The following is a 72,089-nucleotide window of genomic DNA, read 5'->3' on the forward strand; positions in this document are numbered from 1 at the left end:
TGACTAGCGGAGTGCCGCAGGGATCAGTCCTGGGACCATCCCTTTTCAACATATTCATAGGGGACTTGACCGGCTTCAGGGTAAAGTAGCGCTGTTCGCTGACGACGCCAAACTGTGTAATATAGTAAGTGAAAGCAATCTCAAGGATAGTATGACGCAAGATCTGATCACGTTGGAAAACTGGTCCTCGACATGGCAGCTGGGCTTCAACGCTAAGAAGTGTAAGGTCATGCATCTCAGCAGTAGAAATCCATGCAGAACATACACCTTGAATGGAGTAGCACTAGCTAGGACTTCAGAAGAACGGGACTTGGGAGTTATCATCAGTGCAGACATGAAGGCTGCCAAACAAGTAGAGAAGGCCTCATCCAAGGCAAGGCAAATGATGGGATGTATCAAGAGAAGCTTCGTCAGCCGCAAACCTGAAGTCATAATGCCACTTTACAGATCCATGGTGAGACCTCATCTGGAATACTGTGTGCAATTCTGGAGGCCGCATTACCGTAAAGATGTGCTTCGAGCCGAGTCGGTCCAGCGGATGGCCACTAGAATGGTCTCCGGACTCAAGGGTCTCTCATATGAAGAAAGACTGGGCAAATTGCAGTTCTATACTCTAGAGGAGCGCAGAGAAAGGGGTGACATGATTGAGACATTTAAATACATCACAGGTCGTGTCGAGGTGGAAAACGACATATTCTTTCCCATGGGACCCTCGGTCACAAGGGGGCACCCGCTTAAACTCAGAGGAGGGAAATTTAGTGGTGACACCAGGAAGTACTTCTTCACGGAAAGGGTGGTGGATCATTGGAACAAACTTCCGAGGCAGGTGATCAAGGCCACCAGCGTGCTCGACTTTTAAGAATAGATGGGACAGCCACGTGGGATCCCTACGAGGGTCGAGCAAAGGAACTAAGTCATCAGCACTCAGACTTAATGGGGTGGGTCAGTAGAGTGGGCAGACTTGATGGGCTGTGGCCCTTTTCTGCCGTCATCTTTCTATGTTTCTAAAAAATGATGGGCCCCGGGTGTCACATATGCTAGGTACGATAGGCTAAACACTTTCAACAATGAATGTGAGGATGTCCAATAATGTAAGACAGAAAGAGAATAGACTTAATTTTTAAAAAATGAAGGAAAAAGCCTCAGATAGGGCCCTCCCACCTCACCAAAACGGCTCAAAGAGGTGGTCGAGCGTTCACCTCACTGGCAAAAAAACCTTCATTATGTGATAAAGTCTTATGTTGTGCTGTAGTGTGCCAACGAAAATTAAATGATATAGAGGAAAAATTCCACTTATCTTCACTGATCGGTACACCAACGGTGGCCAGCGTTTCACAAATACATGCTGCCTCAGGGTGTATCCCGACCGATCAGGTTTCTTTCAGAACAGCCAAACGGCCTCTTGCTTTTAAAAACTGAGTTAAGTCTATGTTGTTTCTGTCTTACATTATTGGACATCCTCACATTCAAGGTTGAAAGTGTTTATCCTATCATACATTGGTTTTTCATCATATCTGGGTCACTAGTGACATATGCTAGGTACGCCACTGCTGGTCTGTTCAGTAAACGGATGACCGTCCCCAATCCTCCCCTGGCCCAGGAGCAACCCTGCCCAAAAGAATCTGAGATCGGTGCAGGAGAGATCGGTGCGTCTCTCCTCCATCCCCAACGCTCTTGCAATCGCAGAATGTACAGCCGAGCTTTCGCGTTATGCGGGAGCTGAGGTGGTGCGACAGAATAGGGATTTTGTGACAACACTGGCAGCCTGCAGAGCACACAGCATCTCTAGCCCAGGAACAACCTCACGGTACGGAGGTTACACCGCCAGATTAAAAGAAAGGTAGTGGTATAAAGAAACAATTGGCCCCCGACCTTCTTCAGTGTCCACCTTAAGCCTCGCTACCCAAATCCCACGTGTTCACCTGGATCGCGCATGCGCAGGAGCACGCCTCGCCTGTGAAAGCGCAACCTGAAGTAGGTGAATCAGCGGAATAGCAGCTGTTATAGCGCATGCGCAGATGCGTGAGCTGGTGCTCCTGCGTTGCCAATTAAGAACATAAGAATTGCTATACCGGAACAGGCCGAAGGTTCATCAAGCCCAGTATCCTTTAAATTGGACTATTTTATGAAGCCCTGCTGTGTGTTGCGGGATTTGCGATACTTTCCTACAGTGTGTGTTGCTTTTTTTTTTTTTAGGGGGGGGGAGGGGAGGGCTATTCATTAGTCCCAGTTCCAAGCCTCAGTCTGGGGTGCCATCCAAACCTCATTCTGCTATTCCAATAGCCTTTGGTGTTTTCCAAGCCTCATTCTCGAGCTCCAATAGCTTCACTCTGACGTCACCACCTACATTTTTCTGTCTGAGAGGATAGGAGCGCTTTAGTGGTGACCCCGCGTTCACCTTCTAGGATAATCGCGGAAGAAAGGGTATGAGCCGCGGTAAAATAGAAATCAGGAGTTTAATTTGGCGGAAAAACTGCTCGCTTAGCATCGCTGCTGTGTGCTAACGTTAACCTGGCAGTCTCGTAAGGTCAGCGTCGCAGTTCAGGTATTTGTGATCATTTTTACCAGCCGAGTGGTAGTAAAATTATTTGGGCCGGGGCCCACGTGGTTGTTTTCTCGCCCCTCCTCTGGGCCTTTCTGACATCTGTGGTCTTAATACCGGTAGTATTTATTTGTTATGTCTCTTACTTATAAGAATTTCTCTCTAGATGTTTGATGCACAACAGGTTCGGTACATATTTCACTTGGTGCTTGCTGTTTGCTAAAATTTGTCAATCTCGTCATTATGTTCCTAGCCCTGCCCCAGGCATAACCTGTTCGTCCAATGGTACGTTTCTAAAGTCTAAGATTTAAAGGTGAAAGCCAACTTTACCCGTATAAACGATTTGAATATCAACCTCGGTGCTCAGGACTGTGAGCCCACCGGGACAGATAGGGAAAACTTGTATGTAAACAGCTTTGAGTGTGGTTGTCAAACTACAAAAAAGTGGTATACAAGTCCCAGTTTCCAATTATGAGGGGGTGCTGAAATGTTATCAGTCCAACCAACCAACTTCCTAAATTCTGAGCATTCTTTTGCCACTGTAGCTGAAACGAGTATTATCATATCCTCCCATCCTTTTACTAACCTGTGGTAGAGGTTTCTACCACGGCCCAGAGTGCAAAATGCTCTGAAGCTGCAGTAGAAACCTGTACCATGGTTTAGTAAAAGAGGGCCTTATTTCGTTAAGTGCCAGTTTGCAGAAACAAAATTCTATGTTTTGACATTTGTTTTAGATCATTGATTGAACCATATCTATATCATTCTCTTCTTGGTTGGACTGAGAACTTTTCAGCACCCTCTCGTAGTATTAAAATCAGTATATCAAAAACCACTAAATAAACACTTATCGTCAGAGAATCTTAACACAACAGCAATATATAAAAAATCACTGTAAAGAATAAAGGGATCCTTTTACTAAGGCATGCTAGCTGATTTTTTTAAAAAATTATTTATTTATTTGCATTTCAAAATAAACACACAAGAATCCAATTGTTACAGTAATTCAGAGCATAGGTATAAACAAAAGGAAAACTATATAAACTAACTCGCTAACTGATTTAGCGCACGCTAAATGCTAACGTGTCCATAGACTATAATGACATGTTAGCATTTAGCGCAAGCTAACATGTCCATAGCGTGCCTTAGTAAAAGGACCCCAAAGAGTATCGTCAGAAGACCTCAGCAGTGTGTCTCTGTTGCACCAAAATCGTTAATGGTCAATCTCAATATTCATTATCATTTCTCGCATTGAATATTTGCAATTCTTATTCATAACTTATTTTCGTTATCAAAAAACTATTAAGAAGCTTAAAAGTGTATAATCATCATATCTCCCCCGTCCCTCCTTTCTTCTAGGGTATACATATTGAGGAGAGACTGGAAGCCCTGAATATGTATACCTGAGAAGAAAGGAGGGACAAGGAAGATATGATTCAGACGTTCAAATACTTGAAAGGTATTAATGTAGAACAAAATCTTTTCCAGAGAAAGGAAAGTGGTAAAAGCAGAGGACATAATTTGAGGTTGAGGGTGGTAGATTCAAGAGCAATGTTAGGAAATTCTACTTTATGGAGAGGGTGGTGAATGCCTGGAATGTGCTCCCGAAAGAGGTGGTGGAGAGGAAAACGGTGACAGAGTTAAAAGAAGTGTGGGATGAACACAGAGGATCTAGAATCAGAAAATAATAGTAAATATTGAAGAACTAAGGCCAGTACTGGGCAGACTTGCACGCTATGTGTACTATATATGGTTGAGAATGGGCTGGGGAGGGCTTCAATGGCTGGGAGGATGTGGATGGGCTGGAGTGAGCTTTGACAGAGACTTCAGCAGTTGGAGCCCAAGCATTGTACTGGGTAGAGCTTTGGATTCTTGCCCAGAAACAGCTAAGAAGAAAAATTAAAAAAAAAAATTAAATTGAATTAGGTTGGGCAGACTGGATGGACAATTCAGGTCTTTATCTGCTGTCATCTACTATGTTACTATGTTTATGCATTTAAATAGCAGGGGAAGACTCTTTGACATAGAGCACTTTGCAAAACATAGACTATCAAGGAATTCCCTGAAAGATAAAACATCAAGTTCAGATGTCCAAAAATATTCTATTATATCTATCACCTTAAAGAATATTTCATTTATAGAGCATGTCTTTTAACAGCCGTTCTTATCATCCCTGTATTTCCTTTCATACAAAGATGGCGGTGGCGTTCTTCACACACTATTTAAATTAGAAAACTAGAAACTTATCAGCTGTTGCCCTAATTACTCTGGTGGTTTTTTTTAATGTATACTCATATATATATATATTTAAAAATAAATCTTTAATAATTTTCAATTCAAGAACAGTGCATTAAATATATACATACAATTAACGTCATAGACAGCACTTATAATCGATCAAAGAATACTACAAACTTCCCCCTCCCTAATTTGAGAACAAAAGCAAAGTGCTTTAAATTATGCATACAATTAATATTATAAAATAGCACTTGGATTTGATCAATAAATACATCAAAATATATTTCCCTCCCACCCTCCCTGGATGTGCAAATCAAATAGGAAATAAAGGCATAATCCAACTAATCAGAGTTAACAAAATTCATCAATGGACCCCATGTTAATTTAGTTTATGTTTAAATCATTTTTATTAAAGCATAAACATAGCAATGAACAAAGCATGGCACAATTTTCAAATAGCACACAAAGCCAATCCCCACCCAACCAATCAGCCAACCCCCCTCCCACCCTCCCTCCCACCCTGGCAGCAGCGGTAACAAATCAATAAAGAGAAAGCAAAAGGGGAAAAAAGAAGTCAATTAAGTACCCCAAAGTTGGTTTTGAACGTAAGGTGTAAAAGTCAAGCTAAAAGGGTACCAGCACTGAATGTACAATCGTCCAGCTTTAGTCGACAAGTCCATCACTTCACGTCGTTCCAGTAACATTTGGTGTAACATTAATGCTCTCCATTGAGGGACAGTCGGAGGTTGTGGTGAAAGCCATTGCAACAAGATACATTTCCGTCCCAGCAATACAGTTTTCCTTAAGAATGCTGCACAACCTGGTCTAGGTGGATGAAATCGAATCTGCATCGTGAAAAGGAAGTTTGGGTGTAATCTCCAAGAGCAATGCCAAAGTCGTGCCACCAAAGACACTAACTGTATCCAAAAGGAAGATATCATGGGGCAAGACCAAAACATATGTCCAAACGATGCCAGAGGACCAGCACATTTCCGGCAACAGTGGTCCGCACTGATCCCTATCACATGAGCCCTCTTGGGCGTAAAGAAGGCTCTCAGTATAAATTTATAATTTCGTTCCCTCTCAATCGAGGACACAGTCGTGGCCTTTCCCGAGCGAATGCCTCTGCGAATCACATCTGCAGCGATGGGCAATTGGAGATCATCAGACCACCTCCGAGCCAAGGCGATAAAGTCTAATTCACCCGCCCGTTTCTGTAACCACTTGTGGAAGAATCTGAGGGACATTGACTCAGAAGCTGTGAGTGCAATCGCTTCTTGCAATCTGTCTTGCACATCCTCCTGCAACCTCACCGGAGTCAAGAACTGTAAATAATGTTTAAGCTGTTGATACGCAAACCAGTCCGTAGATGACAGCCGAAACTGTGTTTGTAGGGCACTGAAGGAGATCGGTGAACCATTATCTTGTACGGTCTGTGACACATATTGTAGGCCCTCACAAGACCAACGGCTGAACACTGCGGAATCCATGCCAGGTAGGAAGTCTCCATTTCCAACTAATGGAAGGCAAGGTGTATGATGTGGAGAAATCTGCAAGCCCTTGCACAACAACTTCCATGCTGTACGCATCGCTGGCAAAAGTGGATGGGACTTCAGCTGAGGTAAGTCTGGTAACTGAGGAGCATGGAGAAGATAGCTAAAATGATATGGCTGTAAGGAAAAACATTCAATCACAGGCATAGAAAAATCAGAAGTGTTACAGAACCAGTCATGGATATGACGTAATTAATTTAGTTTATTATGACACGATATTTCTGAATTCATTTTTTTCATATTTATAACAAATATAAAGTTTCCCACCAAAAGGAAAGTAAAGTTTGTCCCAATTTTTTCCAGTTCTTGGTAATCATTTGCATGGCTATCCCAGTCATAATGATAGAGTCTGCTTTTATACCTTTCTAATGGAGGTTTAGTTGACAACAATGTCCCACAGATTACCACCTCATAGGACAATGGAATCAAAGATTCCAGTATCAAATTAATTTGTTCCCATATTGATTTCCAAAAATTGAATATCAATTCAAGATGGCAGTGTCAGCATCTATTAGACTTTGAACTGTCCAAATTTGTAAATGAACTTGGGTCCAAAAAATTCTATGTAACAAAAAGAACCAGGTTTGCAAGGAGGACTGGGTAGCAGCCCTACAAATCTCCAGAGATATAGCCGACAATTCTGCCCGAGAAGAGGAAACGCCTTTAGTAGAATGAGCCCACGCGCTTGCCATTCTCTATTCTGTCAGGCTCCATCATACCTCCCAGAGCTTATTTCAGGGGTAGATTCTGTAGCAGATGCTCTCTGTGACATGCTCAAGATCATGAGACAAGTCTCTGCTTATTTTGTCTCTGCCGTAGAAGATTATGGATCAGGCCATGGTCAAGAGACTCTACTTCCAAAGCTAACTTTTGTAGCCTTCCTTTCAAGGACTAGATGATCTTATGGCCAGTGAGTCAGATCATCGCCTACGATCTTTTTCAGACAGTAGACCTAGTGCTTCGCCGGACACGGACGGATGGGTCATTGTAGCTTTCCCGGTTCTTGAAGGTTTTGTTAGTCCTTGCCTCAAACATCATTTGACAATTTTTGTCAGAGGTGTGAAGTACCCAGGCGAGAGCAGCACACAGGTTCCCACCCAGGAGCAGCCTCTGAGAGGCTCTATATTCTCAGCCAGTCACTATATGCCTGTGGATAGAAGGAGATTGACGGACAGCATACTCGGAGACTTGGGTGAGGATTTGCTCGGACCACCAGGTCCGAGCATGGCGCCGTCTTGAAGGATGGCTCTCTTTCCCATCTTGTTTCTCGAGTGTAGAGTAATTTCGGAGTCTTAGGCATGTCCTTTGGTGCTCAAGTGATGCACCTTCTCAGGGTGTAATACACCTCGGTGGTCTTAGTGGTGGAGTGGACGAATTGATGTTCCCTCTTTAAAAATAATAGGCACTCGAAGACCAGATATGTTCTCCATAGTGGGTCCCCAATGGTGGAATTCATTGCCCCAATACATAAAAATTGAAAAAGACATTTCTTCCTTCAAAAAATCCCTGAAAACATTCCTTTTTAAAGAGGCTTTTAATATTTAAATTTTATTTTAAATTTTATTTTATTTTACGAATTCTGTTTTTAAGAATCCCCCTGCTCCTCGATTTTTTTCCCTTAAATGTTTTTCTTAATATAACAGATGTAACTTTTCCCCTCCTTTCCTTCCAATTGTTGTTTGTCTTGTCTGACTTCTAATGTTTATATATATTGTATGTTTTTTAACTTAAATTATCTTATTATTATGTACATCGCTTTGTATAAAGATATAGCGATTCATCAAATATTTAATAAACCTTGAAACCTTGAACTCTCAAACATATTGTTGTCTCTGGTTCTTGGACATAGCTTATGTCTGAAGTTGGGATGAGTAGGGTGCTAATACCGGCCTTGTAACATGGCTCCATCTGTGGATGTAGAGCCCATGAGTTTGGCTCCATCTCTACCTGAAGATTGTGCTTTGACATCTCTGACCTTCGTATGTGGCTCCTTTGCTGAGTGTGGAGCAAGCACGATAGCGTCACCGGCCTTTGAACTTGGTTTCCTTGGAGTGAATGTAGAGGTAGGAGTCTTATGGTGCTGGCAGTGCAGCTCAGCTGCTTCTTCATTATCTTATTGTCTGGTTTCATCTGCAGTGACTAAAGAAAGGAACATTGTCAAATATGATACATAATGTTTCTATTACGCTAATAAGGAAATCCCTCCCATTATATTTTCTTCTCACAAATATGATTCAGATGGCAGATAGTCCAGACTGCAAAGACATATAAGAACATAAGAATTGCCGCTGCTGAGTCAGATCAGTGGTCCATCCTGCCCAGCACTCCGCTCACGCGGCGGCCCCCAGGTCAAAGACCAGTTCTCTAAATGAGTCCAGCTTCACTTGCGTACGTCCCAGTTAGCAGGAACTTGTCCAGCTTAGTCTTGAAACCTTGGAGGGTGTTTTCCCCTACAACAGACTTCGGAAGAGCTTTCCAGCTCTTCACCACTCTCTGGGTGAAGAACTTCCTTACATTTGTACGGAATCTATCCCCTTTCAACTTTAGAGAGTGCCCGTTCGTTCTCCCTACCTTGGAGAGTGTGAACAGTCTGTCTTTGCTACTAAGACTATTCCCTTCAGTATTTTGAATATTTCGAATAAACCAATTATTCTCCTTAAATATTTATGCACCCAATGGGGATGATCCTAATTTCTTCAATACCATTAATACATCCAATTGTAGCTCTCTTATCTACTCCTACTATAATAGGAGATTTTAATTTTCTACTAGATCCTATTATAGATAAATCATCTACCTGTAGCCCTACTAAACTTAAAGTTCAATCTACTCTACTTTTACCTATACAATTAAATGGGTGGACAAGACTGTTGCACATTTATTAAACCTCACCAATAAAGACTATGGAGCTCCATTTCAAAGCACTTAGACACACAAAGTGCCATAGGTTTCTAGGGTGCTTTGAAAATGTGTCTCAATACTTTCTATTCAGCAACATATTATTGTTACTCCAGATTACACTACTTCATGGTTTCAAAAGACTTAATCCCTATTCTTCAAAAAGCTAGAATACATGAGATTTCAATTTTTGATCATGCTGTAATTTCATGCTCATTGAATTGTTCTGAAGAAAAATGGTATTCAAGAGCCTGGAGAATGAACACCAATCTACTTCAAGATCCTAAGTTTCTATTACTTATTACCACAGCCTCAGAAGACTTCTTTTTATGAAATACAACACCTAACATCTCATTTTCAACAATTTAGAAATCCCACAAAGCCTGGTCATTGTAGAAATTCAGTTATTCAGCATTTTAGAATAAAGATGCAAGTTGCTAGATCGACCAGTTGGAGAAAGGAATTGAACAAAAGGTACCCTTGCTATACTTAAAAGTTCGATCAACAAGTGTTTCAAGAACTACAAAAATTAAAATACCAACACAATGATCTAATTTCCAGTATAGTTAGTATTGGTTATTACCTTTTAAACAAAATGCAGTATACTATTCTGAAGCTACAAAACAGGCAAACTATTAGCTTCATATCTTTAAAGGCAGTCATGACAGATAAAGCATTACTAGTATTAAATCAACATCTATTAAACTACTTACCACCACCTTTTGACATTGCAAGAATTACAAAAAAAATTCCATGAATCTCTTTATATATCAAAATGCTCATCCTCAGAAGATATCACATTTTCTAACTTCCATACATCAACTTACCTCATCTAAACTCCGCCCAACAAGATTCCTTAAAACACTCCATTACAACTGAAGAGATATTATCAGCAACTAAATTTTTAGCTACAGCTATAACCCCAGGCCCTGATGGAATACCTTTGTAATTCTACAAATCTCTCTCCAGATTTTTGTCACCTAAATTGCTCCTTTGCTATAAAGAACTGTTAAAATATATGAATAAATTAGGCCGCTTTTTGGAAGCAAAAGTTGTAGTTCTACCAAAGTCTAATAGAGACCCCCAACTGGTACAAAATTATTGTCCGATATCGCTCTTGAACGTTACCCTGTGTTGGTCATATACAGAGATTTGAAACATCCAATCAGTACTGTTCAAATTCTGATCAGGAAGTGCAAAATGAAAGGTTTTATTAATACCAAGCCATGCTCAGGTAGACCAAGACATATTTCAGACAACTGCCAAGGAACTTTGTAGGGAGGCAAAGAAAAATCCATAAGCAACTTCTTTTGAAATACAGGCTGCTCTGAAACAGTGATTTGCCTATTTTGGCATGTGTAAGGAGACACTTTGAACAAAAATGGGCAGCATGGTAGAGTTGCCAGAAAAAAAGCCATTGCTACACCAATGCCACAAAACACCCTGTTTACAATACACCAAACAGCACCTAGAGAAGCCTCAAAACTTCTGGAACAAAATAATTTGGAGTTTTGAGACCAAAATTGAACGTCACCATTTACCAGTGAACAAAACCATAAATGCTGTGTTTGGAGAAGAGTCAACAAGGTATATGAAGAGAAGCACAACATCCCTACCGTGAGACATGGAGGTGGATCTCTGCTGTTTTGGGGAACGGTGAGCTACAGTGGCACAGGGAATTTACCGGTACTCAAAACTGATGGCTGGTTGAATGGAGCATCTTATCAGAAAATATTGGAGGAGAATTTGCATTTATCAGCCAGGAAGCTTGCACATGGGGCATACTTAGACTTTCCCACATGAGAATGATCCAAATCATAAGGCCAAGTTGACCCTTCAGTGACGGTTCAAGAGTGGCCTTAGTCTTCTGACCTCAACATCATTGAGCCACTTTGGGGAGAACTCGAACATGCAGCTCATGCAAGACAGCCAAAAAGTTTACAAGATTTAGAGGCTTTTTGCCAAGAATGGGCAGCTTTACCACATGAGAAAATAAAGGCCTTCATTAACAACTATCAGAAAAGACTGCAAGCTGTCCTTGATGCAAAAGGGGGCAATACACGATGTTAAGAAATAAGGGTATGCAAAGTTTTGAACATGACCATTTTATTATTTCCTTTTATTGCTGTGGTTTGTTTAATGATTGTGCTATTCTGTGATGCATAATGGTTTAATCTGAAACACATTATAAACAAAAAAGAAATGCTTTTTGTCTGACACTCATATTTTCCACAAACGATACACATCTTAGACAAATTCTGCCCGAGATATGTAAACTTATGAGCACAACTTTATAAATATACATTTTAAAAATTATATATTTTGCTTAATCCTATTTAAATGAATTTCCCAGTAAGAGAAAACAAAAAAGCAGCATAGTTTTTTTTGTTTTTTTTTTTAAACTGTTGGAATAACAATGAAATCAGTCAGTCAATCAAAAATGACATAAGCAAAGTTTCAGCTTCACCTCCCCAAATGTTGAAACGTTAAGAGCTAAACACTGGATGATGAAATGTTCCCATAAGGAGGCAGCCAAGTTTTAGAAAAGTTTCTACTGTGGGGTTTTAGAAGGGACATGCTGAATTTGCCTAAAGGAAGAGTGAAATGCATGGAAAGCTCCCTTTTAAAGGTTGTTGGGTCTGATCCAGGCTGAGGATTAGCACAGCTGTGTTTAAAGTACAAGCAGATCAAATTGAAATATTTTCGGGCAGACAAGCTGCCTACCTCCAAGAGAGATCCTAATTGAGAGACATCTGCTGTTAATGCATGCAGTTATCCCTTCTTACAGCAAATGTGCTGGAAGGCTTTGTAAGATCAGAGCATAATAGTGCAGAAAGCACTATTTCAGTCTAGGCAGAGTTTTCCAGCTGCCTCCCACCTTGGTTTGCTACAGAATTTATCTACTGTTGCCCTGCTGCTTCCTCCCAAAATGTGTGTGTTAGGGTGTGTGTGTGTGTTGGGGGCGGGGAGTTGTCATTTGTTTTCTGTGGTTGTCTACTACAGGCATGGCTGTCTTTCAAGTACCCTCACGCCCTCCACAGTAGCTTCCTCTCCATCCTTCCCACCCTACCCAGTTCAATCTTGATCTTTCTGCCAGCTCTCCCAACCGCTCTTGGCTTGTAGCTGAAGCTGCCGCTGCTGTTCTCTTCTCGCAGCCACTAGAGTGTGTGTGGGGGGGTTTTCTTGGTTTAGAACAGAGCCACGGGGTCTTGTTTCTTAAAGTACTCTTCAAATTGAATTGCGGCAAATTAGCGAGTACAGAACTTGACATCTGCTGGCAGAGGAGATGGGGTGGGTGAGGACTTAGAAGCGATGGTTGGTGGAAGGAAGAAAGGAAGTGAGGGGAAGGTACAGTGAGGAGTGAGAAGGAAAGAAGGAAGAACAGATGTCAAGTAATGGAAGGATAATAGGAGGTGGCACTTGAAAATATTAGTTAAAAGGAGACACTGGTGCAGCAGAAGTGTTTTTTTTAATGGCATGCTAGGGTAAGAGTAGGGAAAGGTAAAGGAATGAAAAGAAAAACAACAAAATGGGAGAAAAAGTACAGCAATCGGTCCTTGTCAACCTACCCTATCCCCTCTCATCAATACCACCATTACCCTTTATATTACAATGGTAATCTGATATACTGCCTTCTGTGGTAAAACAACAAAAGCAGTTCTAGATTTATTATATGCAGGCACTTTCTCTGTCCATAATAGGCTCACGATATGTTTCTGCACCTGGGGCAGTAGAGGGTTGAGTGACTTAATTAGGATCCCAAAGAGCTGCAGTGGGAATCGGGTTCTCGGCCCACTGCACTAATCGTTAGGCTACTCTAACTTATCATTGGGCTAGATACGATTGCTGTTGGCCGCTTCTCTGGCCAATTCTCAGCAGCGATCGATGCGCTATCAAATTTGCATGCAAATGCAACCTATCAATCAGAGCCCTAATGGCGGTGACCGGGGAAGTAGCCTCCTGTCACTGCTGTTAGGGCTTTTTTTTTTTTAATGGCACAGATATTGTGTGTGTGCTACACATGCGCAATTTGTCCCATTAAAAGAAAAATGCCTTCCCCCCCCCCATGCCAGGTACATCTCAGCTACCATTCCCCCCAAAATGGCAAGAGGTATGCCCAATCCCTCCTGCCATGCAGCACACCCTTGTGCCATCCCCCCTGCACCAGGCACCCCGGATGACCACTCCCTCTTGCCATCAGATGCCCCCCCCCCCGAACATCCCTTGTACCTTTTAAAAACATTGGAAGCAGGAAGCCTGCTCTCAGACTCCTGCTTTGGGCACGTTTGTCTAAATGACGGGCCTTTCCCTCTCCAGTGCATCATGTGATGCATGGGAGTGGCCAAAGGTCCTGATTGGTTCAGATGCCTAAGGCCCCTCCCTAGGGGTGGGGTCTTAAGCATCTGAGTCATTCAGGCCTTAAGCACCTCCCTCTGTATCCATGATATTGAGCGAGGAGCCTAAGACCCTGATTGTCTTACCATTTACCAGTGAACAAATTTGCTTACATATAAGTAGCGCATTCAGTAATGTATTGTTTTGAGATGGTACAAAATGACAACTGAGCACATGGGAGAGACTTTTTTGCAAGTTAGTGTGTAAGGCCCCTAGATATCCTCCTTATGTAAAGTACTGAAGATAAACAAGACTTCCTTGGATTTAAGCAAGTTGGCTCAGAATTGGTCAAGAGACTTGGGAGGGCAAGTCATTATGGATATATTACAACTCCTGTCCTTGTACCCGCTAACAAAAATGATTTTAACGCTGGGCTTAAGGAGTGAAATTTGTGTTGATGGCACATATACTGTATCTGCCCACAGGGCTTATAAAATGGGCATCACCAGGGATGGCAAATGTGTAAAATTTGGAGTGGATATGACAACTTTGGCCACCTCTTCTGGCAGTGTCCAATCATCAAACACTTCCTTTTCCTGCTGACTTATGTCATTATGCCAGCCATGAAAGCTGCTACAAAAGATTTATTTTATTATATGTTTGTTCTGGCACACAAATGTACTTTGATACAGTGGTAACACAATGTTCCTCCAGATGTTACGCATTGGTTTGTTGTGCTATGCAGTGATGGTAATGGAACATTACAGGGCTGGAAATAGTTATGCTTCCAAAAAAATATGGGAACCACTGTGGCTTGCAGTGCCTCAACCATGCATATAGTTGGATCTTGAATTATTAACCTTATAGTCTCTGTGGCTAGGAGTGAATCCCATAAGTTGATTTTTTTAAAATGAAATAAAAAAAACATCTGGAGTGAGAAACATCACTGGATCCCAAACTTTTATTAGGGTGGTTTATGAAGTGAATATTGTTCCTGCCTCATCTTCAAGGTATGTCAGAGAAGCCTGAGGGGGAGTGGTAGAAGTGTCACTGGACACTAAGGCTGTTTTGTGGAGGTCAGGGGCAGTTGACACCACAGCTGTGTTTTTTTTCTGGAGGAAGGGTCAGATGATCCCAGGGGAGCCTAGTAATATAATAGATAATAGCAGACAAAGACCTGTAAAGTCCATCCAAACTACCCAATGAGATAAATTCATAGCATCAGTATGATGCAATATGACAAGGGCATATTTGATTTGTCCTTCCCATTTTCAGAGCACAGACTGTTAAAGTCTGCCTAGGTCTAGCCTTAAGAACATAAGCAGTGCCTCTGCTGGGTCAGACCAGGGGTCCATCATGCCCAGCAGTCCGCTCACGCGGTGGCCCATCAGGTCTAGGATCTGTGTAGTAATCCTCTATCTATACCCTTCTATCCCTTTTTCCTTCAGGAAATCATCCAACCCTTTCTTGAACCTCGATACCGTACACTGTCCTATCACACCCTCTGGAAGCACATTCCAGGCATCCACCACCCTTTGTGTGAGGAAGAACTTCCTATTATTGGTTCCGAATCTGTCCCCTCTTAACTTTTCCAAATGCCCTCTCGTTCTTGTAGTTTTCAAAAGTTTGAAGAACCTGTCCCTCTCCACTTTCTCTATGCCGTTCATGATCTGTAAGTCTCTATCATGTCCCCTCTAAGTCTCCGCTTTTCCAGGGAAAAGAGCCCCAGTTTCTCTAACCTTTCAGCATATGAAAGGTTTTCCATACTTTTTATCAGTCGCATTGCTCTTTTCTGAACCCTCTTGAGTATTGCCATATCCTTCTTAAGGTACAGCGACCAATATTGGACGCAGTACTCCAGATGCGGGCGCACCATTGTCCGATACAACGGCAGGATGACCTCTTTTGTTCTGGTTGTAATACCTTTTTTGATAATACCTAGCATTCTATTCGCCTTCTTAGAGGCCGCCACGCACTGTGTCAACGGCTTCATTGTGTTGTCCACTATTACCCCAAGTCCTTTTCTTGGGTACTTTCACCCATTATCAGCCCTCCCATCGTATAGCTGTACTTCGGATTTCCGTTCCCTACATGCAAGACTTTACATTTCTCTACATTAAACTTCATCTGCCATCTCGTCGCCCACTCTTCTAGTTTGTTCAAGTCCCTTTGTAAATCTTCACAGTCCTCTTTAGTCCCAACTCCACTAAATAGTTTGGTGTCGTCTGTGAATTTTATTACTTTGCACTTTCTCCCTGTTTCTAGATCATTTATAAATACATTCAACAGCAGCGGCCCGAGTACTGACCCCTGCGGAACACCACTCGTGACCCTCCTCCAGTCAGAGTAGTGGCCCTTGACTCCTACCTTTTGCTTTCTACCCACCAACCAATTTTTGATCCATTTATGTACGTCTCCTTCCACCCCATGGTTCTTTAGTTTCCGTAGTAGGCGTTCATGGGGTACCTTGTCAACTCTTGGAAGGGGAGGCGTAAGAGTCTAGAGGGGCCCCGAGGGATGCTATTAGCGCTTCTGACCTGCTTCAGAAGGGTCAGTTAACTTTTATAACCGTAAATAACTCTCCCCAAAAACAATGCAAGAGGAAAATAAAGTATTCACCAACAAGCCTGAAATATAACCCCAGGGGTGGAAAAAGCCTCAGAAGACAGACCCTTCCACCATCCATATTGGCTAAACCTCATTGGCATAAAATCCACTCCTGGATTGCAAAACAGGCTCTGAGCTGTGCAAAATGAGAAACCAAGCACGTCAAAGATAAGTTGATTCTTTTTCGTCTATCTCAGAAAGACGATCGGTACACCAGTGATGGCCAGCGTTCCACAAATCTGCTGCCTCAGGGTGTAACAAGACCGATCTACCACTTCAAAGTGGGATTCTGAACAGCGTGTCTCCATGCACTCAAAGACTTTTATGCCTCCTAAGAACTGGCGTTCAGATTCCCGTGTTTGTGCTTGCTTTGAACTCTTCAGCAGTTGTCTGCATCGGGGGGAATAGCTAAGGGGAGGTAGGACTGTCTATCAGGGTGGACTGTCCTCAGCGCACCCCGACCGCGTCGTGCCACTGGCCGGGGAGGCCTACGCTGGGTGCCAGGGGTCCGTGGCACGGGGACCCGAGTTCCTGCAAACTGTGCTAGGCCGGTAGCGGCCCCCCCGTGCGCCAGGTCCAGGTCTTCTCGGAGTTGGGTTGTTTGGGAATGCAGCCCAAAGCGGGTGGTAAACTCTAAGGCTAAAGACTGGCACGAGACTAATAGCGGATAAAGGGAAAGTTGAAAAGATTAGAATTAATTTGAATATGCTGTGTGCCAACTTCTGCATTGAACCCTTTCTTCATCGTGAACCCAGTAATGTACATGTAGGCCTCTTGTTAACTGTGCTTTCTGCATTAAGTAAAAGTTTCAGCTTGTTAAACTTAATTAACCCCCCCTCCCTTTTTACAAAGCCGCAAAAGCGGTTTTTAGCGCCAGCAGGCACGCTGAATGCTCCGTGTTGCTCCGACGCTCATAGAGTTCCTATGACCTTCGGGAGCAGCGCAGAGCATTCAGTGCGCCTATCAGCACTAAAAACCGCTTGTGCGGTTTTGCAAGAGGGGGGTAAAAAAATACATTGTTAGTTCAATAACAAGATATCTATCACCTTTTTAACATTATTGCTTAACACTCATATCTACTCATTCAAGTGAACCAGTAACAGCCACACTGTTATTCCAGGTAAAAAAGGGAAATTTGTAACGGTTTTCAAACATTGTTTTATAAAATTTGCCTTTTTTGTTCATCTTAACTAATTTAGGGGTCCTTTTACTAAGATGCGCTAACTGATTTAGCGTGCACTAGAGATTAGTGTGTGCTAAATTAAGGTGCCCATTGAATATAATGAGCGCCTTGGCATTTAGCGTGCTCTAAATCAGTTAGCGTGTAGAGGACCCCATAGTATTGCTGTGTTTATGTAAAATTGCTGCTACAGTAAACCAGTTGCCTCGCGCAGTTAAAAATGGACTACACTTCTCTCTCGTTATTCGCAGGGGATACAGGCAGAGCCGGACCGCGAATGGCAAAAAACCGCGAATATCCGGCTCTGACCCACCCCCACCTTTTTGCCGCCTTCCCGGCCTTACCTGGTGGTCTAGAGGGCTTTCGGGGCAGGAGCGATCTTCCTATGCTCCTGCCCTGTGTAGATTGCCATGAGGAAATGGCTGTGGGGAGTTCCCGTCGTAGTCTCGAGAGACTACGGGAACTCACAGCAGCCATTTCCTCATGGCGATCTGCACGGGGCAGGAGCGTAGGAAGATTGCTCTTGCCCCGAAAGCCCACTAGACCACCAGGTAAGGCTGGGAAGGCGGCAGGGAGGTCAAAAATATGGTTTGTTTTATTTTCCCCCTCCCCAGAAAAAAATCACGATTATGTGAAACCGCGAGTGCAGAAACTGCGAATGGGGAGGGGGAAGTGTAGTGTGTATTTCGCACAAACCAAAGAAAATTGACCCCAGGAAATCCACAGAGAGAAAAATACATTGCCCTATGTTCCAGCAGCGTTTGATTCTCCACACACCAGTTTCTCCACGTATTCATCATCATAGGACCCTTAGGGACCCCTGAGGAAGACACCTCGTCGAAACGCAGACCGTGTTAAGTCCTGCGCCACTAGCCTTTTAGGTCTTTTTGACTTTTATGTGGACTTATACCTTTTATGTGGATTGTTTATTTGGAACTTGGCTTTTTTAAGTTTATTTGGAACTGCAATTAAAGTCCATTTCAGGATCATCGTCTCTCCACAGTGCTTTTTTTGGTTTCTCTAGTGTGTATTTGAACATAAGAGTTGTCATACTGGGTCAGTCGAAACATTCCAGTAACCTTTTGCCAACAGTAGACAACTGAGCTCACAAGTACCTGGAAGACTCCATGCTACTGACCACCAGGGATAAGCAGAGACTTTACCTAGATCTACCTTAATGCAGAAGTTAATATCTGATAGTAATTTTGACCTTTTCAAGGCCGATGCAAAAAGTTAATGCACATGGTTAGTTAGCATGATGTGTGCTCAACTTTTCTGGGTACCCAACCTGATGCAGAAGCAAAACCTCATGTAAACACCTGAATTTATCATATTAAAATGGAAGCTATTAACTATTCTACCTTGCTGCAGAACACTTTAAGGCAGGTACCAGTCTGAGGAGATGTAGAAGGCCCCTTGCTCATTCTTCTGCAGCAGCAAAGGCAGAATAGCTAATTACATTACATTACATTAGAGATTTCTATTCCGCCATTACCTAATTACCATAATTCCGCCATTACCATTAGCTAATGGTCATCATTCTCTTTCCCCCTCCCAAAAAAAAGATGATGAAACTTTCTGGTAGTTTAATGGATCCCCCCCCCCCACTCCAGAAAAGACCACAAAGATTCCCCCTTCCCCAGCGCTTAAAACATCTCTAGTAATCTAGTACAGTGTTCTTCAACTGCTGGTCTGCAGAACAGTGCCGGTCCGCAGAAATTTCCTGCTGGTCCACAGGGCCGGCAAATGCATCAGGCCCGAGACAGTGTTCTTCAGTTGCCGGTCCACGGTGCAGTCGATGCGGCATTATCTTCGGGCCGGCTCCCTCTTCCTCACTGCTGCAATGCACAAAGCCATAGGCAGCGGCTCTTACGCGTGTCCTGTGCCTGAACCGGAAGCCTTCTCTCTGACATTGCAATGTCAGAGGGAAGGCTCCCAGCGCGCGAGGAGCCACTGCCTGCGACTTTGTACACTGTGGCAGTGAGGAACAGGGAGCTGGTCCGAAGATAACACCGAGGGTGGCTTAAAACAGCCAGACGGGAGCAGGCCAGAAGGGAAAGACGTAGCATAGAAGGAGGGAGACAACAAAGGTAGGGGGAATGATTTAATTTTGAATTTAGTGATTCAATTGTGTCAATTTTGAGAATTTACATCTGCTGTGTCTATATTTTGTACTGTTCAGGAAGAAATGCATTTGTTTCTTTTCCTCTGGGGGTTGTACTGCTTGCAGAGTCTTGCTTCTTAGGGTTTGTTTGTGAATATTAGTACTTTTAGTTTTTGGTCCCAATTTTGGCATAGGGGTTAACTGTGTTCTGATAGGAATGAATGTTGAGAAGCATACAGTGTGCTTTGTGTAGTTTAATTTTATGGTTAACCATTATGTGTTGTTAATAAGATTATATTGTGTGTATATATGAAAAATGAATGGAAAAAAATAGTTACAATTAGTACTATTATGGGGGCGGAGATGGGCAGGGTCTTGCCCACGACTTAGCCCAGTGTTCTTCATGGCCGGTATGCAGACCAGTGCTCTACGGTTGCTTTTCTATGTGGTGGTAATTCGCATGCCATGATTAGCTGCATTGAAGAGCATTTGGCTTACATTAGAAGTTGTGTGGGAAGCCATCGGTGCGGAGCTCTAATACAGGCTTTCTGCTTTTGAGTATAGAATGATAAATTTTGTTACTGCTGATGTGCAAGAATGAATGAGGAGAACAAAGGATTTGCTTTTTATGAATTACGGACAGAAAGAAAGGCCTCAAGTTTCAAGTTTATTACGATTTTATATACCGCCTATCAAGGTTATCTAAGTGGTTTTTACAATCAGGTACTCAAGCATTTTTCCCTCTCTGTCCCGGTGGGCTCACAATCTATCTAACATGCCTCCTAAGTGGACTGGAATTATAACTGATTACACTCAAATTTGTAAGGTTTTTTTTTTTTTTCAATTTTTATAAAATTCCTTAAGGCAAAAATTTTGTAGATTGAACCCAGATTAAAAAAATATTTCACCCAACCTGTTTCCAAAGCTGCAGTAGCAATTCTCCTGCAGCAGATACACCAAAGTGCATAGGACTTAAATGGGCTTCGGCACATTTGCTGTGAGGAAATCACTACCGCGGCTTTGTAAAATGGGCCCAATGTGGACTAGGGGGTCCTTTTATCAAGCTGCGGTAGGGGTTTAACGTGTGTTAAACCGCCTGTCGCGCTAGCCGCTAACGCCTGCATTGAGCAGGCATTAGTTTTTTTAGCCGGCCACGGGGGTTAGCGCTTGATGTAATGTCTGACGCGCTAACCCCGCTAGCGCGGCTTGATAAAAGGACCCCTAGGGCTATGATTTGGTGCCACGAACCTCATTTCCCCCATTCTCGTAGATCCCATTCCAAGTCATCTAACGCAGTTGTCACAGTTAGACTGTTTGTTTAGTCTCTAGGTAGTTTTGTTTTGTTTGTTTCGTTATCCAGAAGTGACAGTTTTCTTCTCTTGCTTCCACTAAGAGCAGTTTATATTTAGAATTTGTCATAAAAAGATTCTCCACACATGAAGCATTAGAGTCTGCAGTGTTGCCACTATTGAGTTGTTTCTCTCATTCTTGTTGCAGATGGCACAAAGAATTTTGTTCAAGCGGGCTCTGTCCCCCGGTTTGAAAAACCTTTCTGTGAGTCTTCAATGCCGCTCCTCACTGCTACCTATGGGATTGCAGGCACTGTGTCACCACTCTCAGCCAGCATCAGCTGTCCATGCAGCACATCTGCATGCCATTCGAAGTTTTTCCTCTCCTGTGTACGGAGTCACTTTCAATGTCCAGGATGAAGATGATTTCCACGAGCGGGTCATCAACTGTAAGACGCCAGTGATTGTGGATTTTCATGCTAAGTGAGTACTTAAAATGCAGTAAATCTGCAGTGATGCTTCATGATAAGAGCATATGTATTGTCTAACACAGTGGTTCCCAACCCTGTCCTGGAGGACCACCAGACCAATCGGGTTTTCAGGATAGCCCTAATGAATATGCATGAGAGAGATTTGCATATAATGGAAGTGAGAGGCATGCAAATCTGCTCCATGCATATTCATTAGGGCTATCCTGAAAACCCGATTGGTCTGGTGGTCCTCCAGGACAGGGTTGGGAACCACTGGTCTAACATGGTGTCAGGTCAAAACCGCGGAAGACAAAGGCGTGCGCCGACAACTGAGCGCAGCGCGGAGGCACGCGCCGAAGAAAATAACTGTTTTTAGGGGCTCCGATGGGGGTGTGTGGGGGGGAACCCCCCCCCACTTTACTTTATACAGATCGCGCCGCGTTGTGGGGGCGTTGTGGGGGGTTTGGGGGGTTGTAACCCCCCACATTTTAGTGAAAACTTCACTTTTTCCCTAAAAACAGGGAAAAAGTTAAGTTTACAGTATAATGAGGGGGGTTACAATCCCCCAAACCACCTACAACGCCGCCGCGATCCGTATTAAGTAAAGTGGAGGGGCTCCCCACCAAAACCCCCCGTTGGAGCCCCTAAAAACTGTCATTTTCTTCGGCGCGCGCCTCCATCTTGCGCTCAGTTGTCGTCGCGCGCCTTTGTCTTCCGCGGTTTTGTCTATGAACCTAAAAGACTCATGCTGGGTCTGTAGATCCACTCACTCAACTGCCCTTCATTATCTCTCTTCACTTATCTCCCCCTATGATCCCCCCCACCCCATGAGCTTTGCTCTACTGGTAAGTCCCTCCTTTCTGTGCCCTTCTCTTCAGCTGCCAACTCCAGACTCTGTCTCTTCTGCCTTGCTGTTCCGTACTGTATGCTTGGAACAAGCTACCCGAATCCCTATGGTGGGTTCCTTCTCTGGCAGTGTTCAAGGCCCAGTTAAAAGCCCTCTAGGCCCAGTTAAAAGTCCACCTCTTTGAGAGTGCGTTTGACTCCTAAATCCTCTCACCTTGGGTTCTGTATCCCCAACCCTGTATGTCATGTCTGTCTGTCCAAGTTAGATTGTAAGCTCTTCCGAGCAGGGACCGTCTATAAATGTCAAAATGTACAGCGCTGTGTATGCCTTTCAGCACTATATAAGTGATAAGTAATAGTAACCGTGACTCAGTTCCTGGACCCAGTTCTCGTTTCTCAGACTGCATTAGGAAGTCCTGCATGTTTCAGCAATATACTGGTAGTGGATTCCCAACTGTTATCAGTTTGCTTCCTTGACAAAGGTACACTTAAAATGACTTCCCATCCATCAACAGCAGATTAAGCAGTTTATTTCAGCACGACCACAGAATAATACCAGTCCATAAGATCTTTCAAACACCCTTGGAGAGTGAAATACATTTTGAGAACTGCATTCCTTGACAGTCTCTTTGCCAGAAGACTATTTCTGCACACAGTTGCACTATCTCAGCTCTGAAGCAGGTTCTGATCAGGCTTCTGGAAGTCCAGGAGCTGCAAGAATGTACTGAGCCCTGAAAGTAAAAGAAACCCAAACGGTGTTTATGTTCAGTAGATTCTTGATAGATTTCTGTGGTACAACCTTGGTTTGCGAGCATAATTTGTTCCAGAAGCATGCTTGTAATCCAAAGCACTCGTATATCAAAGCAGATTTCCCCATAGGAAATAAAATAGAAACTCAGACGATTCATTCCACAACCCCAAAACCATAATATAAAATACTATACGTACTTGTATTGCAAGACCTCACTCATTTAGAACAGTTACTTCATTAAAATTTGGGAACCATTAACGTCCTTTTGTCATGATTGATGCCATTTTTCTAATATTTCTATATTTAATATGTAAGATAAAGGTGGGGTGGGGGGAGGATTTCTATTATATGAAAAAGAACAATACTAGAGGGATTTCAGGATGGGAGAGGGAGGGTTATATTTGCAATTATAAGATATAACGTTAAGATGTACAAGTGATTAAATCTATGTTATTGTGTTGCAATTTTTGTACACTTGATGAAAGTTTTAAAATCAATAAAGAATTATTAAAAAAAAAAGAACAGTTACTACACTCCAGCAGCGTCAGAGAGAGAAGAACCATCAGCTCAGTTGTGATGTGTATATACTGTAAGTACCTGTATTACAAGACATGGCTTGTATATCAAGTAAAAATTTGACAAAATGTTTTGCTTGTCTTGTGAAACACTTGCAAAGCAAGTTACTTGCAAGCCAAGGTTTATATGCAGGTATGTTCTCTGTCCCTGTTGGGTTCACAATCTGGTTTTGTACTTGGGGCGCAGGCCAGAGTGTTTCTGTCATAAGTGTCATCAGCAAACACTAAAATGTTGGGAAATAGCATTCTGCCACCTGAACGAGTTCCGAGACATTACCCAGAACTGAGAATGTGAGACGCATGTACTGATACCACTTTGTAAATAGTAATTATCCCAGGACAAGCAGGCAGCATATTCTTAACACATGGGTGACGTCACCGACGGAGCCCTCGGTACGGACCTTTTAACTAGAAGTTTCTAGTTGGCCGCACCGCGCGTGCGCGAGTGCCTTCCCGCCCGACGAAGGAGTGCGTGGTCCCCAGTTTCTTCGTTTCCGCGGAGCGAAGAAGACGCGTGTATTTTTTCAACGGCCGTTGAAATCACTTTTTGCCTTCCCGCTCGCGCTTTTGTTATATATTTTTCTTCCTCTACCTTCGGGTTTCCTTTTTCTTTCAATTGCAAAAAAAAAAAAAAAAAAAAAACTTTGATTTTTATTGTTTCTTTCGTTTTTGCCCCGGCGGGGCCTGTTGCCATTATACAGGCCTCGGACTTCGATTTTGCGGAGGCTATCTTCCCCTTCATGCCCCCGCAGGTCGGTTTTAAGAAGTGCCAGCGGTGTGCACGCCCGATCTCCGTTTCTGACCCACACAATTGGTGTTTGCAGTGCCTGGGTCCGGAGCATCGGGCAGATTCCTGCACCCGCTGTGCCACTTTACAAAAACGTACACTTAAAAACCGAAGAATCCAGCAAACCCTGCTCTTCGGCTCCGAGTCGGCGATGGATTCATCACCCTCAACGGCGGTACCGCAGAAATCGGCACCGTCCAGCTCGACACCGACCGATCCCGCATCGGCGCCACTGGCGCCAGGTAAGCCGGCTAAGAAGCCTTCCTCTTCCCTCGAGCGCCCTCCAGCTACGGTGACGACACCGTCCATACCGGCATCGCACCGGTCCCGTAAACGCTCCGCCCCGATAACGGTGAGTGCCTCGTCATCGGCCTCCTCATCGCCGGGGCGTGGAGCGGCATCCAAGGAACCGAAGAAAAAGAAAGCGGTTCCGATGCCACCCCTGGATGACCGTATCTCGGCCATTCTGCAAACTCAGCTTCAGGAGCAGTTGAAGAAACAGCTTGAACAACTGCTACCCTCTATCCTGGCACCGCTCCTTCCGGTACCAGACCGGCCCGAGCCCCGCACCGAGCCCCCGGTGTCCACTCCTTCGGTACCGGTAAACACCTCGATGCCGATCCTTTCGGCCCAACAACTTCCTGATGATCCTGTGGTTCATTCTCAACCCACAGTGGATCCTGCTCGGCACCAGGCGGTACGGCACTCTTCTCGGGACCGAGAACGACGCCGATCGTCCTCCCCTGGTGCCGTTTCGGTGCGCTCTGGTAAATCTTTGTCCAAGACTCGCCACACCGCACCCTCCACCCCGGTGTCCCGACACGCACCAGAGGTCAGGGATCCTGATTTATGGGAGGAGACTCCTCTCGGTACCGAGGAGGATCCCTCCTCATCTGATGAGGAACCATCGGCACCTGATGCCACCTCTAAACCTGAGCAGTCCTCTTTTTCTAAATTTCTGAGGGAAATGTCTGCTGCTCTGTCACTTCCCCTTGAATCTGACTCCAAAAAGTCCCAAGCCTTTTTAGAAGCCTTAGACTTTGAGCAACCTCCTAAAGAGTTCCTCAAACTTCCCGTACATGACATCTTACGGGAGACATTCTACAAAAACTTGGAAAATCCCCTCACGGTACCGGGAGCTCCCCGTAAACTGGACAACCTTTACCGTGTCATCCCTATTCCAGGATTCGACAAATCTCAATTGCCCCATGAGTCCCTTCTGGTGGAATCCACCTTAAAAAAGACTCAGGGCTCCAGTGTCTATGCCTCTACCCCTCCTGGCAGAGAAGGTAAGACCATGGACAAGTTTGGCAAGAGGCTTTACCAAAATGCCATGCTTGCCAACAGGGCAAACAACTATTCCTTCCATTTTTCCTTTTATCTCAAACACTTGGTCCAACAGCTGTCTGCCCTCCAGAAGTACCTACCTGAGCGCAAGGTCCCGCTATTCCAGCAGCACATATCTGGCCTTCTCCAAATGCGCAAGTATATGGTCCGCTCGATATACGACTCCTTCGAGCTCACCTCTCGGGCCTCTGCCATGGCTGTAGCCATGCGTCGCTTGGCCTGGCTCAGAGTCTCCGACCTGGACATCAACCACCAGGACCGCCTGGCCAACGCCCCCTGTCTCGGGGATGAGCTTTTTGGAGAGTCACTGGATTCCACCACCCAGAAACTCTCCGCCCATGAGACCAGGTGGGACACCCTGATCAAGCCGAAAAAGAAGGCTCCGCCTGCTCGACCCTATCGGCCTCAATCATCTTACCAGCGGAGGTTCTCAGCCAGGCCACTCAATCCACCTCCCCAACAATCTCGGCGACCCCGTCAACAGCAGCACCATGCCCAGGCTCGGTCTCAGGCCACTCAACCCTCCAAGCCTCCTCAGCCTGCTAAACAATCTCAGCCCTTTTGACTCTTCTCTCCAGGGCATAGCCAGTCATCCACCCTCGCTGCCTCTTCCACAGCCTATCGGGGGTCGTCTCACCATTTTCTCAAGCCGTTGGGAAGTCATCACGTCGGACCAGTGGGTCCTCAACATCATCCGCCACGGCTACTCTCTCAACTTCCAGACTCTGCCTCCGGACAACCTTCCCGTAGAGTCTGCTTCAAACTCATCTCAAACCCCCCTCCTCCTGAGGGAGGTTCAATCCCTCCTCCTTCTCAATGCCATCGAAGAAGTACCTCCAGATCAAAGGGGGCAGGGATTCTACTCCCGCTACTTCCTGGTACCCAAAAAGACGGGAGACCTCCGTCCCATTCTCGATCTCAGGGACCTCAACAAGTGTCTGGTCAAGGAGAAGTTCAGAATGCTCTCCCTTGCCACGCTCTACCCTCTTCTTTCTCAACACGACTGGCTATGTTCCCTGGACCTCAAAGAGGCCTACACTCACATCTCCATCAATCAACATTCTCGCCGCTACCTGCGGTTCCAGGTACTGCACCACCACTATCAGTACAAGGTGCTACCGTTCGGCCTCGCCTCCTCACCCAGGGTCTTCACCAAGTGCCTTATAGTGGTAGCGGCCTTCCTCAGGTCTCACAACCTCCAGGTGTTCCCCTATTTGGACGATTGGTTGGTGAAAGCACCTACGTCTCCACTTGTGCTACAGGCTACTCATCACACCATCTCTCTCCTCCACCTCCTGGGGTTCGAGATCAACTACCCCAAGTCGCATCTGCTCCCCACCCAGCGACTTCAATTCATTGGAGCAGTTCTGGACACCACGCTAATGAGGGCTTTTCTCCCCTCCGATCGCAAGCAGACCCTGCTCCATCTCTGCCGTCAGGTACTCATGCATCCCTCCATTCCTGCTCGACAGATGATGGTCCTCCTGGGTCACATGGCCTCGACAGTGCAGGTCCTTCCTCTGGCTCGTCTCCACCTTCGTACACCTCAGTGGACGCTCGCCAACCAGTGGTCACAGACTACGGATCTTCTTTCTCATCCCATCTCTGTGACATCATCTCTTCAGCAATCTCTCCAATGGTGGTTGAACTCCTCAAATCTTTCCAGGGGTCTACTTTTCCATCTGCCCCCCCACTCTATGATCATCACCACAGATGCGTCCCCCTACGCGTGGGGAGCTCACCTGGGAGATCTACGCACCCAGGGACTTTGGACCCCACAGGAGCGTCGTCATCACATCAATTTCCTGGAACTCAGAGCCATGTTCTACGCCCTCAAGGCTTTCCAACATCTTCTCTGTCCTCAAGTCCTCCTCCTATGCACAGACAATCAAGTCGCCATGTACTACATAAACAAGCAAGGCGGCACCGGATCTCGCCCCCTTTGTCTGGAGGCTCTGCGCATCTGGACCTGGGCCACGGACCGCAATCTCTTTCTCAGGGCGGTCTATATCCAGGGCGAACAGAACTCTCTGGCCGACAATCTCAGCCGCATCCTTCAACCTCACGAGTGGACGTTGGACCCTCCGACTCTACTCTCCATCTTTGCTCGATGGGGCACTCCGCAGGTGGACCTCTTTGCAGCACCTCACAACCATCAGCTGCCCCAATTCTGTTCCAGACTCTTCTCTCCTCACCGTCTGACCCCGGATGCATTCCTGCTCGACTGGAGGGATCGGTTCCTCTATGCCTTCCCTCCACTTCCTTTGATGTTGCGGACCTTGTCCAAACTCCGCAAGGACAATGCCACCATGATCCTCATCGCCCCTCGGTGGCCTCGTCAACACTGGTTCTCCCTTCTGCTTCAACTCAGCTCCAGGGAGCCCATTCCTCTTCCTGTGTTTCCTACTCTACTTACACAGCAGAATCAGTCTCTACTACATCCCAACCTGTCTTCCCTCCACCTGACAGCTTGGTTTCTCTCGGGCTGACCTCTCCTGAGAATCTATCTCAACCGGTCCGCCTCATTTTGGACGCCTCCAGGAAACCGGCCACTCTCCAATGTTACCATCAGAAGTGGACCAGATTCTCCTCGTGGTGTCTCCGGCATCATCAAGAACCCACCTCTTTGGCGGTGGAAACTGTCTTGGAATATTTGCTCTCGCTGTCCAACGCTGGCCTCAAAACCACCTCCATCAGAGTCCACCTCAGTGCCATCACTGCGTTTCACGAGCCTATTCTCGGAAAACCCCTCACGGCTCATCCTCTGGTTTCAAGATTTATGAGAGGGCTCTTCAACATCAAACCGCCTCTCAAGCCTCCTCCCGTCATCTGGGACCTGAATGTGGTTCTCTCTGCTCTCATGAAACCTCCGTTTGAGCCTCTTGCCACAGCTTCATTCAGGCTTCTTACATGGAAGGTGCTTTTCCTAATTGCCATCACCTCTGCCAGGAGGGTTAGCGAACTGCATGCACTGGTTGCCGACCCACCGTTCACTGTTTTTCACCATGACAAGGTTGTTCTGCGTACCCACCCTAAATTCCTTCCCAAGGTGGTCTCGGCTTTTCACCTCAACCAGTCCATTGTGCTTCCCGTCTTCTTCCCTAAGCCTCACTCGCATCCTGGAGAACAGGCGTTGCACACGCTGGATTGTAAGCGTGCCCTTGCTTACTACCTTGATCGTACCAGAGCTCACCGAACATCCCCTCAGCTCTTTTTGTCTTTCGATCCCAACCGTTTGGGCCGTCCTGTCTCCAAACGGACACTTTCAAATTGGCTTGCTGCCTGTATTGCCTTCTGTTATGCTCGGGCCGGTCTCTCACTGGAAGGATCTGTCACGGCCCACAGAGTCCGAGCTATGGCTGCTTCTGTGGCTTTCCTCCGTTCCACGCCCATCGAGGAAATCTGCAAGGCGGCCACTTGGTCCTCAGTTCACACGTTCACTACTCACTACTGTCTGGATGCGTTCTCCAGACGGGATGGACACTTCGGCCAATCTGTGTTACAAAATTTATTTTCCTAATGGCCAACCATCCCTCCTCCCTCTTTGTTAGCTTGGAGGTCACCCATGTGTTAAGAATATGCTGCCTGCTTGTCCTGGGATAAAGCACAGTTACTTACCGTAACAAGTGTTATCCAGGGACAGCAGGCAGATATTCTTAAGTCCCACCCACCTCCCCGGGTTGGCTTCTTAGCTGGCTTATCCTAACTGGGGACCACGCACTCCTTCGTCGGGCGGGAAGGCACTCGCGCACGCGCGGTGCGGCCAACTAGAAACTTCTAGTTAAAAGGTCCGTACCGAGGGCTCCGTCGGTGACGTCACCCATGTGTTAAGAATATCTGCCTGCTGTCCCTGGATAACACTTGTTACGGTAAGTAACTGTGCTATACAGTTTTCTAATTAGAATCTACACTTTTTAATAAAAGATGCAGGAGAGCTGTTCTGTGCTGTCGGAAGCAACAAATCCTCTCAAGTTTCTTTAATAAACAGTCGATAATGTTGTCGTCTGGTGTTCGTGTGGCTTCAACTCCTTTTTCTTTTTATCCTAAGTTAAGGTTTACTACATTTTAGGTTAACCGTGCAATAAAGAACACTTTTACTAAGCTGTGATAGCGTTTTTAGCTTGCGCTAGACGCTAACGCCAGCATTGAGCTGGCGTTAGTTCTAGCCATGTAGCGTGGGTTTAGCGTGCGCTAAAAACACTATCGCAGCTTATTAAAAGGAGCCCAAAGTATCTGGAGATACCTTGTTTCTCCTGCTAACTTATCTGTCTTGTTTTTATCTCAATATTTCAACCAAGTGGATAAACAGTCTATAAAGACTACCGTATTTTCACGCATATAATGCACGCGTTATACACGGTTTTTACAAACCGTGCATAACCTTGCGCGTTATACGCGTGAGCGCGTTGTACAAAATTTTTTTTTACATAGTTCCCCCCCTGACGTCCGATTCACCCCCCCCAGGACCGCTCGCACCCCCACCCCGAAGGACCGCTCGCACGCACCCGCACCCCCACCCCGAAGGACCGCTCGCACGCACTCCCACCCGCACCCCCACCCTGAAGGACCGCTCGCACCCCCACAGCCTCCCGACCCCCCCCATCATGTAGAAGCTCGTACCGGTGTCCTGCTGCTTCCTCTTGGCGGTCCCGGCCCTTCTGTGAGCCCTGCGCCTGCGCTGCTTCTTCCAGCGGTCCCGCCCTTTCTCTGACGTCAAGCCCTCTTGCCCCGCCGACTCCCCGACATGATCGGGGCAAGAGGGAGCTCAAGCCCTCTTGCCCCCCGACTCCCTGACACGATCAGGGCAAAAGGGAGCCCAAGCCCTCTTGCCCCGCCGACTCCCCAACTCCCTGACAATATTGGGCCAGGAGGGCGACCCCCCCCCCCTGCTAGTTGTTCGGGCCAGGAAGGAGCCCAAGTTCTCCTGGCCCTGGCGACCCCCCCCCCCCACTAGTTGTTCGGGCCAGGAGGGAGCCCAAACCCTCCTGGCCACGGCGACCCCCTACCCCCACCCCGCACTACATTATGGGCAGGAGGGATCCCAGGCCCTCCTGCCCTCGACGCAAACCCCCATACCCCCAACGACCGACCCCCACCAAGAACCTCCGACCGCCCCCCCAGCCGACCCGTGACCCCCCTGGCCGACCCCCACGACACCCCCACCCCCCTTCCCCGTACCTTTGTGTAGTTGGCCGGACAGACGGGAGCCAAACCCGCCTGTCCGGCAGGCAGCCAACGACGGAATGAGGCCGGATTGGCCCATCCGTCCCAAAGCTCCGCCTACTGGTGGGGCCTAAGGCGCCTGGGCCAATCAGAATAGGCCCGGAAGCCTTAGGTCCCTCCTGGGGGCGGGGCCTTGGGCACATGGTCGGGTTGGGCCCATGTGCCTCAGGGCAGGAGGGCCTGGGATCCCTCCTGCCCGTAATGTAGTGCGGGGTGGGGGTAGGGGGTCGCCGTGGCCAGGGGTGTTTGGGCTCCCTCCTGGCCCGAACAACTAGCGGGGGGGGGGGGGGTCGCCAGAGCCAGGAGGGCTTGGGCTCCCTCCTGGCCCGATATTGTCGGGGAGTTGGTGAGTCGGCGGGGCAAGAGACGACAAAAGGTAGAAAAAAATAATTTTATTTCTATCTTGTGATTAGAATATATCAGATTTAAAATATGTATCCTGCTAGAGCTGATGTTAGACATAACTGGGGAGTGCAAAGCCCAGGCAGTGTGTCATTAGCTTCCAGTTGGCTTAGGGCTCTCTCTGACCAGGAGGCAGTTGCCCTAGTTGCACTCCCCCTAACACCATTCCTGCCATGTGTGACTGCAGTATTCTGTTAGCATGATATTTGTGTAGCATTCTGTAATAATTTGGCTTATTCAATTTTCTTGATAGTAGAGGGGATATATGTGAAGGGGAGGGGAGACGGGGGTTTTGTTGATCCTTGCCCTGTATTATTTATATTTATAAAATGACAATTGTACAGAATATTGTTTCTTTTTATACTTTAATAAAATATGTTCAATATAAAATCATAACTATTTGAAGTTTGTGCGGATGGGATCAGATAGTTAATGGGACCGAGCTCGCGGGGACAGGGCGGCAATGGGGTTTTTTAAAATTTCAGTCTTATTAGTTTGCCGGTCCACAAAATAATTATTTTATTTCCACCGGTCCATAGGTGTAAAAAGGTTGAAGAACACTGCCCTAGAGGAAAGGAGGGACAGGGGAGATATGATTCAGACGTTCAAATACTTGAAGGGTATTAATGTAGAACAAAATCTTTTCCAGAGAAAGGAAAATGGTAAAACCAGAGGACATAATTTGAGGTTGAGGGGTGGTAGATTCAAAGGCAATGTTAGGAAATTCTACTTTACGGAGAGGGTGGTGGATGCCTAGAATGCGCTCCCGAGAGAGGTGGTGGAGAGTAAAACTGTGACTGAGTTCAAAGAAGCGTGGGATGAACACAGAGGATCTAGAATCAGAAAATAATATTAAAAATTGAACTAAGGCCAGTTCTGGGCAGACTTGCACGGTCTGTGTCTGTATATGGCCATTTGGTGGAGGATGGGCTGGGGAGGGCTTCAATGGCTGGGAGGGTGTAGATGGGCTGGAGTAGGTTTTAATGGAGATTTCAGCAGTTGGAACCCAAGCACAGTACCGGGTAGAGCTTTGGATTCTTGCCCAGAAATAGCTCAGAAGAAAAAAATTTTTAAAAAAATTTAAATTGAATCAGGTTGGGCAGACTGGTTGGACCATTCGGGTCTTTATCTGCCGTCATCTATTATGTTACTATGTAAACAGTTTATTAGAGCTCTGTAAATCCATTTTACCCTAAATGGAGAGGTGAATCATGCTGACTAACTAAAATGTGCCCTGAGATAGCTGGAGTCTGATTTTCAAGCTTTGGTTTTGGAATAGGTCCTGAGGAGAAGAATTCTGAGCGTGTCACATTTTTTGCTCTAATTCCAAATTTTTCATTGAAGCTCAGATGTTCTGCTGCATACAAAATTAGATTCATATTAAATTTGAAATGGTGCCGATGTTGAATAGGTCAAAAGTACCAAAAACAAGTGGGAACAGAAGAGGATAAGAACATACTGGATCAGAACAAAGGTCTACCTAGGTTAGTGTCCTGCTTCTAATAGTGGCCAATCCGGGTCACAAGTACCTGGCAGAATTCCAAGAAGATGAAGTTAGAAAATAACATGAGTTTTGTCCCTGCCCCATTCTTGTAAGCTCTACCTTAACCACACAGGCCTCGAACACTTATGATTTTAAAGTGTTTGAGGCTTGTTCAGATGAGGATGGAGCTTGCAGGAATGGGGCAGGGGTAGGAAAAAAACTCACGGGGACGTGATGGAAAAATGAGTTCCCGTGGGGACAATAGCCACTAAATTTGGGAAAATCAGGGTGGTAGCATGTTGTCAGCCATTAAGATAGGTACATCCTGAGATGGTGCACTCACCACAGGAATTATCTCTATTTTAAACTTGGGTTAGATGATATATATTTTTTTTGTCGTTCTTGAATCTTTTGGGTTCTTTGTTACTAATTGTTCTGAAATTTCTTAAGGGTGTCTCCTTCCTTCTTTCTATTTATATTTTTATATAAATGATGTCTTCTCTTAGTATTTTAGTTTAGATAGTGAGCCCGTTTGAGACTGAGAGAGATGTTCAATGTACCTAATATATTAGTTTTGTAATAATTATGTGCAAGTGGTATATCAAATACAATACAATACCAAAATATCTCTCTATACCACACAGAAACTGATCAGTTCAGAACATCTCCCTTAACCAGGTTAATAACATCCATAAGCAATTTACCTAAGGAAATGAATCAGTAAATACACTCCTTTACTCTTGGTTTATTGGATTACTGGATTAGCAACCCTCTTAAACCAATTAAATTTTGTTACTTCCCTTTCAAGTCCCCATTTATGATGGATAACAGAGGACACAAAAGACATTACAGAACCAAGCACAGTACCAAGACACACAGCCCGGACATTTGCTCCAACTTAAACTTTATTACACATGACGCAAACACTGTCATTTACTCTTATGATATCCCTAAAGTAGAGAATATCCCATTAAAGTGTAACATATATTTTAAACCGTGTACCCCACTAAGAGGATACTTACAAATTGCTAGAGAAACAGCACTACAAAACATTTTATGTTCCCAGGAATCAAACATTAAAGCTGATCATTAAGCTATAGTAAACAGGTACTTCAACCAGTATTTCAGAGTTCAAGGTACTGGGAAAAAAATCATTCAGAGTTTAATAGTAATATCAGCGGGGATCTAGCTTGCAAACAGTCACACACTGCTGTTAGCAGTCCCAACTTGTACTGAATTCTTCAGGACTGAAATCCCTAACATCCACTCATCTTGGCATCTGTTCATGGCATGTACGGCAGGAACGCTTTCCCTAGAATAACTGCCTGGGCCCTGGTTCAACTAATAGTGTCCCGGATCCACATATCCTGCAGAGCATCTACTATGGCCATCACAGGTAGTGGGACATATAGATAAGACAAACCCCACACTTTGAACACATTTTCTTGTATATTTGTTCCCACGGCTGGGGTCCTTCAACATGGATCTGTTCCCTTTATCAGGCTCCAACCAGGGGTCTCTGAGGTAACTAGCTGGGACCTCTGTGTCCATCAAGTCATGGTATTGAACTTCTGGAGGGACATCTACTTCGCTTGCCTTGCATGCTTGCTCAAGCAGTATACACAGGCCCTGAGTGGATTGGCTTCACAGTGCATCTAGAGTTGCTCCTCCCAATCTGTAATCACAATCTTCTCAACTAATGGGATCCCTGCGCCCGGGTCCTATTTAATCTTGATGGTGTACCTGGGGGCAAATTTTGGCACACTGACAGTATACTCACCCCTTTGCATTCAGAAGTACACCTCACCTCACATATGTAAGGGCACACATGATTGTCAGGGCCTGGGTGGAAGGTACACTGGAAATGGAGTCTTGTGTCCCTCGGTGTTAGGGGACGTAGGCAATTGTCCATGAACATATTTAGAGTCAGCTCTTACTGATAGTGAGGAACAGGCAGAATCTGACTCACTTTTCAATTCAACACTTATAGTGGACCAGGAACCCCGACCCATAGCAGAAAGCCCTCTCCCTCATCCCTTGGGCTTACTGCCAGACTTTTCATGTGTGGTGGTGGTGCTTTCAGCTTTTAACTGGTTTAAATATTCAGGCAACTCTGTGGTACACATTTCATACCGGTCTGTGCTTGGAGTGGGTTTTGTAGGTGAAGTGGGAACTGGAACTCCAGACGGGAGTCTCCGACTGATACTCCTAAGACATAGAGCTCCCTTGCTCCTCGCTGTTCCTCAATCTGGTCTTGAACATATTTGTGTCACATCTGAGGTGACTGGGGAATATAGGTATCACTTTGTGGCAGTGATGACACTCCAGGCACTAGAATCTTCCCATTAGCCAGCCTTCTTCGAGGACCAGCACTACCTTTCCCCTCATCTTATATGCTCCATATTCTTCCACATCTGGAGAATTACTTGCCATGATCTGTTGTTGAGAGTCTGTGACCTTCAAAATGCTGGATCCTGCTTTGGGATCCGAATGAGCCTCCCAAGATGGCACTGGCCATGCTACTTTCCTTGCACGTAGCTTGTATTTCGAGGCTGGGTAGTATTAGCTTTTCTAATGGTTCCTGCAGGAGGCTCAGAGTCTGGTGTTGGCAAACATGAAGATTTCAGAGCGGATGGTTTATATCTGGAACCCTGTGTTCCTCCATATGCTCTTCCTCTGTTCATGTGTTATCTAGGGCCACCTTGGATAGGTAAACTTGGACTTGTCGGACAAATCAGCTTTGGCCTCCTCTCCTTCACGTAGGGCTCTGGCTTTGGAATTTTAGCAAAATCAATTTACTAGAACCATTCTGCATGCTCAGTATCTGAAAATCACATTGTCCTGGTTCAGTGTCCTCTCTCCCACTTCAGCCAGATATCGGAAGCAGTTTACTTGTAATTCCACAAAAGTAAAAACTGCAAAGTCCGATTTGTAATTTCCCAGTTTTGTGGTCTCAATCTGAGCTTGCTCTCAGGCCCCATGCTAGTTGTGCACCATATGTACTGCGGTTCCCCTGGCTGCTGGGTGGGAAACCCTCTCAAGTTACTTATATTTGTGGGCCATGAGTCAGGACCAGATCTTTTTGGCAAGCTGCAGCAAGTACTTCTTCCATACTTCTTTCACCCTTGAAGGGCTTCAGACCACACAGGTAGTTATGCATGAACTGAACTCCAACTTTATTTTTTCTTCTCTCCAATGGGAAAGAGACACTTCTTCAACAGTACAGTTGCCAACCAAAACAATCTATTTACAGTAAGAAATCAGAGCCTGATGGACTCTGAGCCCCTGCCTCTGCTCGTGCTGGGGCCGATTCTGTTCAATATGTTTGTGAGTAATGTTGCCAAAGGGTTAGAAGATAGGGTTTGCCTTTTTGCAGATAATACCAAATTTGTAACAGAGTGGACACCCCAGAGGGAGTGGAAAACATGACATGGATCTGCAAAAGTTAGAAGAATGGTCTTAAGGTCTGATAATTAAAATTCAATGGAAAGACATGCAGAGTGATGCATTGGGGGAGTAGAAATCCGAGGAACCCAAATGTGCTGGGAGGGGAGAGGGACGTGCAGAGACAGTGTGATAAGGCCGTGGCTGTAGCCAGAAGGATGCTAGACTGTATAGAGAGAGGCATAACTAGTAGAGGAAAGGAGGAAGTGATGCCCCTGTACAGGTCATTGGTGATGCTCCACTTGGAGTATTGTTTTCAATTCTGGAGACTGTATATGGCAAAAGATATAAGAATCCAACATACCAAAAAAGGGGGACAAGAAACTATTTTAATGCCTTTGAACCAAAATAGTTTCTTGTCCCCCTTTTTTTGTATGTTGGATTCACTTCATTTTGGGACAATACTTTTTGTACCTTTACCCAGTTGTTATATTGGGCAAAAGATATAAGAAGACTTAAAGTGGTCTAGAGAAAGGTGACAAAAATGGTAAGGAGTTTGATCCAAAAGACATAAGGAGAGACTGGAAGATCTGAATATATATATATATACTCTATTATTTATTATTTCTAAAATTTCTTAACCGCTTAGAAATAAGCGGTTTACAGCATAAAACATTCACAATAATTCAAAGAACAACATAGAGGAGAGGAGGGCAGGGGAGATATGATAAAGAGAAAAATATGGTAAAACTAGAGGGCAGTACAAGGCCAATGGACTCCATCTCAACAGAAGTGGTCTATCAACAGACTGGAACTTCAAGCAGTTTAAATGGTGCTACTTTGACTGCAGTCTTTGTTGGAGGTCAAAGCAGTCAGTGGCTTATGTCGACAGACAGGAGGCGAAGGCATTGTTCTGTTGTGCAAAAATACATCTGCAGGCGATCTCTGCTGTACACATGCCTGAAAAAATGGAGAAGTTCCAGCTCCTCAGAGTGGATTAACTGGTGACAGACTACCCTGCCTGTGGAGGTGGGCATTGCCCTGAAAATTTTGCAGGATAGGAAGTTTGAGAATGCCTTAAAGCAGGCATTTGAGATGGCTTCTCTGGTGTTTCAGGTGACCATTTGTAGTTCCTTTGTGGCTAAGTGTACCTGAATTGGCATCAGAGGACTGCATCAAGACTGGATCACAGGAGGCACCCTATGCCACACAATTGGAAGCAGGCTTTGCCTACTTGGTGGATGCTATTTATGACATGCTCCTTGCCAGTGCTTGTTGCATACCTTTGGTGGTCACAGTTTGAAGACAGCTATAGTTACAACGTTGGGCTGTTGACATGGTTTCCAAGCCACGCCTGCTGAAGTTGCCTTTCCATTGCAAGTGGCTCTTTGGGAAGCTTCTTTATATGTTTCCTCCATGGCTGATGGTGGACCGAGTGCTGAAAAGGGTCACACCTGGATTAGGATCCAGTAATTATGGTGGCCCCGGATTGCTCAAGACAGCCTTTGTTTGAAGATTTGAGTCATCTGGTGACCTGGGATTCTCTCCCACTGCCTCAGGGTTGGAAGCTGTTACAGTAGGGCCTGGTGTTCTTGGAAGATTCCTCCCCCTTTGGTCTTACGGCCTGGCCCTTGAAAGGTCTCATGTGAGTCGAAAGGATATAATGAATCAGTCCTCATGACATTGCTGCAGGCTAGGAAGCGTTCTGCCTCTTTGGCTTATGCCAGGGTATGGAGGACATTTGAAGGTTGGTGTTCAGAGCGAGGAATCTCACTGTTCTCTTCTACAGTTTCGTACATTGTGGTATTCCTTCAGTCAGGCTTGCAGAAGGGCCTGGCATTAGGGTCTTTGAAGGTTCAGTTGTTGGCCCTCATGTATTTCAGGGGCCGCCTCCAGAGGTCATCATTAGAACATAAGAATAGCCTTACTGGGTCAGACCAATGGTCCATCAAGCCCAGTATCCCATTCTTACGGTGGCCAATCCAGATCTCTAGTACCTGGCCAAAACCCAAGGTGTAGTAGTATTCCATGCTACTGATACAGGGCAAGCAGTGGCTTCCCCCATGTCTTTCTCAATAACAGACTATGGACTTTTCCTCCAGGAACTTGTCCAAACCTTTCTTAAAACCAGCTACACTATCCGCTCTTACCACATCCTCTGGCAACGTGTTCCAGAGCTTAACTATTCTCTGAGTGAAAAAAAATTTCCTCCAATTGGTTTTTAAAATATTTCCCTGTAACTTCACCAAGTGTCCCCTAGTCTTTGTAATTTTTGATGGAGCGAAAAATTGATCCACTTGTACCTGTTCTACTTCACTCAGGATTTTGTAGACTTCAATCATTAGCAGCTCACCCAGATATTGTCAGATTCTTGAGAAGGACTGGCAGGCAGCAACCTTCTTTTCATCTGCCTTGCTCTGAATGGAATGTCAATCTGGTTCTTTGGAATTTTCAGGGAGCTTTGTTCGAGCATCTCAGAAAAACCACTGTGAATGATCTTATGCTGAAGTCCGTATTTTTGGTGGCTATTGCCTCAGTGTGTCAAGTCTGAGTTCCAGGCCTTTTTGTGTACAGACACATACTTTGTTTTATGAAGGCGGGAGTTGTTAGTCACACAGTTCTATCCTTTCTCCCTAAGATGGTGTCCCCATTTCACCTGAACCAGATGGTGGATCTTCCATCCTTTTGAAGGGAGGATGGGGAAGTCCTGTATTCCTCCTTGTAGGTCCTAGATGTACAGAGGGTTATCCTATAGTATCTGGTGTTTATGAATGAATGTCAAAGGTCAGATAGACTCTTTGGTTTTATTGGCAAGCAGAGATTGGGCCTGGCAGTATCCAAGGCCTCAACTGCAAGAAGGTTAAAGAAGCCATTGTCTCAGCCTGCATGTTTATGGATAAGCAGTAAACTGCTGCTTTGCATTCTTCTACTGGGTGTTGGGTTACCTTGTGGGAGGAGACCACTTTGCTTTCTCCAGGGGAAATTTGCTGAACAGCAACATGGTCAATATTGCATACCTTTTGCCAGGCATTACATGGTAGATGTAGCAGCTCGGTCGGAAGCCAGTTTGGAGCAGCAGTCCCGCAGGCAGCAGTGCTGGAAATCCACCCTCTCTAGGGGCTGTATATCCCAAAAGTCTTGAAATAGTGAGAAGCTGCGTAATGGAAGGAGAAATTAGGTCTTACCTGATAATTTTGTTACTGTTAGTGCGTCACACTATTCCAGGAGTTCTCCAATAGCTTTGAAGTGTGGGTGTTGGGCAGAGTAGTTTCACATTCAGTCTTCAGTAGGAGGCTCTTCTCCTTGGTGCACCTTATGGAAAGAAAATTAACAGGTAAGATCTAATTTCTCCTTAGTGCCAATCCCCACTCTCAACTCGCCAGACTTATACCTGCTGAAACCTACTACTACTATTAATTATTTCTATAGCGCTACCAGATGCACGCAGCGCTGTACAGAGTCACAAAGAGTAAGAAAACAGTCCCTGCTCGAAAGAGCTTACAATCTAAACATGCAAGACAGACAAAGAGGATGTCATGGATACAGTTAAGGTGAACGGTTAATCAGCGGGCTGGGTTGGAGGGCCGAGGAGTAGAGTTAAGGATTGAAAGTTATATCAAAAAGGGGTGTTTTCAGTCTGCTTTTAAACAAGGGAAGGGGCCTGATGGACAAACCTGATGTAAATTCTGACACCCAAGTTGGGTACAGAGACCTATTATTCTGTAACACTGTGCATAACTTTTTGTAATGCCCTGACATGCCCACACCCCCTTTTGGATTGCATGCTATGATATTTAGTCACCCAGTGTTATAAAATAGTGTATAGCCAGTTGCATGCACAAATCCTAATTGTTGCCAATTAACATCAAATTTTGGTTGATAGCATCCAATTATTTTTGACTGCCTACTCATTAGCCAATTAAATTGTGCATGCATCTTGGAAGCGTGCCCAAATTTGGGCACCATATATAGAATTCAGGGGGCATGACCTATGCTTTGGTGTTGCAAAGGCTATAGCTTAGGTAAAGTGGAGTAAAACTAATGTGTACACACATACACTTTATAAAATATACAGGTATGTGAGTAAAAACTAGACATAAATTTACACCTTAGCACATGTAAATGTGTGTGCCATTGGGGCTGGATCTGGGAGCCAGTTTCATAAAGGCATCTATGTTTTAATAAATTATGCATCTTTTTTTGGACTTCTCAATGTCCTGTTATAGAATCAGAGCTATTATGTCAGATCTAAGGAAGTCTACTATGATTATGCTACTTATAACTTGCTTCCATGTTTTGCAGTTGGTGTGGGCCCTGCAAAATCCTTGGACCTCGGTTAGAGAAGATGGTAGCCAAGCAACAGGGAAAGGTGCTGATGGCAAAAGTGGATATCGACAACCACACAGAACTCGCCATTAAGTATGAGGTACATTCTGTGATGCTTAAGGCCAAGGGTAGTAACATTTGCACTGGTGAATGGACAACAAAAAATTTGGTAGAAGCCAAAATCTTTGTTAAAAGTATTCTTTGCAGACAAGCATGACATTACATTCACACAAATGGGTGACGTGATCTGATGGAGTCCAGTATGGGGAAAATCCTCAGCTTCTTTTTCAGAAGCTTTTGGGAGTCGCACTGCACATCTGCCTTTGCCACAGAGGATCAGCTAGTCTTTGTTCTTCTGTACAGCAGTGAAGATATATTTGTCTGTTCCTCGCTTACAGCTTGGGTCTGATTTTTCTCATTTTTTTCTCTTTATAAGTACTGTATAAGACCAATATTCCCTCTCCTTGCCTCTTCTTTGTACTTTTTTTCCCCCCGGGGTCTTTATTTATTTATTTTTCTCTGGCTTACCCCCCCCCCAGTCAGGATATTGGGGGGGTTTCTCTCCATCATTGAGCCATTTTGATTTCACTACAATCATTTTCCCCCAACATGTCCCAGAAAATTCCCAGAGATCTTAACAGTGCACTCATTGTGGTAAAAGCCATATCAAGAAGTGACCATTGATATACTGCTTGACACAAAATAGTTTTAAAGCACTATACAATTAACATGTCAATTATTACAATTTAAAATGGTTTAACATATACATAACAATTGTAGTTAACATAACTATAATATGATTTAGCAAGGTACAGCCTCCAAATGGGGCCTGACCAATGACCTGTATAGGGGCATTAATCCCCTTTCTTCTATTGCATATACTTCTCTGAATCAATTCTGTCCTCCATATTTTTTTTTTTAGTTACAGTCTCCAGAATGTACCTAGTATTCTAAATGGGGTCTTGGAGACTTATTCAGAAGCACTACCCGAATATAAGCCGAGTATTTACGATATGTCACCCTGCTGCAGGGAAGGTTGGCCTGGTGAGAAATAGGCCCTGTGAGTCAACTGAAACTCACATTACCGCAGTTCAGAACTATGTATTATCTTTGGTATATGTGATATTATAGAATTAAGATTGAGTCTGAGCCCCCGGATCCTGAGCCCATCTCTCCAATAACATTTTTTTTGATCCTTGGGGAAATTAAGATATATAAAACTGTATAGTACTATAATTAGATTTCTTCGTATAAGTTATTTAGACAGCATTTGCAAACATGGCTCTTCTGAAAATATTTGATACTAAATTAAATTAAATGCAGCCACACAAATCAGAGTCCTAGATTTCAAATGTACGGACTTTAGTAAAATGGGAACGTACCTGAAGAAAGAGCTGTTTGGATGGGACGACATAAGGGAAGTGGAAAAACAGTGATCTAAGCTGAAAGGAGCAATAAAAATGGCTACTGACCTTTATGTGAGGAAAATAAATAAAAACAAGAGAAAAAGGAAACCGAAATGGTTCTCTAAACTTGTTACGTTGAAAATAAAGGCAAAAAAGCTGGCGTTCATGAAAAATAAAAATACCCAAGAAGAAGAGTGCAGAAAGGACTACCGGGTGAAACTGAAAGAAGCCAAGAGAGAGATATGTCTGGCGAAAGTGCAAGCGGAAGAGCAAATTGCTAGAAATGTAAAAAAAAGGGTGACAAAATTTTTTCAGATATATTAGTAAAGGAAACAGAAGAAAAATGGAATTGCGAGACTAAAAGATGATATGTATCGATATGTGAAGAGTGATAAGGAAAAAGCAAACATGTTAAACAAATACTTCTGTGTTCAAAGAAGAATATCCTGGAGAAGGACCGAGATTGTTTGGCAAAGTTACACACGAGAATGAAATAGATACTGTGTCATTCATGGAAGAAAGTGTTTATGAACAACTTGAAAAATTGAAGGTGGACAAAGCGATGGGACCGGACGGGATCCATCCCAGGATATTGGGGGAGCTCAGAGAGGTTCTGGTGAGTCCTATTAAAGATTTGTTCAACAAATCTTTGGAGATTGGAGTGATTCCTGGAATTGGAGAAGAGTGGATGTGGTCCCTATTCACAAAAGTGGTCACAGAGATGAAGCAGGAAACTAGAAGCCGGTAGGCCTCACTTCGGTTATTGAAAAAATAATGGAAGCGTTGCTGAAAGAAAGGATAGTGAAATTCCTAGAATCAAATGGGTTACAAGATCTGGGGCAACATGGTTTTACAAAAGGTAAATTGTGCCAGACGAATCTGATTGAATTTTTTGATTGGGTGACTGGATAATTGGATCAAGGGCATATGCTAGATGTAATTTACTTAGATTTCAGCAAAGCCTTTGACACAGTTCCTCATAGAAGGCTCTTGAACAAACTTGACAGACTGAAGTGAGGACCCAAAGTGGTGAACTGGATTAGAAACTGGTTGACGGACAGATGCCAGAGGGTGGTGTTAATGGAATTCGCTGGGAGGAGGGAAAGTTGAGTAGTGGAGTCCCTCAGGGATCGGTGCTGGGACCGATCCTGTTCAATATGTTTGTGAGCGACATTGCCGCAGGGTTAGAAAGAAAAGTGTGCCTTTTTGTGGATGATACCAAGATTTGTAACAGAGTAGACAATGAGGAGGGAGTGGAAAACACGAAAAAGGATCTGCAAAAGTTAGAAGAATGGTCTAATATCTGGCAACTAAAATTAAATGCAAAGAAGTGCAGAGTAATATGTTTGGGGATTAGAAATAGGAAGGAGCTGTATGTGCTGGGAGTTGAGAGACTGATATGCACGGATGGGTAGAGGAACCTTGGGGTGATAGTGTCTGAAGATCTAAAGGTGAAGAAACAGTGTGACAAGGCGGTGGCTGTTGCCAGAAGGATGCTAGGCTATATAGAAGGAGTAACCAGTAGAAGAAAGAAGGTGTTGATGCCCCTGTATAGGTCAATAGTGAGGCACCACTTGGAGTATTGTGTTCAATTTTGGAGACTGTATTTGGCGAAGGACATAAAAAGATTTGAAGCGGTCCAGAGGAAGGCGACAAAAATAGTAGGAGGTTTGTGCCAGAAGATGTATGAGAAGAGACTGGAAGCCCTGAATATGTATACCCTAGAGCAGGGATCTCAAAATCTCTCCTTGAGGGCTGCAATCCAATTGGGTTTTCAGGATTTCCCCAATGAATATGCATTGAAAGCAGTGCATGTACATAGATCTCATGCATATTCATTGAGGAAATCCTGAAAACCCGACTGGATTATGGCCCTCAAGGAGGGATTTTGAGACTCCTGCCCTAGAGGGGAGATATGATTCAGACGTTCAAATACTTGAAAGGTATTAACGTAGAACAAAATCTATTCCAGAGAAAGGAAAATGGTAAAACCAGAGGGCATAATTTAAGATTGAGGAGTGGTAGATTCAAGAGTAATGTTAGGAAATTCTTCGTTACAGAGAGGGTAGTTGATGGGTGGAGAAGAAAACGGTGACAGAGTTCAAACAAGCGTGGGATTAACACAGAGGATCTCTAATCAGAAAATAATGGGTATACATTGAAGGAACTAAGGCCAGTACTGGGCAGACTTGCATGGCCTGTGTCCTGTATATGGACATTCAGTTGAGGACGGGCTGGGATGGTTAAGATGGGCTGGAGTGAGCTTTAATGGAGACTCCAGTAGATGGAACCTAAACAGACTACTGGGCAGGGCTCTGGGTTTCTGGCCCAGAAATATCTAAGAAAAAGGACTATTTATACTAAATTAATTTATGGAGCATGTATGGTTGGGCAGACTGGATGGACCACTTGGGAGCCATTTTTTGGACTTTTTTGGACTTTTTTTGAAGTGTTTGTTTTCGCTCTCCACAAGACTGATCGGTCGGGTCACACCTTGATGTAGCCTGTCGGTGAAACGCTGGCCTCCGTCGGTGTGCCGATCAGCCTCAAGATAAGTGGTTTTTTCCTCTATCAATGATTTTGTATATGTGAAGCACAGTTTTTTACTCAATTGCTCACTTCTGATTGAAGGTTTTGCCTATGAGGTTATCGCTTAACCACCTTATATCCACCTTTGTGGCGGTGGGAGGGCCTTTTCTGAGGTTTTTTTCCTTCTTTTAGAGCAATTTAGAGCTGTTACTGGTTTCTCATTGTTTCTGCAAAAATTTCACCACTATAACATCTTATGACCACATTAGTCTCCAATTGAAAGAGTTGGTTTCATATACATTGGTTTTCAATATATCTGAGTTGTTTACAACATTTAAAATATGCAATGTCACCTCAGTAACTGCTACAGAAAATTCCCGTTTAGTGCCAAAGAAGTACAAAACCCTGCAAAGAGCATAAGAATAGCAATACTGGGTCAGACCAATGGTCCATCTAGCCCGGTTCATAGACTAAACTGCGCAAGACTTTGCCAGGCAGACAATCGCATGCAGGATGTTAGCATGCTGGATTAAAACAGTATTTTAAAGCGCTCCGAGGGGTGTGTGGGTGAGGAACCCCTGGAACCCTCCCCCCACACTTTACTTAGAATTGTTGGCGTTCCCGTTGTAGGGGGGTGTTGGAGTAATCCCCCATTATTGAGGAAACAGCGCTTTTTCCCTAGTTTTTAGGGAAAAATGACAGTTTCCTCTGTAATGGGGGGGTCCCCTTCCAATGGGAGCGCCAACAGTTTTAAGTAAAGGTTCCCCCTTGGAGTGCTTTAAAATAGTGTTTTAATCCAGCTTGCTGACGTCCTGCGTGAGGTTATCTCGCGCAGTTTTGACTCAACACCATCTAGCCCAGTATCTTTTTTTTTGTAACTAATGTGAATAAACAGCATACATTGCACAGACTGCGAAGTGTTGTGAATTTTTCAACACCCACTCTCAACACAAATCACTGTAAAAATATAGTAAGCGGTAGGACAGTGGTTTTCACTAATTTTTAAGTAAGGGGCCATTTTGATTCCCAAAAAGCTTTTTTGTTTTATAAATCTTTATTCATTTTCTTATGTTACAACAAGTGTATCAAATAAACTCATTAGAAACTTGAATATACACACTTGATTAACTCACATATTAACATCAAATTTAACATTTCTTTAAAAAATTAATATTATATTACCAAAAAGCTGAAGGAGAGCTGACATATATCTTCCTACTTGGGGCCATGACACCAACCAAATTTTCTGGACTTCCATCCCCACCAGAACAACTGGCCTCAATTACATTCAGAAAACAGAAAAAACCCTTTTCAAATACAAACCCAAAACTAAAAGTACTATTTCACACAAACAAAACCCTAATATGTCAGACTCTGCACACAGTATACCACAAAAGAAATAGAAAAAAAAGCATTTCTTCCTGGACAGTCCAAAATATCAAACCAGATATAAATTTTCAAAATAGACACATTTCAATTACTAAATTGAAAATAAAAACAGTTTTCCTATCTTTGTTATCTGGCGATTTTTATTTTTCCGATCATCTTGTTCCCTATGTGCTCTTAATTCTATAAGGCCTCCTTATGCCTTTGCTGTTTCTTTCCTCTCCTTCACTTTTTACACTGCATCCATCTTTGGCACTGATTTTTCATATTCAGTTTTCTTCCATTTTTCTGCCACCCATCTCAGATCTATCTACCTTTCTATCTTGGATTTCCCTCTCCTCCATCCCTGTGTACCATCTCTTTCCCCTTCCCTCCGTCCATGTGCACCATCTCTTCCCTCCCCACCCAGTTCCGAAGCCCCCCTCTCACCACAAAAACAGTAGCAATTCTCTAGTGCTGCTCATGGCCTCCTTTGCATGGTTCCTTTACCCAACCAGAAACAGGAAGTTGCTTCACAGGGGGGTGGACTGCAGCAAAAAACAGTGCAGAGGAGGACCCCAACAGAGCTGGAGAATTGCTGCTATGCTGGTGACCTCCTTGTAGCTTTTGAGGTGAGGGGGGGGGTTTGGAACCTGGGGGGCAGTTGTGAGCTGCACAAGAGGTCCTATCAACAATTTTTTTTTTTGGGGGGAGAGGGTGTAACCCCCCCCTGTTCTGACACCTTTGTATTTTATTATGTAATCTACCTTGGACTGAAAGGTAAGACAGAATATAAATATACTAGTCTTATAGCCCGTTACATTAACGGGTGTTAGAATATATGTGTGTGTGTCTGTCTTTATTTCTTTTTCTCTCTGTATTTCTGTCTTTTTTTTTTCCGTGGCTGTCCACCACCACCCCTTGCCTGCTCCCCCTGTCCATTCTCCCTTCTTTTTACCTCCCCTGTGTCCACCTTCACCCCTTCACTGCTCCCCTTATCAGTGGGCAAATTCCCCTGGCCATCCACAAAGTCAAGAAGAATAGTGTCCAGGTAGTCTTCCTTAGTGGCCCATTGTTGAACCAGAGATGGGAGCTGAATGAGAGAAATTTCCAGCTCTTCCTGGACTGGTGAAGGCAGCCTGTCTTCGATTTTGTGACCTCAAGTAGAAATACCTCGATGGAGCATTTGTTCAGCAGCAGCCCTTCTCCCTTTGTTTTACCTCCCCCCTATCCATGCCTCCCTTCCTTTTTCTGCCCCCCCTGTCCATCAGCACCTCTTCCCCTTTCCATCAACCCCTGTTTCCTGCTCCCCCTGTCCAGCAGTACGCCTCCCTTTTACTGCCCTCTCTGTCTGCGTAAATGGCATTAACAGGCCCTCCCTTTGAAATAGCGCTGCAAGGCGCTTGGGGGGATTTTATTATATATGATGTTTGGCAAGCCTTTAACCTATTTATTGTCTCAATATTAATGATTTTTACACTTTGTTAAATTGAAAATGATAAATCTAATAAAAATAAAGCTGAAGTTGCTTTCTTTAAGCAGCTGAACAAATGCTCCATCGAGGTATTTCTACTTGAGGTCACAAAATCGAAGACAGGCTGCCTTCACCAGTCCAGGAAGAGCTGGAAATTTCTCTCATTCAGCTCCCATCTCTGGTTCAACAATGGGCCACTAAGGAAGACTACCTGGACACTATTCTTCTTGACTTTGTGGATGGCCAGGGGAATTTGCCCACTGATAATGAGCTGCTTGCTGTTCCAGGACCACTGCTTGCCCCTAGTGCCTCCCTGCTTGTTACTCCATATTATACCGTATATGCCGCCTCCCCCTTCCCGCGGTCCCAACAAATCTCTCGCCTCTAGCAACGGCCGCAGCACTCTACACATGCTGCTTCGCGGCCTTCAACTGCCCTGATTTGCTCCAAAGCGTCTCTGATGATGTCATCAGGTACGCGTTGGAGCAAATCAGGGCAGTTGAAGGCCGCGAAGCAGCATGTGTAGAGTGCTGCGGCTGCTGCTAGAGGCGAGAGGTTTGTCGGGGGCGGCAAGGGAGTAAGGGTAGCGGCCAGACCGCGTGAAGGGGTTTGTGTGCACCGGGGGGGATGGGCTCCCCCCACCCTCCTTCCACACGATCGCGCTGCGACCCTCTCGGAGTCAACGGAAGAGAGGTGAGCGGACAGCAAAGAAGAGACACAGGAGACAAACCGTGAAGAGAGGGAAGGGGAGAGGGGGTCATAAGTTTTTTTCCTCCCTCCACTGCGGCGGGAGCCTGAGCTGGCATAGGCGGTTGAGGGGGAAAGGTTGTGGACGGAGCTGCTAGGCTGCAGCGGATGGTGCGAGCGCCTCTCCCCCCCTTCCACTGTTCCGAGCCCTTTTCGGCATCTGCCCTCTGCCGAATCCCGGGCCTGCTCTCCTTCCAAAGTGCCACTCTCCTTCCAAAGTATCGGTCCCTCACTCTGCACCATCTAGCGCATGCGCACTCGTGCTGCCACAGAGTGACAGAAAAGGGATCAGGGAACACGCGGTGCAAGTGCGCATGTGCGCTTAGCAGTTTATTATTTAAGATGTGTTAAATTAAAATCTTTCAGCCCTTGGGTTGGGGAATTGGATTTCCAAATAAAGCTGCTCGGGTATTATAGCATGACTGTACTTTTTAAACTCAGTCCGATGCCTGCTTAGTACCAGCCATTGGCTTTTATTGTGCTTTTCTGGACCTCTGTAGATTGTGTTTTTCTCTTGGTTTTTCCAGAGCCTTCTCTGGATCCTCTGCTAGATTCATTTGGTTCAAGAAGACTTTCCTTGCGGCATGTGCTTTAGGTAGTTCCTCCGATAATTCTTGGTTATTTTCCTCCCCCCACCTCCTTTCGTGCTTCCTCTCCCTAGCTCTGTAATTGCTCAACTTTATCTGCCTGGTGGAGGGTGCCTTACTGTTCCAGACTGTAGATTCCTAACAAAGATTTTTGCTTTGTTGTCGCATTCCATCTTGGCTGTATAATCTGTGCCTGAAGGCACAGAGCTGTTCCAGCAGGAACCCCAGGAAGATTACATTATGAAAACCTTCCAGGGCAGGAGCCAAAGCCTTTAAGATGGGAGACAGAAACATAAGCTGGTTTATGCTTGCAGGAGGGCCCCTGACTTGAGGTCAGGTCACAGCTCCCCCATCTCCTGGCTAGTTTGAAAGAAAGGCCTGGGAGCTGCCGGAGATTCATAAGTGTGTGCTGTTTGTTTCAGTGATTTCTGCTTTTGGCTGTCAGCCCATATGACTTGTTTGGAAGAGTGCAAGCTGCATAAAAACCCAGTTCCTGCTGTTTCTTGTATAGACTTGTCATAGGATGTTGGGTGGAGGAGGGGCACAATAATCAGTATAGTTTTTTAAGGCTGAGGCTTTTATTATAGAGGCAGTATATCAAATAAACTGAACCTAAACTTGATTTGAGGGCTGCTCAGTTTCAGCCTCTTGCTGGGGCTGCATGCTAGAGTACTAATGGCTGTAATGGACCCAGATTTTTTTAAAAAAGGCCCTCTCTGCTAAATATCTTGGAGAAATGGCAGTCTTACAAAATCCAGACAAAAGGTTTCACCAGAATATTCCACAGGAAAACAAGGAACACCATCAACGAAGGACAAAAACTGTGGAATCGATGATCTTGATACAATTGTTTATTAAAAGGTCTTCACAATAAAACAATCCATGATGCACAGTAAAAATGTAGTGGTATGGACCCAACACAGTCCATGTTTCAGTCAAAAAGTCCTTCTGGGGTCCTATTAGATGTACACTTCTCCCTCCGTATTCGCGACTTCTGTATCTACGGATTAGCTTATTTGCGGTTTTAAATCAAAAAATACATTTTCATTTTTCAGGCTATTTTATGTCCTGTAAGCCCCACCCCCCCTTAAGCCTTACCTGGTGGTCTAGCGGGTTTTCGGGGGCAGGAGAAATCTTCCCACTTTCCTGCCCCGTGCAGATCGCTCACAGGAAATGGCTCGAGAGACTACGGGAGCTCAAGGCAGCCATTTCCTGTGAGCGATCAGCCATTTCCTGTGAGCGATCGCTCCTGCCCCGAAAACCCACTAGACCACCAGGTAAGACTTAAGGGGGGGGGGGCTTTCAAGGCTTAAAATAGCCAGGGGAAGTGGGGGTTAGGGGCAGATCCGGCTCGAATATTATTTGTGGTTTTTTAATATTCGTGGGCTGGCTCTGCCCCTAACCCCCGCAAATACGGAGAGGGAAGTGTAAACCACCAGATTTTGTTTGCTAAAAAGCATCCAGAATACTGTGTATGTGAGAGTGTAAACAACCGACACAGGCAATAGCAGGCTGGTAAGAAAACCAAAAAACACCAAGGGAAAAAGTAACTTGGACCCAGTCCAATCCTTGGTATACCTGGGGATTCTTTTAATAGCTTGCAAACTATAACTGAGATACCAGATTTTGGAGATCTTGGCAATGCAAGCTCCTGCAGATTGACTCTACCTATAGATACTGGAATCCATAATAGCAACCATAGATATTTGGATACCTCCTGCTCCAGGTAAGACAGCTCATCTTCACCCTCTTCAGAATGCACTATTTCCCCACTGGACTTCAGATGCAGTTGCCCTGGACAGCGGAGGCACGTCGGAGTTTATGCTAGTGACTCCAGACAGAGAGGATGTCCAAAGGCTTGCCTCTACACATTTCCTCTTGGGTAACACTGATGACAGATGCCAGCTTTTACAGCTGGGGAGGTCGTTGCAAGGGTCGCCATGGTGCATGACCACTGGTTACCCTCCCCAAAAAATAAAAACTGTTCCATCAACAGTTTGAAGCTGAGAGCCATACGACTAGCGCTGCAACCCTTCCAAAAGACCCTGGGAGGCAAAGCAGTCGGGGTTTCTCGGATAATGCCACAGCGGTAGCATATGCCAACAGACAAGGAGGCACCAAGAGTGCCCAGTTATGCTTCCGCTGGGCAGAAACCAGCCTAGCAGCCGTATCGGTGTCACATGTATCAGAAGTAAATAATAGGCAAACAAACTGTCTCAGTGGCCAGACTCGGAATCCGGGGGAGTGGTACAGGATTGGCCATGTCATTCATGATATGCTGATCTGGTTCAGCTATATCGGGACAAGATATCTCAGACTGCCTTTTATTCCAACATTTGTTTCACAGGGCCCATTCACCCTTGAGAATCTGGAATGTTTTCTGTTGGCCCTGGTTCTGGGAGCCTATTTTAAAAAAGGCACTTAGGCATCTGTTCTGCCTTTATGGAATAGGTTTAAACTAGGCACCTTTTTAGTATTCTGTTACAACATTATCTCCAAGGACTTGATTTCAACAAGCAACTAATTGAACTTGGGCCTAATAAAAAAAAAAGCATTTCAGCAGTCACAGTGAGAAAAATTCTTTGGAGAAATTCAGTTCTTGTTCTGTTACTGAGAGGGGGCAGATGTCTGACTTAGGGGTGGGGGTAAAGAGAGAGTGTGTGAGAGCCAATGCTGGGGGAGGGGGTGCTCATGTGATAAAGGGTAGAGGAGATGTGCCACTGAAGGGTGCCATAACAATAGTTGATTCAGGGTGCCATTGAGACAGCACGGGATAACTCTCCCTTTCACTCTTGTAGGTCTCTGCCGTACCGACAGTGATTGCTGTAAAGAAAGGTGATGTGGTGGATAAGTTTGTGGGAGTGAAGGACGACGATCAACTGGAAGCATTCGTGAAAAGAGTAATCGGTCCATCGAAAGACTGAGCGAAAGTTGCTGTTGCAAAACTGTCTTTGCCTCCTAAAATTTTACCACCACCTTGAGTTGAGCTGCTCTTTTTTTTTTTTCTCCATCTGAAACCCTGCCATCATTTAACCAGTTTGTGTAGACTTCAGCTTGCTCTTAGGTCAGCAGCTTTTGATGTGCATACTGCAAGGATTTCAAATGCCAAGAAGGCGAAAAGATTAACACAGGGTCATCCAAGAAACTTCACAATGATCAGAAATTCATGTGTTAAGGCTGCATTAAATTTGGCCTGTTATAATATAATTTCTACTCATCGAAATCTGTAAATCTCTTCTGACATCATGACTTCATCTCCACCAAATAGATCTGCAGTTCTTCAAAATTGTTTGCTAGCTAATTATATCATTTTGAGAAAAAAATCTCAAGTGGGCCACATCGCCAGGTTAGGTGGGCTGCATTTGACCTATGAGCCACACACTAGATAAACAGTACCAGCATGAGGAGAATTTTCTCTCTCCATCTCCTTTTCATATTTACATTACACTCATTTTCTACACTTATTCCTTTTTGACGGTACAATAAGGGAAAATAATTTGTTGACCTACCACCATAACGCCTACAGGTGGAGACAACTGTTCATACTTCAGTATAAATATATAGGCCTGCTGTTCATATACCCTGCAGCAGAAGTGGTTCTGATGGAGAGAGATTTGGAGGTTTTAATATTGTGCAGATTTCCTTGCTTACCATAACTTGGTTTACTTTTTTCTATAGTAGAAAATGTAATATTTTTTTTGGTTTTAATGTTTAGAAATCTTGCTTTTGCAGGAGAGAGTCAAAGTTCTTTCTTTTTTCTTGTGCTAATGCCGTTGAACTTCTTGGTGGTGCCTTACCTCCCCTGTGTCTCTAGGCCTTGTGGTTTGAGACGCCAGATGAGGTCAGAAAACCCACATTGGGGGGTCGTGGATGGGCTCTTCATAGCTATATCATTATTTTGCCCCTCATGGGTCACTCAGTTTTATTTGGCTGCTTTCATAGGGTCACAGATACAAAAAGATTGATACAATTGGTCTAGTTACTCTATACTTAATAATTACCAATAGGACAGAAACCATTAGGTGAGCTGAGCCAGAACAATCATATTGAAAGGGCATCTTTGCCATGTGCACCAGCTTGACAAACTCAAGTTGCTAGTGAAAGGGACATTGAACTAGACTTTGTAGAGCAGTCATTCAGACTGGTTAATCAGGCTAGTGCTACAATGTTAGTGTAGGATTTAGGGAACAAGCCAAGATCAGGTGTTGGATAACAACAAAAGAAATTGTGCAGTGCTAGGTCAGAAGAACCAGGAATGTTAGCATGGACAATAGACTTGCAATGTCTGTTTGAAGAGTAATATTTTTTTTCTGTAATGGATAAGACAGAGACTGTAGAATAAAGGAAAATGAATCTAAACCATGTCACTTCATACTGTTCATTGGTGTACTCTCTGAATATCCTTGAGATGCCATACAAAGTACAGACACATATAGAGCTTCTAGAAACACAGATTTTACATATAAAGTTTCTTAAATGCACAAACTTTGTCCCTGATTCATTAATCTCTATGCTTGTCTTGATGCTTTTTGCAATTTTTTTTTCTGTTTCTCTTACCCTGTCCTAATTTCTGAGAGTTGGCTGCAGCTGTATGGAGCCACGTCATGAGCATCACCATGAGAGCCCTTCCACCAGGAGTTTTTAACTTCAGCCTTCATGGCTGTGTGGGGACATATTCTGGTCCCCATCCCTACCTCATCCCTGTCATATTGGTACCACCCTCATAGTTTTGTTTCCCATCTCCAACTTGCATTTAACATCTTTTGTAATGTCTTCCTTTCTTCCTCCCTCCCTCTATACCCAGGTCCAACTCTCCCCCTCCCCTCCTCTAACCCCAGGTCCAACTCTGCTCCAACCCTTAGGGTCAGCTCTCTAGTTCCTCCCTCCCTTCTGTCCTAGCCCTGCTCCAGTTCTTTTAAACATACACATACACACACACACACTGTAGGAGACACTCACTCACTCTCTCTCATCACCTCTCCTGGACCCAAGGGGGTGGTAGAGAGCAGCCACGTTGGGTCACGGGGGAGGGAAGAGTTACCAGACAGGACAGGCAGGGAAGTACTGAGTCTGCGAGGTTGAAATATGCATTGGGATATAATGTAGTCTCCATCCCTTTCCACTCCCTTTCCATCCATCCCCTCCTGTCCCTGCGATAATAAAGATTTTTTTTGTCCCCATCCCCATGCACACCTCTCGTGACCCCAGAAGTTTTGAACATTAAATTCTTATTAAGACAAACACCAAAGAGAGAAAAGTCAGAGAACAAACTGAAATGGCCATAGAAGCTTGAGCTGAAACTCCAGCTCTGATCTTGCCTCTTCACAAAACATTAAGCTCTTCCAAACTGCAGTCATTTTTCAGCTAAAGCTAGAAAATGGAACTAGAATTTTTGAACAAGGCATGTGCACAGGGAAAAATCTATGGTGGGAAAGGTTCCTACCTGATTGATTAGTATTAACCAGGCCCCCAGACACTATTCAATGTTACCTAGTGGCACTCTCCAGTTGAGTATTAGCTGTGGTGGTATCTGGTTAGTGATAGGAGAGTCTGGGGAGTCATGGAAGTTTCCAGGAAATGCTGTTCAGTGCTGGTGTCCAGATAACCTTTCTGGGTAAACAAAACTGCTTAGAAAGCTATCCCAACATGCCCAGATAGCATCAGGGTACTGGTACCTGGATAAGCGCTGGAGCCAACCAAAGACCAAGATAATGAGCATCGGTAGCCAGATATGAACCAGTGATGAATATCAAGTCTTCAATCTGCCTGTAGTGGGTTGAATCTCAACCAGGTGGTTTATTAGTTGGATTTTTTTGTTTTGTTTTCCAAAAGTGAATGCATGCAGGTTGACTTATTTGCATTAATTCATAGTTTAATCTGCATTAAATCTATTTTGTGCACAGTACATTTTTAACCAAAAATATCAGGGGTAAATACTTCAAACTACAACGTTGAAATTGTAGAGTGACCAAAGAGGTATAGTGATACTTAGAAAAGTCACTACAACGCCATCAAGACAATGTAAATTCAAAAATGAGCTTATTGACAATTTTTTCTTTTTTGAACTCTGCTCAGAGACATGAAGGCTGATTACTCCGCCTCACCACCCAATCATTGCAGTGTTCGGAAAAAACTGACTCTAAAACTGTGAACTTTCAATAACTTAAGTGCTAGCCCAAAATTGCTATGCTAACACTGTAATATACTTCAATAGTTTAAATATCTTCAACAATGAACTTAACTTTGAAAAAACCAGTCACTTTTTTCAAAGTTAAGTTCATTGTTGAAGATATTTAAACTATTGAAGTATATTACAGTGTTAGCATAGCAATTTTGGGCTAGCACTTAAGTTATTGAAAGTTCACAGTTTTAGAGTCAGTTTTTTCCAAACACTGCAATGATTGGGTGGTGAGGCGGAGTAATCAGCCTTCATGTCTCTGAGCAGAGTTCAAAAAAGAAAAAATTGTCAATAAGCTCATTTTTGAATTTACATTGTCTTGATGGCGTTGCAGTACATTTTTAAGGCATACTGAGAAGCAGTTCTTTGCTCATGACTACTGTGGACTCAATTTTAGTTTGTTTTTTTTATTGATCTTTATTAAATTTATGTATTTTTTTTCTGATAAACGGTGTAATATTGAAAATTACTAGACAACAAAAAAGAAGAAACAAAGCCTCGGACTACTATGAAGAGAACAGCAAAAAGAGGCACTGGAGATGTCGCAGCCAACTGATGGATACAAGTCTTTTATTTGAAAATAAGCCACTAAAATGTGTAAAAACAAACAGTCCTGACTAGGATCCAAGTTTCAGCGACAGCGTCACCTTCCTCAGCTCATCTTATCTTGGCTGCACAGCTGCGATTTAGGAACTGTGTTCCAACCCCCTGTTCATTCAGGGACGGGCAACCCAAACGGACATCTGTCAAGGCGCACTGGCTTAATACTGTCCCCTGAGGAAGGCGACGCTGTCACCGAAACTTGGATCCTAGTCAGGACTTTGTTTTTACACATTTTAGTGGCTTATCCTCTATAATAAAACCCTAAGCGCGCATGCGCACTCCGTGACAGCGTGCTGTGTCCTTCCGTGGCCGTATTCTATTTACGGTGCATGGTGGCTTGAGGCACGCGCGAGGGGCTGCCGGCGCATGCATTTGAGCGGCAGTGGCGATTTCACTGCTGATAGCTGGCGCCTAGAGGAAAGGCTGGAGGGTATCGTGAGGTGTCCCATGCTGGTAAACATTCTCAAATGCTCAGGGAAGAGGAGGGGGAGCAGTGAAGAGGTGCTGCTGGACACGGGGGAGGTAAAAGGAAGGGAGAAGGCCCCCTGCTGGACAGGGGGAGCAGGGAAGGGGTGGTGGTGGACAGCCAAGGAAAGAGAGAGAAAGAAAGACAGACACACACATCTATTCTAGCACCCGTTAATGTAACGGGCTTAAAGACTAGTTTTCAAATAAAAGACTTGTATCCATCAGTTGGCTGCGACATCTCCAGTGCCTCTCTTTGCTGTAATATCGAAAAGTGCCAGATTGACAGCATTATAGCCACAAAGCTAGTGGAGCGCTGGCAATTCCACCCTGTCACTATGCTTCTGCACTTATGATCTGTTTGTATTCCTTTTGTTGGTTTTTTTTTTTTTGCTGAGAATCCCCTGTTCTGATGACTTTTAGATTTATGTAGACAGACCACAAACTCGTATCACAAGGCCACAGAACATCTGCAGAACAAGTGTGGTGTTGGTCCATATAGTTTGTTTGAAAATATCATTGTGTGAAAGTAACTATGCTTTATATGCTTTAAACTTTTTTGGCATGAACAACATATGTAAAGTAAAATATATTTAAGCATCTGTGAATTGAGTATTGTGTAAATCACTGGTTCCCAAACCTGTCCTGGGGGACCCCCAGCCAGTCAGGTTTTCAAGCTATCCCTAATGAATATGCATGAGAGAGATTTGCATATAATGGAAGTGACAGGTATGCAAATCTCTCTCATGCATATTCATTAGGGATATCTTGAAAACCAGACTGGCCAGGGGTCCCCCAGGACAGGTTTGGGAACCACTGGTGTAAATGAAAGGAGAGAGAATTCATATTGTCCATGTTTTTAATATGCTTTCTAAACCTTCTACAATATAACGAATAGTCTCTCAGTACTTCTCTGAAACAGTGCTGCTAAGAACATCTTCATGCAGCCCTGCATAATTATAATAAATATGGAAAAATTCTGAATCTTAAAAGTGTACCATGTACAAAATGTTGGTCATGTGAGGTGGATGTAACACTGGATTTTATCCCATAGAAAGTCCTGTAACCTTTTATTTGCTGTTTACAATTTTCATGCCCTTTATCCCATAATTTTGTTTAATAATAATATTACTATTCTGATTACTTATTTCCCCATAAATTAAACACAGGGTTGTTTAGTGACTTATTAAATCATGTTAAGGTGATGTGAAGTGAGAATGAACTGGGGTTAGGGGAAGAGGAGGGTGGATAAATAGATTTTAAATTGTTCTTGTATTGTATGCTTTGTTGTTTGGTTTTTTATATTTCTATTAACTTCTACGATTGTAAAAGCAGATCCTAAGTGCTGCTATTAAATCAAGATGGACGATGCCCTTATTGCTTTTGAGTGGCCAGTTTGGACTTGGAGCCTTTAGCCCACAAGTGATCTAACTGTGTTATCTACTGCCCAGTGAAAAATCCAAGTTAAATCATATGTCTTAGTTTTTGATGCAGGTAAAAGTATGGCAGAAGCAGCATTTATGTCTCATGGTGCTGTCACACTTAATAATGACATTTGCTGACCAGGACTAGAGCAGCAATGGTTTGCTCTTGCAGAAAACATTAGTCCTGGAAGCTTGACTATGAAATGTATGTCCTGCTTGCTGTACCTTCCTTTTATTTTATTTCTTACTGAAGAGAACTCTAATAGCAGAATATGGCAGAAATACTATATGGTCTATCCTCATATATCCGTCCACAGCAACTGCTCAGCGCTGCAGTGCTTTCCTCTCCCTCAGAAATCCTCTGTGCTTGGCCAGTGTGTTCTTTGTTCTCTAAGAAGCCTTTCTGTACATACTCGAATATAAACCTATATGTTTGGGCCAAAAATGGTGGTCTGTAGTGCTTCTAGATGTGTATGGCACTGTACATGCAACATATAAGAGGCAATCCCTCCTCAATAGAGCTTACAATCTAATTAAGACAGACTTCGGGACAGTAAGGGAATTTTTCAAGTACCTTTCCTATTTCTAATCTTAATGTATATTTTCTGTAAACCGCTTAGAACCTAACGGATGTAGCGGTATATAAGAAATAAATTACATTACATTACATTACATTAAAACAGGCATGGACCCATCTCAGGTCTCTCTCTGGCCCTACCTTAAGCTCTGCAGGTCCAGTGGTGAGCCAGGGCAAGAGCGTTCCTCCTTTGCTTCTGCCCCATGCAGTCTCACTACTAAAAATGGCTGATATAAATTCCCACAGTAATTCTGTAAGACTGCCATGAGTTTGGTTTATATGCGAGTCAACCTTCCCCCCTCCCCCTTTTTTGGGGGGAAAAAGGTTACCTTGGTTTATATTTGGTTAGGTTTATATTTGAGTATATACTGTAAATCAATATTTCCTTCTATTATGCCTGAGTCTACCTGTATTCACCCTCATCATATGACCCTTGACCCAAAGGTTCCTTTCTATTGAAAAAAGCCTACCTCCTGTGCATTATGTTAGAGATATGAATAACTCAGTTATATCTCCCCCATCCTGCTTCTCTCTTTGGTGTATACAGTATAGTGAGATCTAAATCTAAGTCATTTCTCCCTAGGCTTTGCTGAAGTCTGTTGACCATTTTGGTAGCCCTCTGTTTTAATTCTTTTGAAGAGGCAGGTTCCAGAACTGCTATGCACTCAAGTGTCCTTTTGGCTTTTGCTGTCATATTATCTGCTCTCTGACCACATTATTTTTTTTATTTTTTAGTATTTATATACCACTTATAGCTTAAGTGGTTTACATTCAGGTACTCAAAACATTTTTCCTCATCTGTCCTGGTGGGCTCACACTGTACCTAATGTACCTGGGGCAATGGGGGATTAAGTGACTTACCCAAGGAGCAGCATGGGCTTTGAACCCACAACCACTGTGCTATGATTACCTTCTTTTATGCACAAAAGTACATCATCCTCTACTGTATAATGATGAGATTCACTATTTTTCTAGCCAGGCTCATGGTTAAAAAAAACAAATAATCAGTGTGAGAGCCAAGATCATTGGTGGATACTGGGAGTCCTCCAATGGCATACCTGTCCTGAGGGGTTCCTTTTCTGATATAATCAGCCTGGCTGCTCAGGTACATTAAGGAATATGTTTAACTAAAATAGTCTATTCCCCCCTCCCATACATTTTATATCCTTGCTCCCCCATTCTTCTCCTAAGCTTGACTGAAATGGTATTGTGGCCATCTTAGTCCACTCTTCAAGGTAAAATGTAGAAATGTTTTATTTCTACATATTATTTCTCCTAAGCTCCTAAATCTATTCCAACTACTAGTCCCAGTCCCAATTTCCACCAGTCAGCCTTTACTTTCCTGGCTCTACTTCCAATCCTTCAAGTACCTTTGTTCTACAGGCTTGCTGGCAGTGCCACCTCTGGAACAGATAATTCTTTTTCTTCTAGCCCCACATAATTCAAGTTTGAGCTACTCTGTGCCCAATCTCTTGCTTTTATAAGAATAGCCAGTAGAAGGATTAAGGGGCTGCCACGGCTTCTGGGTCTTGCAGTGAAAAACACTGACTTATACTGTTCTACTCTGCTGGGGAATTGGGTAGAAGAGAATTAAAGTGCATAAATGTGATTTAGGATTTACAGCAGGGGTGTCCAACCTTTTGGCTTCCCTGGATTGCATTGGCCCAAAAAAATGTTTCTGGGGCTGCACAAATGCGCAAACGCTGCAGCAAGACAGAGGAGGGAGCCGGCAAGATGGTAAACACCCAGGGGCAGCAGAGTAAAACACTGCATCGCCGCAGATTGGACACCCCTGATTTACAGCATACTACTACACACAAAGCACATTATTGGGCTTTCTGAAACAGAAAGAAGAGAAGAAAGATACTTGAGTTCACCTCAGGACAAATTACCTGGTGGGAAATTAGATCGTCATAATTCAAAAGGATTTAAGGAAATTGGGGAAGGGTATAGGGTTGCTATCAGAAACAGTATCCTTGTACTAGAGTTTTGCTTGTGTATGGTGGAGGAGAAGGCAGACTGTAATCCATAGTGAGCGGGTCACCTCCAGTCCATTGATCAGCATGGTTTCACGGAAGAGCAGAGGCATGAAGTCCTCAAGACCAGAATACCTTTGGGAGACACTGACCAGCTGGGAAGACTAAGGTAGAGAAGAAAAAAGTTAAGTGAATCTAAGGATAAGAGAGTTTTATATTGGATTGGATTTATTTATCTGGCATTCATCGCTTTCAAAGCTAACCTAAAAACGTTCTTATTTAGAGACATGTTCGACCTATAATCGCTCACCATCTGCAGCTTCGACCAGCAAAGCAAGAATTCCTTCTCCTATTGTACTACTTCTTTGTCTTGCTTTCCTTTATAGTAATGTATTTCCTCCCCTAACCTATTATTTCGCTACAAGTTTGTCTTGAAATGCAATTGGTCTGTGTCTTTGAACAGTAAATGTAATTCCTAGTTTTAGTTTATCTACTTATGTACGTCGCTTAGAAATGTGATAAGCGGGTAAACAAATTTTTAAAAACTTGAAACATTGGGTGAAATGTACCTGATACTCTTATCCTGACAGTAAGCAAATTGATTCTCAAGCAAATGCTCTGCCAGTAGTGACTACACAACTCATAGCTCTTGATTATCTAATATAATAAAAGCCTAAGCGCGCATGCGCACTCCCACCTGCGTGTTCTGTTTTCCGTGCGCTGTAGGGCCCCGCAGGTAGGAGTGCGCATGCGCGCTTAGGCGGAGGCTGTTGGCCGTGGTGGCTCTTGGCGGCTGCAGGCCGTGGCGGCCATTGGCGGAGGCTAGGGAGTGCGCATGCGCGCTTAGGTGGAGGCTATTGGCCTTGGCGGCTGCAGGCCGCCGCGACTGTCGGCGGAGGCCAGACACGAGGTAAGGGGTGCTGCTAGACAGGGGAACAGACTGGGGTGGGAGAAAAAGGAAGGGAGCGAGGCCTACTGCTGGACAAGGGGACAGGAAAGAGGTGCTGATGGACAGGGGGAGAGACGGGGGAGGGAAGAAAAAAGAAGGGAGGCCTAGTGCTGGACAGGGGTGAGATAAAAAAAAGAAGGGTTGCTGCTGGGTAAGGGGAGCAGTGAAGGGGTGGTGGTGGACACAGGGAAGGTAAAAGGAAGGAAGAATGGGTGGACAGCCGAGGAAAAAGAAAGACAGAAATACAGAAAGCGTCTAAGGAGAAAGAGAGAGAAAGAAATAAACACAGACACACACACATATATTCTAGCACCCGTTAATGTAATGGGCTATAAGACTAGTTTTCTCATAAGAGTCTCATGACTACTATGCTAAACTATGATGTCATCTCTTGCCAGCTCTTGTATCATTGTTTTCTGGTCTTAACATTGGCAGTAAAGCATGTTACATGTAGACTTAACCTGCACGTACATGTAGACTTAACCTAGCCTTGTTGGGGAGAAACAAGATTCTAGATGTGATGGTAAAAGAGGGGAGGAACATATTAGAGTGCTTCAGGTCAGCAAATGGAATTTATACCCAAGTTTATAAGACAACACTACTCTTAGCATGGAAATAAATATTTTCCTTATTGGATAAAGTCAAAACAGAGATGACAACTCTTTATGATTAAAGTTTTTTTTATTTATTAAAGAGGGAAATTATACTAATGAAGGAGCGATGATGGAAAAGGTTTCACCATTTGATTTTTAGAGACATATACCTTAGTGAGAAGAAGAATAAAGCTAAGATGGTATTAAAACTTCTAGACAACACAAGACTTCCTATGATATTGGAAGATGCAATTGATATATGAAAAGGCTCCGAGCATAGCCCTCAAGACACACAAAGCTGTTGGTGGGCTGGTTCAGATGGTTATCGCTTTGATATTTAGAAGAAACACATGGAGAATTTTGTGCCAATGCTGCAGAATGTGTTCATAAAACTGCAGGCTGCTTCTTTGGCTTCTGAGCAGCTAGAAAATGCAAGCAGGAAAGTGACCAGAGTGTTGCCCGAAAAAGATGACTGGAAAGGTGGGGGCAAATATATTATCATTCAAAAGCTGCAAGGGATGGCAGAAAGAAGACGAGGAGAAGAGTGTACTATATGGACAGGCTGAGGAAAGCAGCAAAATAACAAAGGGTCCCTTTTACAAAGCTACGGTAGCAATGCTGCTGTGAAAAATACACTGGAGCCCATAGGAATGGAATAGGCTTCGGTGCAGTTACGGTGGCAGCATTGCTACCATGGCTTTGTAAAAGGGGCCCTAAAATACTTAAGTAGGCTGATGACCAGGGCTTAATTTTTAGGAATGTAGAGCCCCAAATTAACCTGTCTTTTTTTCTTTGAAATTTCTGGGCCATAGATACATTATAGAGCAGTGGTCTCAAACTCAAAGCCTTTGCAGGGCCACATTTTGGATTTATAGGTACTTGGAGGGCCTCAGAAAAAATAGTTAATGTCTTATTAAAGAAATGACAATTTTTGCATGAGGTAAAACTCTTTATAGTTTATAAATCTTTCCTTTTGGCTAAGTCTTAATAATAATATTGTAATATATAGCTAAAGAGACACATGATCAAGAAACTTTTATTTTACTTTTGTGATTATGATAAACATACCAAGGGCCTCAAAATAGTAACTGGCGGGCCGCGAGTTTGAGACCACTATTATAGAGGGACAGACATAACTTTGTAAGAGGTTTAGGTGGAACTAGTACAGCTGAAATATACACGGCAGTATGACCAGCTGGATGCATCCAGTAGCTTCACTGACAGTTTTGTTCAGCAATTCTTGGGAGATGAGAGTAGTTTAGAAAAGTAGAGGTACTCATCTCCTAGGGGAGAAACCAGTAACTAGAGGTCAAGGCCCCTTGACTTTATTCTCTTAGAGATCCCATGTGAATATCCCATTTTCTCTTAAAATCTGACACACTGCTGGCCTCAATCACCTGCAGTGGGAGTTTGTTCCAATGATCCACCACTCTTTCGGTGAAGAAATACTTTCTGTAGTCACTATGAAACTTTCCCCCCCTGATTTTCAGCGGATGCCCTCTGGTGGTCGAGGGACCCATGAGACAGAAGATACCATCTTCCGACTCGATACGGCCCGTGATGTACTTAAACGTTTCAATCATGTCTCCCCTCTCTCTTCGTTCCTCAAGTGAGTACAGCTGCAATTTACTCAGCCTTTCTTCATATTGCGACGACTACTAGTAGCCAGATCTTCTAAGTCGGATTTCAGTGAGGCTATGTCTCAATCATGCTGAGGAATAAGGGAGACATTCCGTACGTACTGTTCTTTGAAATTTTCTAGCGCATCAATTCTATGCCTTGCATCTGTGAATTGAGCATTGAGGGTTTCAATTTCTGTGTGAATCAGTTGAGATTCTTCTACTTGTTTGGACATTATATTTTTAAAAGCTCACATTTCTGTGATCAAGAGATCAAGCTGTGAGTCAATAGATTTCAGTGGTGCTTTTTCCAGCAAGGTTACCTCGTGCTTAGGCCGTTTTCCACTGGGCTGGTGAGTGTTCCCCTTTGTTGCTTTTAACCAAGGACATTTTTTAGTAAGTTTGAGTTAACGGGAGTTATTCTGTGGTGTTTTGAAGTGCCGTATAGAGGCAAATGATTATTTTCAGATTGTCGTTGTCAGTGCGTCCATCCACCATGAACACCAAGCCACGCCCCCCCCTCCCGTAGTGTGACTTTTCTAATCCATGATTCTATCCATAATGCAGGTCCCATAATGCAACAGGATGAGGTTGGCAGAAATCCAGGATCAGCCAGTCTTCCTTCTGGAATGGATAGCTTGGTAGCTCTGAAATCTTGTGTAGTCGGTGAAGAGGGCTAGTCTTGCCTCACAAGATCATGCCTGTCTCTGAGTAAATGATTAAGGTTTACAGACCTTCTCTTCTCATTTCTGAGCACAGTTTGAAAGCAGGAACTGTAAAACTCAAGCAGTCGCTTCATCAGCTATGTATGACCAGAATTAATTGTAACACTTTGACTCTGCTCTGCCACATACCTTTCTTAATGCTGGTCTGGTGCATCTGGAATAATCTGCACAGTGGAGATAATAAAGCTCAGGCATTTTATTGCATGAAAAAAATAAATGGATTTGTTATGGGAGAATGCTTTTTTGTGTGCTGGGAAATTTAGGAGATTTGTCTCCCAGATTAGATGAGCAGCTAAATCTCTTAAATCCTTGCCTTTGATCTTGTTAATTAGGAATGAATTCTATAGGAAATGGGAAAAAGGGGGGAGGTTAGAGGTTGGGGAGTTAAGTAGTCTTCTGTTTGAGTAAAGATCTGACACAATGAACAAACTGATACACAGCAGTCATTCTGTACTTCAGCAGTGCTCACTCCCTGTCTGTTGAGGTGGGTCCAGTGTCGGATTTACCTATAAGCTAAATAAACTACAGTTTAGGGGCCTCACATCTGCAGGAAGTTCAGATATTTTTTTGGGGGGGAGGGGAGAAGGGGAGCTAAAATTGTATTGAGCTTTTTATCAAACATTTAAATGTTTGAGAGGTGGAATTACCTCCATCTGTACTTTTAAAATATCTTCATACATAATTAATTTAAGTAATATTTTAGGCTGGTATGTACTGTTTCATTCACATCTTTGGGGGTGGGAAGGGGTTAGTAACCACTGGGGGATTAAGGAGGGGCCATGTCTCTAACAGTCATCTGGTCAGTCTGGGACATCTTTTTAGCACTTAATCATTATTGAAATCCAAATCTCCAAGTTTTGCCCTGGACATTTTCTGCAATGTTCCATTATTACAGAAAAATGTCCAAATCATAAATCTACCCTAATCTCACCCCCAACATGCCGCTTTGAGATCTAGATGTACTTCAGACAAACAGAATAGAAAACTGTCTAATAAAATGTGTTTTGAAACTGGCATTTTGGACATTTAAAACAAATAAAACACCCAAATGCCACTTTATGCCATTTTTGGATATTTTTCTTCTTTGGAAATTAGTCTCATAGTGTTAAATGTGCTCTACTGATGTGTTTTCTTTTAACTCATTTTTTTAAACTAGGCTTCTTGATTTTCTTTTTTTGTTGTTGTTGTTAGATGATAACAGAACAGCCTAGAGTGACACACCACTGAGGGCCAGATGCACAGAGCTCCAGCAACCTGGTGGAAAACATCGGGTTGGGAATGAGTTTATTTATTCGGTGATACTCCACACAATTATCATGCAAATTATATGCTTGCTATTTGAGCTGAATACCCTAATGAAAGGGGGAGAAACTGAACCTGGCGCCTGTGCAGAAGAGATGATCGTTAGGCTTAGCTCTTGTGCGCAGGCTCAGTACAGTACAGGGCTGTGCTCAAGGTGCTCCGGTAAGCAACGAAAAAAATCCCATCTGCAGCTAAAGCCTCTTTTGCTGCAGCAAGTTTGGAAGTCCTTAAAAAAAAATTTTTTTTAGAGTCATTTAGATGCAGCTGTACATATGTGTCCCGCAACTTTGGCCAGCATAATAATAATTTTATTTTTATACCGCAGTACCTCTCAGTTCTATACGGTTAACAATAATGAAAAACTGAACAAAACAGCAATAGCATTGAAATTCGTGATAACATCAGACAAATATATCTAAAAGATAAGTTTTAACATTTCTCCTAAAAATGTGGTAAGAGTTAGAAGCTATTAAGTGTGGAACAAACACACACACACAAAATACGCACAAAAACAACTCCTAAATTCAAGAAAAATGTTCCTGCCAAAGCTACTGCCAGTACCAGCCTCCCAGAAAAGTTTGCATGGTAAGAGGTGTACGTTCCAAGGAACACCTAGCTTGGCCTCCGCGTGTGCGGGTCACCGGACTAGATGGACCAAGGGTCTGATTTGGTGAAGGCGTTTCTTATGTTCTTATGTTTCCTGCTGAGCATTACCAGGAATGCTCATTTTAATATTAATGAGCTCCTTGTAATGCATTTGCATAGGATTCGTGGTGGCTGCTACCGCTATTTGTGCATTTGAGGCTGAACTAACTCAAAGGCTAGACTGGCTACAACCCAGTTTTACTCAAATGATATGCTTTTGAATATCTACCCCTGTCTTCATATCCTTGTACATTTTCTGCATTCTGCTATTGAAATAATACAGTTCTGAATGTATTAAAATAGGAGTTTGTTTCATTAGTCTACTCACCATATTCATTGGGAAAGAACATTCAAAAAGTAATTGAAGAATAAGAAACCAAACAGTCTTAATTTGCTTAAATCTACATACCATTTGTCATTGCAAACCTCAAGTTACTCCATTTCCAGAAATTGCCTTAACAGGATCCATCAAAATCTGTGTCCAGTCATGAGCTGATTCAAATAGTTGTGGATGAGTAATCAAAGTGTTACTGAAGTAAGACGTCAATTTTAAGTAAAGGTCTAAATATTCCATGCCCAGAACTGCCAAAAGACTGCTGGGATAAATTGATTCAAAGGTACAAATTGGAGGAAGGCTTTAAGCAAAATTCAATTTTTTGAATATCCCCAGGGGCGCTGTCAGTCTATCATTGTAAAAGTGGAAACAGTAGGGTAAGAACAACACATTGCCTTGATCAGGCTGTCCTTCCGAAACCAAAAGCCCTAGTTTAAGGAAACTGTTGAGAAATGTTATTGTGAGACTTCAGATTACTTTAGAATAACAACAGCTGTCTCTGGCTGAGACTGGGAGAAATATTGGAAGAGCATAGCTACCCCTTCCTAATGTACTAACCATTTTGATTCTTCTGTCCTATTTCAATTGTAGTTCAGCCCTCCCCTCCATGTTATGTCTTATGGCCTTCTTTTATCCCTCAAAAATTTTTTAAACTTTTTATATTGTAACTTTGTACACCGCTTAGACAGTTTTTACAAGCGGTATATCAAATTTGAATAAACTTGGAAACTTGGCTGTATGGCAGGGTGGAAAGAAAGAAGCCACTGCTGAAGAAAAGCTATATGATGTGACATATACGTAGCATTTATTAAGAAAGGTGTGAGACATGACAGACAGACTTTGTGGTCTGATGAGATCAAAGTGAAACTTGCTAATCTCAATGCCAAGTGACATGGATGACACAGGAAACGGACCACATGACCCTGATAACACTATCTGTATACTAAATCTTGATGATGGCAGCATTATGTTGTGGGCAGGAACATAGCCAGAACTGGATTTCTGGGGGGGTACCCAGGGGTAGACTGGGGCGGCAACACATTTCCTCTTCCCCCTCCGGCTACCATCACCACATCACAGAGTGTGCTGCAGTGGTTAGAAGTACATCTTCAGCACCCTGAGGTTGTGGGTTCAAACCCCACACTGCTTCTTGTGACCCTGGGCAAGTCACTTAATCCTCCAGTGACCCAGGTGCATTAGATAGATTGTGAGCCCATTGGGGCAGTTGGGGAAAATGCTTGAGTACCTGATTTGTAACCCATTCTGAGCTCCTTTTGAAAGCAGCTGGTATTAAAACCCTTTCAGGACCAAGGGACATATTTGTCCCATAACTTTAAAATCCTATAAATTTTGATTGGGATAGTCTACAGTTCTAAATTTGATATGTACGGATTCCATATGATACTGCCTTTATGTAAACAAACTGGTTCCGACATTCATTCATTAGCGTCGTTGCCAGATTGACGAGAAGATTCACTTGCCACACTGTCCATAAGCCAGAAGTGTGATTTTTTAAAAATAAAATAATGATATTTCACAAAAAAAATCAATTTTTTGGCATCTGCAAGCCCTTTTTACCATAAAAATGTCGTCAAAACCACAAAAATTGGCCTACGATCCTTATGGTCCTGAAAGGGTTAAGGGGTACAAACAGGGCAATTGCCATTGATCCCTTAAGCTTACCTGAAACTGAAGTAGATATGGCCTACTGGTGGGCTTTTGGGTCTCCTACTAAATTTCTGCCTGGGCCCCAGCATGTTTAAGACCAGTTCTGTGAGTACATTACTAAAAGAACTGGTGATGGGTCAAAAGCGCGCGAGGACAAAGGCGTGCCGACAACCGAGCGCGGACAACTGAGCGCAGGGCTTAATCGCGCTGAAGAAAACCCGTATTTTAAAGGGCTCTGGTGGGGTGGGGGAACCCCCCACTCTACTTAATAGGGATTGCGCTGCCTCACGCTGCCATGTTGGGGGGGTGTAGGGGGTGTAACCACCCACATAATACTGAAAACTTAACTTTTTCCCTAAAAAACAGGGAAAAAGTTAAGTTTCCAGTATAATGAGGGGGGTTACAACCCCCCAAACCCCCCACAACGCCAGCGCGATCTCTATTAAGTAAAGTGTGGGGGGGTTCCCCACCAACACCCCCCCGTCGGAGCCCTTTAAAATACGGTTTTTCTTCGGCGCGATGAAGTCCTGCGCTCAGTTGTCCGCGTTCGGTTGTCGGCGCGCCTTTGTCCTCGCGCGCTTTAGACTATGAACCGATACGGTCCCATTAGTAATAGTCCTAGAAATCAGTTGTCCTCTCAGTACCAAGTAGACATTTGAACCTTAGTTTCAAGATACAACCTAAGTTGTCAAGCAGGAGACCCTGAGTAATGTGCACAGTACAAGATTTAGACCTAGGCAGTTGTCTAGGGCACCAAATTTTAAAGGCACCACATATCCAGGCTAAACAGGAGCCTGGTTCTGTTCATTTTGAGACTGCTTTATGATTTCTGGGACAGAAACTTCCCCTCCTCACTACTGTCCAGTCCTGCCTTGGGTGCCAACATCTTAAATCTGGCCAGGGTTACCCGGACATATCCTCTTTTTAGAGGACTGTCTGGGTGTCTGGGCTGTTTTTGAAAACCTGGCACTTTGTCCGGGTTTAGGAGCTCAGGGCCACACGTGCAAGACATGCGTGCATGCATGCATATGACATCATCACATTGCATCTGCACATGCTTGGAGGCTCTCCAGGCATGGCCCCAAGTTCATTGAAGAAGAGGTTTGTGTAGGGGCAGGAATGGAACAGGTCTGGGGGCGGAGCCACATGTCCTCTTTTTTTGCATGAACAAATATGGGTCACAACAATAGAGCAGGACCCAAATTTCCACAGGAGAAAACGGATAATCCAAATAAAAGAGGCTGTGGAAATCCAATATTCTTGATGCTTCCTGTTTCTCCTTCGCTCAGGTTTTGTGCCTTTCAGGTGGATTTCAGCTTGGATTTGCCAAGCCTTTTATGTTATCCTACATTTGCATTAGAGATTTGCGCGGGGACAGAAATCCCACCCGTCCCCATGAGGAATCCCTCTGTCCCCACCCATCCCTGCGATGAATCCCTCCGTCCCCACCCGTCCCCGTGAGGAATCACCTCCGTCCCCACCCGTCCCCGCAAGGAATCTCCGTCCCCGCCCGTCCCTATAAACTTCAGAAATAGTTATTTCATTTAATTATGCTACTGAATTAAAGGCTCTGGTAGAGACCCATTTACAAATAAGCAAAGAGACTTTATTAATTTGGAAATATTAATTGGGAAGAATACATACTTTGTAAATGGGTTTCTACCAGAGCCTCTAAAGTAAATATAAATACTCAGCTGATGAGAACCCCCAAGCTGTCAGCTGAGGACTTCCTTTACAGTTGGCCGGGGGTCCCTTTTGCTAAGCTTGGCAGGCATCAGTAGTGTCCCTGAGTCACAGATGCTGGCACCTCAGTGGCTCATGGGGACACGGAACAGAACAGGCTGTGTAGCACCGCTTTAAGCCCGTGGGTTAAAACCACGGGTTTGCACTGCGCTTTTTGCATGATTTTTTTTTTTTTTTAGTCAATGTTTATTTATTGAATTTTTACAAAATTACAAAGTATGGAATAAAATAATCCATAATAGTGGAAAACAAAAGATATGCCAATGAATGGAATCAACAAAAACAGAAAATGAAATGCAGAACATGAACATGGATTCGTACATTCCTCAAGAAATTTTCTTCATAGCATATCTAATACAACAAACTGTATCCTAACTACCTAAACAAGCACGTTCCAGGTAAAATAAAGTGAGTAAATAAATAAATAAATAAACAAATGAGTGAGTGAGTAGATAGACGAATAAGTAGATGAGTAAAAGAAAAGGGAGGAAGGGAGAAGAAAGACTAGAGAAGGGTCCACTCAAGGGAGAGAAGAGTACAGGTAAAGTTTCAGTAGATTCCATCTGAGCATGATTTTGATGGTTTTATTTGTTACTAGCTGATGCCCCGGCGTTGCACGGGTATTTAATTATAGCAATAACACTGTAAATGGATTCAAATAAAGATACTTTATAGTGGTGAATGAAAGTATTTTTTTACAGCTTAATAAAAAGTACAATATTCAAATTATAAAGTGAAATATTTGACAAAATGAATACAATACAACTAACGCAAAACGTGATTATAAACAATTTTAGTTTCACCTCCTGGAGCAAGAACATATAAATTCTTGGGTGAACCCACCCTTGAGCAAGCAAAATAGAGTTGACCCCCAGAACATATCACCCCAGGTAGTGAGGGATCTGCATACCAAGTTTCGTTCAAATCGGTCAAGCCGTTTTTGTGTGATCGCGGCACATACACACACACATACATACCTCCGATTTTATATATATAGATTTTATTTTTATACAGGGATTTCAGGGCTGGGGTTTCAGGGTGGTAGAGAGCAGGACAGTCGCTTGAGCCATTTCCTGTGAGCGATCTACACGGGGCAGAAGCGTGGGAAGATCGCTCCTGCCCCAAAAACCTGCTAGACCACCAGGTAAGGTTTAAGGGGGGCTTACAGGGCTTAAAATAGCCTGAAAAACGAAAATGCTTTTTTTGTTTTAAAACTGCAAATAAACAAATCCGTAGATACGGAATTCGCAAATACGGAGGGGGAAATGTACTTTTAGACTGGTAGCTGAAAAAGGAGCATCGGAAGACTTAAGGTAACAACTTGTATGTCAGATTCATGCCGGTAACCTTAAATAAAATATAGGAAGGTGGTTTTTAAAAATGGTTCCAGTCAATGATAAGGCATTCAAGGTAGGCAAGGTTGGCAGTGTTGAAATATTCAGTTATTACTCCAGTTTTATGGACATCAATGCTAGATGCTGAGAAACTATCATCCTATTTCCTAATTTCCAACTCCTCATTTCTTTGTAAAATATTAGAATCCTGGCTTGGTCAATTTCAGGAGTTATGAGAAGATGACCAGGGTTTTGGCATTCTATTAGCACAGAAACCTTATTGGTTTCACTTCTCTGCACTGGATAATGGTATAGGCTAAAGCTCATCCAGTTGTCAGTGAAGATATATCATCCATTTTCAGTACATTAAGTATGAGGTGCTAGTGTATAGGCTAAGAAGCTTTGAAAGAGTAGAGTAAGTGATTGTTTTACTTCCAATCTACAAGAATGAGAATAACAAAAGGCCAGGGCTGCCCAATGGTTGGGGTCACCTGCTGTCAAACTGCTTTTTTCCTTCCACACTGTCCAATCTCTTTCTCTCTCCCCTCTACTATTCAGGATTTCCCTTTTTCTCTCTATCTCCACCCCCCCCCTCCAGGCAGGCCCTGCATCACTTTCTCTCTCTCCTTTCCTCTCTTCCCTCCCAAGTTCCACATCTCTCCCTCTCTCTTCCACCCCATAAGCCCTGGCATCTCCCTCTCTCTTTTCCTCTTTCTGCCCTACAGGCCTGATATCTCTTCATCTCTGTCTACCCCATTCCCCTCCATGTCTGGCATATCCCACTTCCCCCCCCAAGTTTGATGTCTCTCTCTGGCATTACATTTTGGACCTCCAAACTTCCACCACCAGTGGCAGCAATGAAAACAGGTAGCTTTTAGCCAGTCCTGGCAAGAGCTTTCCTCTGCTACATACTGACTCTCTGATGTAACTTCCTTTGGCAGGATGTGGCAGAGGAAATTCTCTGGCGGGGGCTAGCTGAAAGCTACCTGTTTTCATTGTTGCTGCTGCAAGCTTATAGGATGATAGTGTGTGTGTTTGAGGGGGGGGGGGAGGAGGAAGTAAAAGATTCCAGATCTGCATTGGAGGTGAGAGGGAGATGGAGAGATACAAGGCCATTTCTCTGACTCCATTTCTCCATTTCTGATGTACTTCTAAAACTTCTAAAACACTTTTAGGAATAATTTGATTAATCTTACCATACTAATGTAATTTTGAAAGTTTTTTGCAATATCGCTGTCTGTATACAGTCTCTTCCTCTGAACTATTTGTGGTATTGCGGTATATAAAAATAAAGTTATTATTATTATTATTTTGAGAAACCTCCTTTAAGTATCTTATAGTTCTTAGTGTTTTTACCCCTATTTTCATCATATTTTTGTTTTTTTTGGAGAGACTAGACCCAGGAAGGGTGGAAGAGAAGGACAGAGATTCTGGACTTGGGAAGAAAAAGACAGAGAGAAGAACAGATGCTGGATCTTGGGGGGGGGGGGTGCAACAGAGGGAAGAAAG

At 43.9% G+C, this 72,089-nt stretch overlaps 1 protein-coding gene across 5 annotated transcripts; it reads left to right on the forward strand.

The window, feature by feature from the left end:
* The first annotated feature begins 2,110 nt into the window (after positions 1-2,110).
* On the forward strand, positions 2,111-52,807 carry TXN2 (thioredoxin 2). 5 transcript variants are annotated; one of them, XM_033935127.1, is made up of 4 exons: positions 2,111-2,170; positions 20,952-21,226; positions 40,314-40,437; positions 51,244-52,807. In XM_033935127.1, the coding sequence occupies exons 1-4, from the start codon at positions 2,126-2,128 to the stop codon at positions 51,367-51,369; spliced, it is 570 nt and encodes a 189-aa protein (XP_033791018.1). In that variant the 5' UTR covers positions 2,111-2,125; the 3' UTR covers positions 51,370-52,807. The 5 variants fall into 5 exon arrangements, with proteins under 5 accessions (XP_033791018.1, XP_033791021.1, XP_033791020.1 ...); XM_033935130.1 differs by lacking the exon at positions 2,111-2,170 and adding an exon at positions 2,295-2,424; XM_033935129.1 differs by lacking the exon at positions 2,111-2,170 and adding an exon at positions 2,329-2,527.
* Positions 52,808-72,089: the final 19,282 nt, after the last annotated feature.

This window comes from Geotrypetes seraphini, chromosome 2 (assembly GCF_902459505.1).
Source record: "Geotrypetes seraphini chromosome 2, aGeoSer1.1, whole genome shotgun sequence".
In the NCBI taxonomy this organism is placed as follows: Eukaryota; Metazoa; Chordata; class Amphibia; order Gymnophiona; family Dermophiidae; genus Geotrypetes; species Geotrypetes seraphini.

Bases quoted from the DNA above. Each gene is read 5' to 3' on its own strand.
- TXN2 (XM_033935127.1), top strand. From the start codon at position 2,126: ATGAAGCCCTGCTGTGTGTTGCGGGATTTGCGATACTTTCCTACA. The intron at 21,227-40,313 runs GTGAGTACTTAA...CATGTTTTGCAG, and splicing joins ATTGTGGATTTTCATGCTAA to TTGGTGTGGGCCCTGCAAAA. The intron at 40,438-51,243 runs GTACATTCTGTG...TCACTCTTGTAG, and splicing joins AACTCGCCATTAAGTATGAG to GTCTCTGCCGTACCGACAGT.